The sequence below is a fragment of the Gymnoscopelus braueri genome (assembly GCF_963280865.1).
Source record: "Gymnoscopelus braueri genome assembly, chromosome: 5".
Lineage (NCBI taxonomy): Eukaryota > Metazoa > Chordata > Actinopteri > Myctophiformes > Myctophidae > Gymnoscopelus > Gymnoscopelus braueri.
In genome coordinates, this window is record NC_137606.1 from 42,225,841 (window position 1) to 42,297,929 (window position 72,089).

General features: G+C 40.4%; 1 protein-coding gene across 2 annotated transcripts; it reads right to left on the reverse strand.

Moving 5' to 3' along the window:
- Positions 1-9,509: 9,509 nt before the first annotated feature.
- clip3 (CAP-GLY domain containing linker protein 3) lies at positions 9,510-47,351 on the reverse strand. 2 transcript variants are annotated; one of them, XM_080429363.1, is made up of 15 exons: positions 47,242-47,351; positions 35,384-35,817; positions 32,883-33,022; positions 29,075-29,168; positions 28,718-28,879; positions 25,283-25,401; positions 23,907-24,143; positions 23,505-23,558; positions 20,620-20,755; positions 18,873-19,034; positions 17,821-17,952; positions 17,287-17,410; positions 16,595-16,665; positions 15,086-15,155; positions 9,510-14,029 (listed from the first exon to the last, which is right to left on the reverse strand). In XM_080429363.1, exons 2-15 carry the CDS (start codon positions 35,775-35,777, stop codon positions 13,975-13,977), a joined length of 1,950 nt encoding a protein of 649 aa, XP_080285489.1. In that variant the 5' UTR covers positions 35,778-35,817; positions 47,242-47,351; the 3' UTR covers positions 9,510-13,974. The 2 variants fall into 2 exon arrangements, with proteins under 2 accessions (XP_080285489.1, XP_080285490.1); XM_080429364.1 differs by lacking the exon at positions 47,242-47,351 and having other exon boundaries at positions 23,907-24,134; positions 35,384-35,524.
- Positions 47,352-72,089: the final 24,738 nt, after the last annotated feature.

A 72,089-nucleotide genomic window follows, 5' to 3' on the forward strand; every position in this document is an offset into this window, starting at 1 on the left:
AAACTGTTCGGGTAAGTACAAATAGGCTACAAATTGAGTGCGTAAAACCAATCCAAATTATTCCTTTTACGCATGGCGCACGTCGTCTGCCTTTGCACTTCACCATTCATTAATGCCGCCCCACAAGCATAAACTAATAACTGATCTCTTTTGCTTTTCTCTCCTTCCAGGTTTGGTTTAAGAACCGCAGGGCTCGCAGGAAGAAGAAGCACTGCAGCAGAGTGGACACATCTCCTTATTCTCGCCCCCCTGCTGCGTCCAAGACCACCGGCCTCCACTGAAATACATGGCTGATAAGCGCCTCCTGAGCCTAGCAGAACGTTATCAGACCCCTATGGGACCATAATGTATATGGGATATGTATGGTAGTATAACGCCTAGATTCAATCGGCTGATAACGTGGGGATCTGGTGTCTACCAGTGTGCAGCCTTCATCTGAACGGTAGACCGTCTACCGGTGGCTGTCTGTGTGGCCATCACGGTTCAAAATATCCCCAAATGGACTTACTGCACTGCTTTAATTACAACACAATGATGCTAACAGCAAGTGTTTGATTATAAAGTATGACAGTGCGGGTCAGGTGAGGACCCAGAAGCAGAACAAGGCAGGCAGGCAGATCAAGTTCAGTATTTACTATTTATTAACCTCAAACAGGCTTACAACAGGACAAACACAGGCAGGGACACTCAGTTACAATGATTATAAACTGTCAGGGAAGGAAACACTGAACACAGGGAGGTTTAAATAGACAGACTAACAAGACACAGGTGAAACATAACTACAATCTGTCTTATTTCATAAAGTGATAAATGTAACTGTTTTGAAGTATCCTCAATAAAAACAAAGTTATAAAAAAAAAAGAAACATATAACTACAATCAACAAACACACGATTGGCTGGAACTGAACAGGACGCAGGTGAACTACAATTGCAATTACAGACTGGTGAGACAAGACAGTTGGCAAAAACTAGAGCAGACAGGAAACACTAGGAACAATACTACACAATATCATATTATGTATTATAGTTCGGACATCGCTGCAATGACCTCGCCGCCGGGAAACAAAAAACTCCACGGATTGTAGTTTAATGCCTTGGCTTGTTTATGAATCCATGTCATTTGTTTGAGCTGAAATAAATGCACAATATGAACTGACTCGATTTGTTGTCTCTTTATAGGCTTATGTTTTAATTGGCAATCAACTGAACTGAGCAATATAACAATAAGCTTCATACATGAATATCAGGGGAATCATATTCATTCAATCCAACACTACAAAAGCTGATTTAATTATCTTGGACTAAAGATGTGCTGAGTAGTGCAATAATCATCAACTCTAACTCTACCATAAGGATTGGACAAAATTACATTTCAATCATGAAACAGCTTTAAGTACTTCTTTAAGTACAGTACTGGATCCATTTGTACCCTCTTTGTGTTAAATTAACACTCGGGTTGTGCAAAGCTCAACTTTATTAAAATGTAGCCATAGTGGAAAAGATCCATTCACATTAATGACAACAACACACACACACACACACACACACACACACACACACACACACACACGCACACGCACACACACTGAAATTCATTAGCCTTTAACTCCGATGTGAAGATTTAAGTTATCTGTCTAGACTAGAGGTCACAATTGAAGTGTTGAGTGCACTGTGGAGTAGCCTGGGCTATGGCGCCATCTGCTGGATGCACTATCCTTACTAGCTCTATATTTACAACACTATACAGCTTTTTTGATTAGCATGAAGTAGAAGCAGTGGTGTAAAGTAACAAAGAACATGTACTCAAGTACTGTACTTAGGTACAATTTTCAGTACTTTTACTTCTACTCCACTACATCTCAGAGGCAAATATTGTACTTATACTCCACTACTATTACCACTACTATTTGAAAATAGCTGATCTGCTATTTTCGAAGGATTTTTTTACACATCTGAAAACTTGTGAAACAGGACATTCTGCATAGTGAGTACTTTCCACTTTTGGAACTTTAAGTGCATTTTGATAAAAAAAAAAAAACTTTTACTCAAGTAAATTTTGAATTCCGGACTTTAGTATGTCAACATTGCAGTAGCCTATTGATACTTTTACTTAAGTAAAACATTTGAGTACTTTTTCCACCACTGCACAACACAAGTTACACAACACAACACAACACAACACAACACAACACAACACAACACAACACAACACAACACAACACAACACAACACAACACAACACGACTAAAGTATTCAAAAGAAGAAGAAACTTCAGAGGTTTGGTCCAACTTATTTTCGTACTAAGCAGTGTTGATTTTAATTTGGTCTCAGTCTTAGTCCAGTTTCAATCGCTTATTTAGTCAACCTCATCCTGTTTTTATTACAGTAGGCTTAGCCCTAGAATGTCTGTGATCTTACATACATTTCATGTATTCCAAATACACAGTCATAGATCACCCTCGTCGACGCACTGTGTAGTGACGATCTGCGCGGCCATAAAAGTGCTCTAAACTCCGTCTGTACTCACCCAATAATTAATTCCTAATACTTGGAGTCATATTTTGTCCTCTAGTTTCATATCCATTTGAAAGTTCTGCCAGAAAACGTGTGTTTTGTCAAATATCTCCACTTTTCCACGAGCTGCACACGGACGACTTTCTGTACGGGGCGAGGGGGGCTGGAATGAGTGCAGGACTGATATATGTAAACTTCCTTTAGGACGCACAAATGTTTGGGACACACAATTGGCAGATGGAGTGATTCATTACCCCGCACCAATCACAAGCACCTGTCAATTGTGTTCCCCATTCGTTTGTGCTTCCCTGTGTCAATTTGTTATGACGTTTGTGATGACAAGAGGATTTGGGTAAATTCGGTCCATCACTCAAGTCGCGCCCCCCCTAGCCCGTACAGAAAGTCGTCCGTGTGCAGCTCGTGAAAAAGTGGAGATATTTGACTAAACACACGTTTTCTGGCAGAACTTTCAAATGGATATGAAACTAGAGGACAAAATATGACTCCAACTCTTAGGAATTAATTATTGGGTGAGTAAAGACGGAGTTTAGAGCACTTTTATGGCCGTGCAGATCGTCACTACACAGTGCGTCGACGAGGGTGATCTATGACTGTGTATTTGAAATACATGAAATGTATGTAAGATCACAGACATTCTAGGGCTACAGTAGGCTATACTATAGTATTATAGTACAGCCTGACAACACAACACCACCTGGTAATAATATAGAACCAACCCACACTGATCCCAGTACACAGCCTAACAACACCTGGTTATAGAACATAGGTCTTCAACAGGGGGCCCGGGACCCCTAGGTGGTCCTTAGATTTACAATAGGAGGGCCACCAAATGTTTGTGTGATTTATTTTCTTTTACACTAACCACTTGAACTCTAGCATCCCTATTCTGAGGGGAACATTTGCCAAAAATAGCAGATCTACAAGCTCCCTATTTTCAGCAAAGAGATTTGGAGTACAGGGAAAAAAGAGTGAACGAAGTAAGTACAGAGCCAAAGGTCAAGTTTACTAAGTAATGAGGGTTTAAGTGGTACATTTCTGAAAATCAACAACAACAATATTAATGTTCTAACTTATTAATAGAACATATAATGTGTAAACAAACAAACAACATGAATTTACACATCACTCATGATAGAGCTGTCAAATAAGTCTATGAAGCTATCTATGAAATCTATGAAAAAGTTTAATCTGCAACACAATTTTATATATTATGTAGTGGGGGGTCCCTGCTACATCTCTCTCTCAGCTAAGGGGCCCCTATAAAACGAGCCCTGCCCCTGAACCAATACCACACTAATTCCAGAACAGCCTAACAAGACACCAACAAGACAACAACTTATAGAACCAATGTCCAGTTCAACCAACTGATCCCAGTACAGCCTAACATTACTACACACCTGGTTAGAACCGCCAGTCCAGTAGAAAGCACATGCACTACGTCAAAACACACGCACGCGCGTGTATGTGTGTTGCTACATGCTAGGCTAACGTAAGTTACTATTACAGCTACTGTTAATTGGTTCGGTTTTGGCTAACGCTAGAGTTACAGGTTAGGTTACACAGCTGACATTGCGAGATACATTGATTGACCAATAAATGACCATTGACGGTGTTGTTTCACCATTTCCACTCACATTCTCTCTCCACAGTCCACACAGCTCCTGGGGGGAATTATTTCCATCACATCAGCCAGTTCCGCCTGTTCTGTAGTCCAATAAGCCTTAGTATGATGATTTTGTCGCTTGTAGGACGTAAGCTTGATAACGTTGGATGTTGCAAAGTAAACACTTAAGCCCGTTTTATAACTTTTGTAGCTGCTGTGCTGTGAGTGAGCGCAGCATAACTGTCCACTCAACTCTGTGTGTGTGTGTGTGTGTGTGTGTGTGTGTGTGTGTGTGTGTGTGTGTGTGTGTGAGAGAGAGTCTGCCCGCAGCGCTGCACGTTAGAAATCAGCAGCTGTTTGTAAACAGAGCGTGCACATGCGCATCACAGGAAACGTGAGAAGAAAATAGTATAATAATAATATCAAATAACCCTAACCCTAACTAAAATGAAGACCGATTACAGCCCAGTCTTTATTCTGTTAATTACATTTTCGTTTCGTCTTTATTCATCAACAAAATTGCATAATGATTTAGTCCCAGTTATTGTTTATTCACGTGGGTTTTTGTCTCGTATCGTCCTTTGAAAAATGTTTAACGAAATCAACACGGTACTTAGTAGCCTACACCAAACATATCAGGATCTACAAGCTCACAGTCACAACACAATTATGCATCAATGGTGGATGAGACTTCAACATTCATTCTCCCATCCACCTTACATTGCAGGAAAGCACAGTAGGAGGAATGCATGGGTTCACTGTATAGGCTGGGATATCAATTCATCAACAATATGCAGGGAATCCATCCGACAGCATTCATTAGCCTAAACAGTCCACATATGATATAATATGATTTAATACAATACAATACAATACAATACAATACAATACAATACAATACAATACAATACAATACACAATACACAATACACAATACAATACAATACACAATACAATACGATACGATACGATACGATATGATATGATATGATATGATATGATATAATACAATATGATATAGCCTACTATCCAGTAGCCTTCCAAAACTATGATATCATCATTAAAAACAAGTCAGACTTAATTTGTCTTTGAGTCCTGTTGGTTGCACACTATAGAGTTCAGTGATCCAAAAATGATTCTCTGCATGGTAAATAATACCATGGGCTTTTTGTGTTATCCTTATCCTTTTAGCATTATTGTATAACTGTACCACTGCCAGTACCAGTGTACTTTTAATAAAGTATTCAATCAATACCATGTTGGTAAATGGTGTCTATGACTAAGTTGTTAAATGTAAATGTAGGCTAAAATAATAAACTGGTGACAATATTATTGCTTTATACTGAGCTTTGTCTCTTTCGTTGGCTATTTCAATCCCAAGGGGCCCGGCGATTATAGTCCAGATCGAGTTATTTTTGGTTCATCTTCATTAGTTTCTCCCTCTTGTCGTATTATCATCATTGGCCCATTGTTGCTTAAACCCAACAGGAGCCGCTCAGACTTGGAGAAGATCAATAGAAGATCAGTGGAAGATCAATTGCTTTGGTCGCCAATAAACTCTCTCTGATCTGGTTTCTAATCGATGGGTAATGGGTTATTAATGAAGCATAATGCATATTGGCTATCAAGGTTCTAGGAGAATACACATCATTAGTATAATAATAATAATAATAATAATAATAATAATAATAATAATAATAATAATAATGTGTGTGTGTTCATTTAAATGAACACTGAGAATGTAAGTATTTCACACTACAGCTATAAGCTTTTTTTTTGCTGCAGAACAACGATGAAAAATATTCGTCACTGAAGTCCACACCGGGGCGATTTCTTTCTTTTTTTGTTAAACCTTATAAAGTCAATGCAAGCTTCCACATCAGTTTCGCGGAGCGAAAAAAGCGTCTTTTAATTATTTGGAACGAGTCCGAATTTTGCGTATATTCGCATATTCGCCGGTGTGTAACCGCCTTTAAGGCATATTCGCCCCGGTGTGTAAGGACCTTTACACATCACATTCACATGAACATGTCACTATCTGAAAGTGGCATATTAACTTTAAATAACTTTAATTAACTTCAATTCACTCACAAACCATTTGAACAGGGAATGTAAGGACATTATGATAAGCTAATTGATTGAATACTTTATTAGTCAGAAATGTAAACAGCATGAGGAGGTATACAGAGTACAGACTTGACTTGTTTCTATTGTGGTCCAATGTATTCAATTCATCAACATAGCATAGAAAATGAACACAATAATACATGTCATCAACAAATACAAACACTAGAAAAGAGATGGGAAATGTAGATTTACCCAGACTCTGATTTAACCATTAAGCTTTAATTGAGAGTTAACTTAATTATTTGCATTTGGGACATTTATAGCACTTTATATAACAGTACAGTATAGACTCAACTTCCTTCCTCAGGCAAAGCAACTAGGGTCAGACCCATGCAGTCGGCCTACACACGTAGGCTTTTTTGATTGATTGATTAATTGATTGAATACTTTATTAACAGTTTGCAAATAGTGCAGTGTAACAGTGGTACGATTATACAATGGTGTTAAACGGATAATACAAAAAGACCTATGTGGGGTGGGCTTGTTTCCATTGTGGTCCTGTATAAGCTACATACATAAATGACATCAATTAAATTCGTTTCGGCTTAACTTGATCAGTGGACAAATTTCGACAGTCAGATCACTGGTTTCGTGTCTGATTCTGGATCAGATCAAAGTCACAGGTTCTTTGAACCAAAGGCTCAGGTCACCCTTCATGTCTGTCTGAAGTGGACAGGAGCAATTCACTGGACACAACAACAAAGTGGACTTCCATTGAACACAAAGGAGCGCTAACGATGTGATGATCACCTTGTTTGATGTGATGATGATGAGCTGATAATGTCTGAACTGGATCAGGGGTATAAGAACTGGACATGAACACGTCCAGAGGTCACTCTTCTCTGGACAGGTGAGGTGGTTGGTTATAGGAACACTTGTGCACGCTGAACTGAACTTTTCCCTGACAAGTTTGTTTTGGCACTTTTGAGAACTAATACAATGGAATCGACCAAGTTCTCTAACTTCAGCATTGATCACATTATGGGCTCTGGATTTGGACCGTCTGCTTCTCCTGAACCTATCCACACTGTTGGATATAATATACCTGGAGGATACTTCCATGGACTTCTTCCCAGAGGCCTGAACTATTTGGACTACAGTAATGTTGGACGGGTGTCGGTGCCGAGGCCTCCAGGCAGCTGGGCTTATCATGGGATGGACTTTGGGCTTGGCCACGACAGCTACTCAACCTACGGTCTGAGTCACACAGGATTCAGTCTTTATCCACATTCTGTGCACAGCACTGTGCACAGGCCTGCAGGCTTCCAGATGGACACAGGTAAGAAATTATAGGCCTTTTTACGCAATGTGTTTTTGTTCTGCTACTTGATTTTATGTATCTTTTCATGTAAGCATGTAAGCACTAACTTTTGTTTCGATAAGTTCTAAATAAAGTGTAGACTATAGCCTATTATGGGGTTTGTGCTGTTCAGACCCTGCACAGTGATAGCCTTTGCGCAGGTGAATTGACTTGTCATTAGGACTATAATGTTTTATTTAATCCTATATATTCTAATGATATTTATGAAGTAATTTATCATTTAATTTGAGTATCACTAATTTATATGCATGTTTTTATTGGCAGAGCGACAGCCGTTGGCTTACCTGGATAACTACCAGCTGCAGGCGTCAGAGAGGCCGCAGCCTTGTCCAACATCTGGCCGGATGAGGACAGTTTTCACAGACAGTCAGACCAAACATCTGGACAAACTGTTTGAGATCACCGACTACCCCGGAGTGGAGACCCGGGCTGAACTGGCACGGAACGCCGGGCTGACTGAAGAAACTGTTCGGGTATGTATAGGCTACACATTGAGTGCGTAAAACCTATCCAAAATCTTCCCTTTACGCATGCATGGCCGCACTTCACCATTCATTAATGTCTCTTTTCTCTCCTTCCAGGTTTGGTTTAAGAACCGCAGGGCTCGCAGGAAGAAGAAGCACTGCAGCAGAGTGGACACATCTCCTCATTCTTGCCCCCCTGCTGCGTCCAAGGCCACCGGCCTCCACTGAAATACATGGCTGATAAGCGCCTCCTGAGCCTAGCAGAACGTTATCAGACCCCTATGGGACCATAATGTATGGGATATAATATGTATGGTGGCAGTAGGCTATAACGCCCATTCAACCGGCTGATAACGTGGGGATACATCTGGTGTATAGTGTGCAGCCCTCATCTGAACCGTATACCGTCTACCGGTGTCCAGGATGGCTGCCTGGGGTCATCACGGTTCAAAATATCCCCAAATGGACTTACTGCACTGCTTTATTTACAACACCATGATGCTAACAGCAAGTGTTTGATTATAAAGTCTGTAATATATGTTTGAATTGTCTGTATGGCTATTTTATTTATTGACTTTTAGCACAACTAAAGCAACAATCCGGGACTTATTTGAATGATTATTATTATTTAATTATTTTACCACACTGTATGATATTGTATGATTACCACCTCTGCAGTGAGTGGAGGTGGTCGTTGATGCACCGCGGATTGGACACTATGCGCCGCCATGTAGGCTATAATTGAGTTCATATAGTATTAAAGTTCGGACATCGTTGCAATGACCTGGGAGACAAACAAACTCAACGGATTGTAGTTTAACACGTCTTGTTTATGCATCCATGTAATTTGTTTGAGCTAAAATAAATGCACATTATGAACTTACTCGATTTATCGTCTCTTTATAGGCTTATGTTTTAATTGGCAATCAACTGAACTGAGCAATATAAAAATAAGCTGCATACCCGAGTATCAGGGGAATCATTTTCATTCAATCCAACACTACAAAAGCCGATTTAATTATCTTGCCCTAAAGATGTGCTGCAACTAGTGCAATAATCTATTCTGGCTGTTTGCTCAGACTGTAAAACGCTACACTGCACTGAACCCCCCCCCCACACACACACACACACACACACACACACACACACACACACACACACACACACACACTGTGTAAAGGAGACAATGGGACAGTGCAAGTATAAAACAACATCAAATTCTTTATTATATTCATCATAGAGTGGTCATTGTTGTTATTGTTATAATCATTTTCATGCTGATGAGAAGATACACTGTTGTTGAAAAAAAGTAATGAAACAACCCCAAAATACTAAGAGACAAGAGAAAGACAGAATGAAAGAGAGAGCATGCAATGAATATTCACTTTGATGAGGACTGCAGCAGTAGTAAAGTCCAATACTTATTCTCACCCATCCCACCCCACCCCACCCCTAGCGTCCATCAGGGTTCACACACTTTAAAACAGGAGTGTATCACACACGTGGACTGCACAACCGAGCACAGAATAAGTTAATAATACATATAGGCTACAGGCTACAAAATAAAAACTGTAAAATAAAAAGTACACTTTGTGAAATTATCAAAATATAGGCTATATATATTTTAAAGACTCAAAAGAGTATGTTAAAAACAACTAGCGTGTGGATTAGTGTTGAGTTAGTTTGCATGAGAATGATTCCATGATCGTTGATGTTAAAGAGCGCATTTCTAGACTTAACGACATTATAAAGGCTGCACAGACGTGTAGCAATAAATGCTTTAAGGTGAACAAAGGCTGTGGAATGGAGTAAAAGCATACGTATCATTTTGCTCTAAGTAAGATGACAAAGTGTGACACAAGTAACACTTCACTGAGCATTCCAGAGATCCCGCCACGTTAGTAGTAAGACCACCTTTAAAAAAGTCAACAGATTCACTGAGACATTAATGTAACTGTACATTCACTGTACAAAAGACATACGTACACCAGAGAGAGTGTGTTGTTAAGAGACAACATACATACAGTGACACAGGCAACGTGTTGGTACTTTCATTAGCCTCTTTAGTATGGGAATGTGAGTCACACATGCATGGGAGGCTAATGAAGCTAGCTACCAACATGTGGACACACTGAATAACAAATCCTCCACCATTATGTGTATCTTAAGACTTGAAATCTGGTTGTTCAGGAAACCAATAAAAGATATGGGAAATGAACAGGGTCTAAAGAAGTATTCTTTCAGTACTGACAGTGGGGCTGGGGTTCAAACTAATCAGAGGCAGTTTTACGTGGCACACCAGGTAAATGCAATTCACTATAGCTAGCAGAAAAGAAAGTTAACATTTTCTCAAAACCAAAGTACCACTGCTCTATCTCACGAAAGCATTAGCAAAACCTGCTAACCACGATCTGACTGTCAGGCTGGCAATCTTTTCCTTTCACTTTCACTATCAGTCATGGACATGGTGAGATGCCAAGCATGTGAAGAGTAGACATGGGAGATCTCAGCCTAATGCCCAATTTATCTTCCAAATACAGGCGATCTACAAGCGTATAGATCGGCTATATTCAGCGAGCAACACTTTGAATCTTAAATCAGGCTTTAAGGATGCACAGGTGCCCAACAACTGGCCCTCCATGTGTAGTAATCGTATTCCACCATGAAACCGCTACAGCATTGTCAACAGGCTGTTAAAGACAGGGGGGCCACGAAGGCCTTCGTCAGTGCATTATCCTAATGATAGTTGTACCAAGCAACATTTCCTAAAGGTGGTTTTCTAAGCCCCTTACTGATTTTTAAATACCATTCAGATCACCTGTTGTTTCTGATCTTCACCTGTCTCATCACTTGTTTATGTGCAAATACACCAAACGTGAGGTGAAATTCTGAAGGTATACACAGTATGCCATGCAGCCGTAATGTGGCAGTAGAATTATGGGTGGAAGTGTGGACCTCGTCACAGGTATCGGGTTGAATTAGGCCTACGACACCTACAGAAAGCCCAGTGGCAAGTTCTGCCATTCCAGAGCCTCACAACTGTAGTATTGTGTTGCGTTCACCTTCACACACTACACTGTGGTGGTTGAGCTAAACTGCACGGCAACTACAGGCAGCTAGCTCAGATAAGTTTTAGGACAGTAATTTAACTTTATGATAATCTCAAAGCTGAATCCACGGTCCAGTAGCCCAATACACAAACATACAACAGTTGTCACAACAGTATTACGTTTTAAAGGAGAGAGTGCAGGAGCAACCACCAAGCATGTTGTTTTAGCCACAATTTGGACCTACAGGATGATTCATACATGCAAGTCTCTTTCCAATGGTTCTGAAACCACAGAAAAATGACTCGATAATTAAGAACTGCATGTTTTCCCTTCTATTCTGTAAGGTTCCAAAATTCAACAGCCATATTTACTACATCATCAGGCAATGTTTTTGAGTTTTTAGTATTCCCCCCTTTAAAAAAAACGTAATTACATCTTCCTCGGCGTGCCTGGTATTGTACTCAAAACGTACCAGCAAAACCAGTACAAGCATTTAGCCAGTAGATGGCGTCACTCTCGCACCCTGGTGCAGCAGATAGTACTGTATAGTTATAATGATGTATAAGATTTTGTCCTCTCTGTATTAGTGTGTTTACAGTGTGCGGTAGTAGGAACACATGACATGGACCACTGCCAAACACAGATACATACACTGCAGGTACACTGCTTACATATTGATGTTTTAAATTATGCACAGAATCAGAGAGATTTCAAGATTAAGCACACGTGACGTTAGGTTAAGTAGTCATTTCTTTTTTTTTGGGATGCTCACGTTCACAAAACATACCAAAGTCTTATTTGCGTAGAGAGGAGAGGAGGAGAGAAGAGACAAGACGAGGAGGGCAGGATAGAGGGAAGGTAAAGGAGAAGAAGAAGCATTTTAAATAGCAGGTCTAAATCTAGCCTGGAGATTTTATATTTTATAAAAAGTTGTTTTCTTACACAAATAAAGGAAAATAAAATATTTAGATGGAGAGGAGGGTACTGTTTGGTCTAGACACATAGAGCTGTATGACTTGATTATCATTCACATTATGTATTTTTTATAAAGTATTCAACTTCCATCTGATTGTGTGTATATATATATTGAGTGTACTTTTAAAGCTGAGAATGATGAAGATGTTTGTTTGTTTATGATATAAACACAATGGTAGGACTTTAAGTGATCATACTCAACTACAAAACAATATTTGCTAGGAACAGGACCGAAATTGACGCTGAGTGGAAACATTTCATTTCCGGGCTGTTTGCCAGTTTGATTAACATGATGTTAAATCTTCCAAGGGTACTTATGAAGATTTCATATATATTTGTAACCCTACACACTTGCACATCATATGGTCTGCATTGGGCATATACTGTTTAATAATGAGTTAATGACAGACATTGTTGAGTGTTTAGTCACAAATGTCATATTTTCTGCACTATTGTTTGGGGATATATGGGTGATGATTAGATCTGTGTATTTCCTATGCTTTCACTTCTGTTTTGCAACTGATGCTACATTTTCTATCTATCCACTGTCTTTAGATTCAAGCCACGTAGAGTGTATAAAATCAAATCAAAATGAGACTGAATCTAAGGTAAATAAGATCTATTAATTTGACACTTGTTTCCAAAACAAAGGAAACATATCACTGGAGACCAAAAACACAATGGCAAAATTAGCCTAATTTGAAGTTCAAAAAGGCTATACAAAATGGTGACAGAACCCTGAAAAATACGTATGTTTGACCCTGTTTTCTGTTTGACATCTGAGATTACAGACTTTATGCTCCAAACATCATGGTAGAAAGGAGGCCTGTTTACAAGAGACATGCTGCCATGTATCACGACAAAAGGGGTGTCATCCCCTTTTGATGTCTCATGTATTCAACGTATTGCATGAATTTAAAGCCTGTGCCATTCTTTCTTTGTCAGAGAACCAGATAACAAAACAATCAAATTTTGTTATCATTTTGTTGTCATTTTTCCAGATAGGCGGCATGTGATGCTTATTTGATGTCGTATGACGGTGTCACAAACCGAAAAGAGCAGATCTAAATCTGCTACGTTATTTTCAATATACTTGGCAAGATTCTTTCTCAAACCATAACTGGCAGAAAGCACTACAGAGAACCTTGCTCTCACATGCAGTAGCTTGTAGAAACCACACTCAAATAGTTGTTAATAGTCAAACAATTATTTGCGTTTTACCCTCCGATGGGAAGGGTTGATTTATTACATCAGGCCAATTCAAATCATGTCTTTAAATTGCCCATCACAGAGAATATTCTAAATAGATTATTTTTTAATTCTTAGCCGTCAACCTTAACACCAATCCCACCCATCTGGCACTTAAACAGAATGAAACAAACCATGAAGTATTTTCCCTATTTGGACTATTCAACCCAAGGCTGGTAGCAGCATAATAGAACTTTGTAGCAGTGTGAGCATTGGCCTTATTGTAGACAACATGACAGAACTAATCCAACAGAGATTTATAAGGGAACAAGCTACGACAGTTTGGCAAAAGTGAGCGGTTGAGAACTCCTTACAATAAAAGTGGGCCAAATTACAGTATAGGTTAAAATTGTAGGGACTCGGGGGGAGAACTGCTTTTGAAGGAGTACTGGATCTATCATTACAATTACACTGATCTGATTCTCTGTATGTTTTACAGAGAACGCAGGGCATTTGCTGTTGAGATACAAGGCACTAGATCTTGCTATAGAATGGAGCTATGAATGGACTGGGAGTGAAAGGGAGGAAGAGAAGGAGAGAAGGGAAGGAAAGATATGGTTTGACTTTGGACACCGGCGATAAGTCTGAGACGGTAAAACAAAGCAAAAGAATGGCCGATGAGCAGAGAGACGGGTCTGGCGGAGGAGTAGTTAGGACTGCATCTCAGCACGTAGCATCCATGGAAACCAACAGCAGAACAGCAACCTGGAGAAGAACCAGAAGGATTAGGCAGATCTTCATTTACCACTTAACCCATTAAAACCGGGAAAGCATCTGTGTCATTTTAGATTTAAGCTATACAGTATATATAGTAAAATACGTTTTTAAGAAAACAGTGCACTTCGTGCTGCGCTGCGAGCTTGTACATTTGCTATTTTGATTTTTTATAATTATTGTTATTGCTACTACTTGTATCTCCCTCTCTGTCTCTCCCTCTCTATCTCTCTCTCTCACTCTCTCTCTCTCTCTTCTTTCCCCCCCAACACGGTGGAGGCAGATGGCCGCCCACCCTAGAGCCTGGGTCTGCCTGACGTTTCTTCCAGTCAAGGGGGAGTTTTTCGTTGCCACTGTCGCAAAATTGCTTGCTCAGAGGGGGACAATGTCGGGTCTCTGCTCTACATATAAAGTGCCTTGAGACAACTTGTTGTGATTTGACACTTTAATACAATTTTATTGAATTGAAGATCTTGAAAGTATTGAAAAATGTTGAATTATTTTGGATATTTTTATAAATTATCCATCACAGAGAATATTCTAAATTAACACACATCTTCTCTTATGAGGGTCCCTGGACCCTGGCACAAAACCTTTTCAGATGGGGGGGTCCGCGGTGAAATATATATTAATTTGGGGGGTCCTTGCCACGAAAAAAAGTTTGAGAACTACTGATTTAGAAGGCATATGTAGAATCGGCCTCAGGTATTAATGGGTGAAGCCCTAAATACTTTGTCATATGACAAATAGCGGAAATAACAGATTTATCTATTTTTATTCCTATCCTATTTATGAAAAGTATTAAAAAGAGCTTGTGACTAAATAATAACATTATATTAATAATTACATTTGACACACAAGGTTTCTACCCAACAGCGATGATATGTGAGCACGTAAACAACTGTTTTATATCTAATCAACATGTTGTTGATTAGACACACAGAGCACATGTACATCATTGTGATTCACATGTACATGTTGTGTCAGTCCAATGACTACGCTGGATGTACATGTGATGTAATGTGTTGCTGATGTGATGTAGTGTACCTGGATATGGAGCTCTCAGATGTAAGGTCTTTAGGATGCATGGTATTGAAGTTACGCTTGGGCTGGGCCACTGCAGGAGGCGCGCGCACACACACGCACACACGCACACACACACACACACACACACACGCACAAGGTCAGGACGCAGAACATTTGTGAAGATTTCATTGTTTCAAGGGCTAATGGTGAAACATTGGGTGGCCCTTAAAAAAGCCTCTTTGTTCAATAAATAATTTTAATTGTGATTGACAGACAGTGTCTCAGTATCACCAGTATAGAGCTCTTCACGTGTAAAAAAAACTCGAACCGAAATGGTCCCGAGAAATTTGGGAATCGAACCGAGTGGACCCCTGACAATTTGGTCCGATTCCGAGCCGTTCCGACTTCTTCTGGTTCTTCCAGAACCGGACCCTAATTGGCCCCGTGAAATTTGTTACGAGATCCGATTAGTTACGAGATTCAGAGACAGAACCGACCCAGACACCCCTTCAAAAAAGCGCATATGAAATTACAAAAATAAATAGGTATCAATTTCATATGCGTGACAAAAGGTTTTCTTTGTAAATAAATGTGGAATTTATGAAATAATAGCAGACCTATTGACCAACGACCATTTTATGATCGAAGCTTTGCTTTCACCTCGTCAGAGGAATCCATGATTACATGCCGGTGTTTTCAAATCAGCCTGGCTTGCCTTTCAGTATGGTGCGCATGAATTGTGCAGCTCAACTTTCTTTTTTGCACTGCAGTAATCTGATTCTAAACCAGCATAATCATCACGCAAAATGCACAGCCATTCATGTCGCTGCTGCACTAACCTGATCCTAGGTCAGTCTAAAACATCACACACAAGTTAAACAGCAATTTTTGCGTTTCTCTCCTGATTAGTGCAGCCGCGCACACACACAGTAGGCATACTATGGGTCTTCTCGGATCCACTCGGGTATTACACATAATGATGGACAGATCCGAGTTCCGAGGTAATAGCGGCGATTCCGATGATAAAACACAGATCCGACCCGTACGGGTCTCGGGTCCTGTCTGGTATTTTCGGAATCGGGGGACCTGTGAAGAGCTCTACACCAGTATCTACAGATAACAGGATATTGTCCTTCTATATAGAGAGTGCACTAATGATCGGGCATGGATCATTAGGATCATTTCATACAAATCTTGCCAGGAATTTGATCAAAGTTCTTCAAAAGACTGTATGCTATTACTTTTTTCCCAGGCTTTTACATTTGACTGTTAATTATCAATAAAAATAATCAATGATTTTCAGCGCTAAGGAATTCAAATTCTGTCTTTCAAAAAGCACAATTCGTTGTTATAATAACGTTGTTATTAATTGTATACATTGAATTGTCTCTCTTGAACACACACACGCACGCACGCACGCACGCACGCACGCACGCACGCACGCACGCACGCACGCACGCACGCACGCACGCACGCACGCACGCACGCACGCACGCACGCACGCACGCACGCACAGTGGGTTGTACTTACTGGTGACCTGGTGCACTTTCTTCACCATGTTGTTGTCGTCGTTCTGTGAACCATCTATAGGACCTCCAATTCTGAGACAGCAACAAAACCATGTCACTTTACGATAGTAATACTGTACCAACACAACCATGTAACTTTACAATAGTAATACTAATACTAATACTATACCAACACAACCATGTAACTTTACAATAGTAATACTAATACTATAGCAACACAACCATGTAACTTTACAATAGTAATACTAATACTGTACCAACACAAGTCTCACTGGACACCAGACAGAGGAGCATGTCTGATGTCATGAATAGATGTAATTTTGGCTTTATTCACATTACAATCACATCTGAATCAAATCACATCTGATTATATCCTATAGACCATACATCCGCTGTGAGAACTGCCCGATCAGAATTCATGTGAATTGGCTGGTTTCATGACGGTATGGAGGTACGTCTCAGCCTGTAGGAGTCGCTAGCGCAGCAACAAAGACTGACCTTGCTGACCAATTTCCCTCCCCCGAACACGAGCTGGATACACTGCAGTGGAACTGAACCCCTAGACTCTGCTGTAGTGTCAAATAATTCTTTGAAAATGTTCACCTATGCCCACAATAGGGATGCCAGGTTGAATGTGGTGAAGGCCTGTAATGTGAACGTAGCCTTTGAGTTGTCTTGAAGGCACCTCCTTACCTTTGGACACGGGAGGGCGGTGCAAACACGCCATACTTTGGCAGACAGTTGAAGTAGCGAACGCCAAACACTGAGCCATCATGTTTCCCTGTCGGCTGGTCCAGTTCAACACCAAACCAGAAACCTGGACACACACACACACACACACACACACACACACACACACACACACACACACACACACACACACACACACACACACACACACACACACACACACACACACGTTTGTTTGTTTGTATTTATTTCATTAATTAAACATCAGCATTTTATGACAGTGATTTTATGAATGGTATGTTTTTAACATTTGCATTTTTTATTCTAAAATAGCAGATCTACAACCAAGGACCAGGAAAACTTTCCTCACAATGTCTATTTCTCACATTCTACTATACCACTACCTCACAAGTGAATACACACATACACACACACACACGCGCGCACACGCGCAATCAGCCGTCGTATACATAAAATCCAGTGTCTAAACAAATCTCTGTAGAAAAGCTGCTATAATCGTCCCACAGCACAACACACCTGGGGCAAAGTCTGTCTTGCCAAAGAAGCGTACGATGCCGTTCTTCTGTCCTGCCACCAGAACCTGGTCTCCCACCTCCACATTCACCCCATCTGGGTCCAGACTGGCCACCGATGTCTTCTTCTTCTGGGCTGAGGGGCAGGATCAGACAAACACACCGTCAACACGCAGACCTGAGTTTGGTAGTTGCTTTCAAATAAACCCCACAACGATATACTGTATATTTAGTGTATAATAAGACATATCACAGTCATTTCTATTTTATTGTATTTTTAAATGATCATTTTATGTTAATGATGGTCTTATAAAGTTGGATTCATACTTAGTTGTGCGTTGGTATTTGCACGCACCAAAAATAGTCAATCTACAAGATCATGATGCAGCAATCTTTTTAATGAGTAACAGAGTATCAGAAACTCTGACATTTATAGTTTTTTTAAGCTTCATGCACACTAATGACAATGTAGCCTAGTTTGTCTGCTGTACCATTTACTTAAGTTTGATTCCATTTGTCAAAATATTCAGCATGCTGCATAGACCTAGGGCGCTGCAGTTTCTGATATATATATATTCTTTTTTCATAACAACAAAATGTAGGCTACTAAAATAACATTTTGATTGATTTGTTGACATGAAATTGTACCTATCTGTCAAAAGGATAAAACACAATAAAGCTTGAGGGCTTATTTCCATTGGAGTACTTTGAGTGGAAGTGTATAAATTGAGCGCCATGTGTTTGCATACCAATAACAATAACTAATCTATACCATTTAGACTACCATCTTCCATTTAATATTATGGCTAATTCTTTTGAGCTTCATTTAAGGATGTTTCATAAAAGTAACGCAAAAGTAACATAACAATAATAATAATATAATATTAGTAATATTTTCACAATAAATAATATTGTGCCATATACTGCAAGTACAGTATTAATTGGAATTGAAAGTAATTACGTAAAGTATTACATTTTGATAGGAACTTCCACAACACCGCCAACATCTCTGTCTCCTGATCTGCCAAGCTGACGACCCACACATGAACTACCCACCTTTCTCTTTCTCCTTTTCTTTCTCCTTCTTCTCTTTCTTGGCCTTAGAGGAGATGCGTGATGCCAGGTCCATAGGCCTACGGGGGGTACGGGGGGTGGAGGTGACGGAGGAGGGGAGCAGGTCCATCACCTTGTTGATTTTAGAGACCGGGGCGAAGAGACCTGGGAGAGATACGCAAGACAGTATTTCCGAAATGAAACCTTTTGTTGTTAACCTTTACTGAGCCATAAACGAGTTCTGAGATGAAAAGTCTAGTTTTGCGGGGCAGACATTAGCATGGGAATGCTAGAACAAGTATTCGTACATAGAGCAGCAATGTCTAGTTTAGGAAGACAGGTGAACTATACAGTATGTTATCACACTTTCATTACTGTAATGGGAGCACTGTTTACCCAGTTCAGGAAGAAAGTATTAATTCTGCATTTCAGAGAGTTACACACAGTGACTAGACTATAATACAGTATGAGTTATTTCAGAACTAATGTAACCGCTTCAGTATTGAGCAATGCATTTAAACCTGTGGCTGATACTGTACTATCTAGGAGGCACTGTATGAGTGATGCACTATTGGAGTCGAGACTGGCTCAAACAACAGCTGGTTACTGTGAATTGCTGTGTGTATTATGTTCAATCAGTTGTATACAGTATGTTCTCAATCTCTAAATTGTGCTTGGGTGGGGTTACTCCCTGCACCACAATTGGGAAGACAACTGAGGATTTATAGCCACTCTCATGTCAATATTGCGTCTGTGTGTCCTCATTCTATCTGTCGACCAAACAACCAAACAGAGAGCTCTCCCTCACTAATGAGGTCCACTGCCGATTCAACGGGTGAGCGGAGACTGCTACTGGCCGAATAGGGGCCTTGCTGTGTCAGGGCCTTAACCCATTTAGACCTGAAGCCGATTCCAAAAACACCTTCTAAATCCTACCTAAGTTTTCTGGGAAAAATCAAAATGTTGCTATATATTGTCGGGTGGAAACTGTGTCCAAAACTGTGACTTTTCAGGATTAAAATAAAAAAATATCAAAAGTAGCAGATACTTTGGTGCATGATCATGGGCGTTTATTTACGAAAAAACACATAAAGTTAGAATATGGAGGTAAGAGGTTTCTGCCCGACAACAGCGATATACAGTATAGCAACAACTAAAATGGGTTAAAGCGATGGTTTTGTGAGATTGCAGTCGTGGGTAAGAATCTTTAGCTGTACCAACTATAATTCTGCATTTTCCAGCGTGTTATCAAAATAGCGATGCTGTCCCACAGTAATGTGACACTCTGTGTTCTAATTAGGCATGTGTCCTTGGAGACTGAAACTCCACTATAAAGATACACTTCTCTCTGGACACTAAACATAGACGGCCGAGACCTGACCATGTCTTTTATCTCTCATATCGCCGCTGTTAGGCAGAAACTTTTTTATCTTGTATCTCCTTTATACTTTTATACTTGCGCAAAACTAACTAAAATAGTTCATTTAAAAGCTCACAATGCATCACTATTTTTGAAAGATTTTGAAAATGTTCGCCAATAATGATATGCCCAAAACAGCAATGCCAATTTTAAAGTGGTTAAGTGTGTCTGTGGGTTTTATAAATATTTAACCAATGAAAATTATTAATAAATAAATACATCGGAACACAGGTTCTTTTTTTGCATTTCCAGAAAAGTAACGGTTTTGGACATACAAGGTTTCCGCCTGACTCCGATATGAAGCTAGACAGGCGTACGAGGTTGTGTTACCTAGTTTGGGAGGGCAGATGAAGTATCGGACCCCCCCAACACTGCCGTCATTCTTTCCTTCTGGTTCGTCAAGCTCCACTCCCACCCACTGACCACTGGCAAACTCTGTGGTACCACAGAACCTCAGAGTACCAGTCTGAGAGAGAGAGAGAGAGAGAGAGAGAGAGAGAGAGAGAGAGAGAGAGAGAGAGAGAGAGAGAGAGAGAGAAACAAACAAACAAACAGACAGACAGACAGAGAGACAGTGAGAGAAACAGAGGGGCAGAGAGGGGGATGAGGGATAGAGTGATGACAGTAAGGAGAGCGTGCCAAAAGTTGAGAGAAGGCAAAAGGGAGGAAGAGAGATAGTGAGGTGACATAGAGTGAGGGAGAGGGGGAGAAAGGAGAGAGAGAGAAAATGAAAATGAAAAAGAAACAATAAAGAAAGAGAAAGATGGAATAAAAGATAGATAAGAGAGAAAAATGTCAAAAGTTAGCAAACAGTAGCACAGTATACAGGGTCTTTTATTGTTTCTAAATGTTTTGCGGGAGAGCAAAAGAAAAACTAAAAACTAAACTATAAATGAGAAAGCTTTAGACACACAAAGCAGCTGAAGTTGATATTGATACTGCACATAGCTTAAGTTATGTATTGTACGGTGTCAGACAGTCATGAAGTTGGTATCATGCTACTGTAATTATGGTATGTTAGTACCATATGGGATATGGGGCAGAGAAGCACACAGTGGGCATGTAGTTGGTAAACCACAGTATGTGCATAATGTAAAGTATGTTAGGCTTTAAGCAAGTATGCATTAGGGACAAATAAGGTATACACACCAATACATACAGTATTACATATTACAGTACACACCACCACATATCATACGTTACCTGCTTTACCACATGGAAGAGGATGTTCTTAAGTTTCTAAATTATAATAACATGAGTTTTTCAGCTTCATATATTCAGGGAGATTTACACATCGACTGTCACCACATTCTGATTCTGAGAAGAAAAAAAGTGCCTCAAGAGTTTTGCATAGCTGTCAAATAAACAGTTGTATGATTTAGTCTGACAGTTGCCAGATAATTAGTTAGATATCTAATGTCTGGGACTGTCCCGTAAGACAAAGAAAAGTGTGACAGACACTTACAACCAGTGGTTTAAAGTAACTAAGTACATTTACTCAAGTACTGTACTTAAATGCAAATTTGAAGAATTTGTACTTCACTTGAGTATTTCCAAATTCCAAAACTTTTACTTCTACTCCACAACATCTCAGAGGCAAATATTGTACTTTTACTGTACTGTACTTTTTACTAATTATTTAAAAACTTTAGTTACTAGTTACTTTGTAGATTTTGATTATTATTACAAAACATGCATTAACCACTTCAGCCTTATATACATTTCGGCCATTTGAAAATAGCCGATCTACAAGCTCACAATGCGTCGCGATGTGGCACATTGTGAGCTTGTAGATCTGCTATTTTCAAAAGATGTTTATACACTTGAAAACTTGAAATGGGACATTCTGCACAATGAGTACTTTTACTTTTGGTACTTTAAGTACATTTTGATGCCAATACTTTTATACTTTTACTCAAGTACATTTTGAATTCCGGACTTTTACTTGTAACAGAGTATTTCTACACTGCAGTATTGATACTTTTACTTAAGTAAAAGATGTGAGTACTTTTTCCACCACTGCTTACCACGGCACGGACCAACCGCAGACTTCCGTTACAGCCCAGCCTATCAGAAGCGTACCTGAGATTTTCTCTGTAAAAACCTGGACACGCTACCCTGTAATTCAGACCCTCTGTCACTGATATTGATGATGGAAGACCACTGAGACTATGTATGATTTGGACTTGTTCCACTTCCAGTCCCTTCTCACAAGAACTGATTGTCTAAAATACTATCCTGTCAACACATCCTGCCCAACAGACGCAGAGTAAAGTAGAACACCCAAAGCAAGGTGCTTAGATGTCAGTGGTGTAAAGTAACTAAGTACATTTACTCAAGTACAGTACTTAAGTACAATTTTTAGGTATTTTTTACTTTACTGGAGTATTTCCAATTTTCAGTACTTTTTCTTCTACTCCACTACATCTCAGAGGTAAATATTGTACTTTTACTCCACTACAATTATTTGAAAACTTTAGTAACTTCATTTAGGCTACTAGTTACTTCATATATTTTCATTATCATTACAAAACATACATTAACCACTTCAGCCCTATATATATTACGGAAATTAGAAAATAGCCGATTTACAAGCTCACAATGCGTCGCGATGCAACGCATTGTGAGCTTAGCGTATTTCTAGATTTCAGAATTGATACTTTTACTTAAAGGAGTAGTTCACCCCAAAATTCTTATTTTCTATCAATTACACATGTGAGTACTTTTTCCACCACTGTGTGTTGCCTTTTTCTAAATCCTGAAGTGAAACAACCTGTGCCTACAGTATATACTGTAGAAAAAAGAAAAAAATCCTATGTGAAAAGATTTGACCTGATGAAGATTTAACAACACACAACACTCATGTCATGACACACACTGGTGAGGTGAGCATTTTAACACCACTATGCCATTAATTGGAATATTTGATTATTTAGCACTGGGGAACAAGTAATTAACGAATTAACAAGTAATCATCAATTCTACTAAATACTGTTGCATTTAAAATGTCAAAAACTAAATCCCCAATCCCAAATTGGGCAATGATATTTACAAATGATTAAAAAAAAAGATTTAACAAAAAACGTAAGAATTCAACACAAATCCCAGACAAAAACCTAGATTTTGATGTAAAAGGTCCTCCGAATGAGCTTCCACAAGGTGACTGTGGTAGAGCAGGTCCCACATGTGACCAGATGGGTATACAGGCCACCAACCTGTCCAGGGGGGGTAGGAGGGGAGCTGTCTTCACTGCTCTCGTCTTTATGGAGCTACACAGTGAGAACAGACCGTTCAGTCCACCCACAATGCCACACATGCTACCCACTAGAGCCCGACCGACAACGCCTTGTCAGCTTGTAGATCGTCTATTCTTCGTCGTTCAATGAGTGTAAATGAAGAATATGGGCCTATGCCATTCTTTTTGGAGAATTTTCACATTTAACAACATGCACAGAATAGGGACGTCAGAGTTAATTAAACACCGCTTATATGAAGGGCCTTTTATCAGCCATTACGTTATCGGCCACTCGATGTTTCGGTCGGGCTCTTCAACCAACAATCAAAACTTTGGGTCATACTGTATTTATGTAAAAAAAAAAACACTATGGTTTGGTTACCTTCATGTCGTCCAGCACCACGCGGTCCCCTAGCTTCAGTCCCAGCGAGCTCAGCATCAGGTTGCCAGGGATGTTGTCGTAGTTGGGCAAGGTGGCTCGGGGCAGGTTGCAGCTCAGTGGCACTGCGTCCAGCAGCACCTGTTTCAGTTCCTTGGCCACCATGGCCTCCTCCGCCTTGTCCAGAGTCATGTCCATGGGGTCGGGGACCACGTCGGCTGGCCCCTGGCCCTTTTCGTTCTGACGGAAAGAGGAGGAGGAGGAGGAGGAGGAGGAGGAAGAGAGAGGGAGCAGAAGAATGAAGGAAGAGAGATTGAGGATTAAATGCAGTAATAGATTAGATTGATAAGAGTTCTTATTGCTACTGTATATATTTCTATACAGAGGGATGGTACAGCAGAATGAATAATGATGATGGAATATGATTGGCTTATGTTCCAAATACAAAAACAGAAAGAAAGAAATACAGCCTTGGACAGATGAGAATACGACAGTAAATAAATAGGACAGTAAAGTACACAGTACCACAGAATAGAATAGCTGGAACACCACAGAGCAGAAACAGAGAGACGATTCCCATTGCCCACCTGTGTAACGGGGATGTGTCTACATGTGTAGCAGATCACTCATACAGTCATTCAAAATCCTTTTGATCGGTAAGGATATTAATATACCATCGTTCTTTTCCTGTTTCTTATGGTATGAATCAACCATTTCAACAAACGTGTGTGAAATAGCCCCTTTGACGCAGGAGATCAGGTCACAGAAAAGTGCCAGTTCAGGGCCACATTACACACACACAACCAGGATGGCAGCGCAAAAGAGAGCTCTATGAGCGGCACTGTCACACAAATCTGCATCGGAGGGCTCTCTCTGTTAATTTCTAGTCTGTGACCTAACAAAACGTGACATCAGCGTTTACAGTATTCGTTGCTGTCCGGCAGGAACCAGCTAACTACATTTTTCCGCTTTTGCATTTTCTTCCATAAATCAGGGCCATTGAACACCCTTTACGTCTGTGTGTTGATTAAAAAAATATTGAATCAATTAAAAGTATTAAAAGGCGCTTCTGACAAAACCATCTAACTCCATTGGATCCTCAAACTTTCTGCTAAACCAGCTAAGTTCACCAAAGGGGGGTGGAGTTAGCTGGTTTTGCTGACTCCAAGCTCCACCTCTTTTTGACCTCAAACCCTCCTTGTGAGCTTGGAGGTCCATTCAGCTGTTCTTATCAATGATGAACAAAACCTCATAACTCCACTTTTGTTTTGTTTTTGTCATTTCCTGAAAAATGAACATTCTGGAGTTAGCTGGTTGCTGCCGGACAGCAGAGATATATATATATATATATGCAGAGCAGAACAGCGTTGTATTCTCACTCTGACGGTGGGGTTGGCTCCATGCTCAAGGAGACATTTGACGGAGCCCAGGCAGAGGTTGGAGGCAGCGATATGCAGGGCCGTCCCGTGGTGGAAGTCACTGCATGTGGAGTTCAGCACTGAGGAGAGCACAGAGCACAGAGCACTTAGTCATTTAGTTACCAGACCAATGTTGAGATTAACCCATTAAGACCTTTTTTAACATTTCAATGATTATGTAAAAAGTTATTGTGATTATCTCAAATAATTGTGATTAGGCGATTATGTAATAATTGTGACAGGCCTAGACTAGCACCTACTGCTAGGATGGGTTAAATGCAGAGGACACATTTCACAGCGTATGCCAAATATACAGTAACAAATACCGCAAAGGAGTGGGGAACAAAATATGATTAATTATTACATGTTGAGAGACATACAGTAAGCTGAGAGGTAGACAGTGTAGGAGAGACAGACAGCAGAAAAGCTGAGAGGTAGTCAGTGTAGTAGGAGAGACAGACAGTATAAGGCTGAATGTGAACCATGTCCTGGAGGACTACTGCATGCCGGTGACAATGTGAATGTCCCGACCACAGCACCATTAACTCTCTCAGTGCCACGCCCTGAGATATCCCGAGTTTTTCCCGAGTACCCTCCCTGCCAGCACGAGAAATCCCGAGCTTTTACTTTTGACTGTGGTCGCGCTATTCTGTTTATTTTTCATGATCACTTTCGCTTCCTGACTCCTTCAGACTCATTGGGTTCCGGTTTCATGACGCAGATTCCGTTTCCGGTTCTCATTTTTTTCCCGCGGTCATTTTCGGCCAGAATAGGGAAAGTCACGTTTTTTCACACGGTATAAAAAACGAACGGAGAGGTCCACGTCTACTCTCTTTGGTCTGGGTGACGATCAGTCATCGTAGTCGTGTATCACATCGTAATTTAGCCCGATCAACGATTGTCAAAAATGTCAACATCCGGTTATGACCGGATGTGACGTGAGCCTGTTTGGGAGGGGGCGAGTGAGCCAGCGAGGTCATCAATGTGTCGATTTGTTGCTCTCTACTGGTAGAACTGTAATATGGGTTTAAAAACCCAATCAGATAATTTATTTGAATGAAAAATTACAAAAAAACGCAAATTGCTGGTACTGGGGGAGTACTTTATGAAAATACTCTTGGCAGTGAAAGAGTTAATGGGCATTGGGCACACACATCATTTTTTATGATGCCCCATTAAAGCTGCTCTACCACCACAACAACTACCATGGGACTGTGTTGGGATTTAAGTGGCTAAAGTCTCAGGGAGCCCGTAACTAGTCTAGCAGAATGCAGTGGTTCATGAACACTCTAAACACTTCGTCACATGACGGTGTCGCGCATGGAAAATAGTAGACCGACAAGCTGTTGTGAGCTTGTAGGTCGGCTATTTTCGACGCGTGGCACCGCCGTGCGACGGAGCATAAATTTGGCTTTATTCAGGACAACTGGCCCAAAACAGGCTGCATTTAGCTGTGTTCCCGTGCCCTGCAGAAAATACAATGATTAAAATGTACAGTACATCATTCAATTGTAAGTTTGTTATCTTTCTTTCTTTCTTTCTTTCTCTCTCTTTTCTTCTTCTACTGTGGAAATTAGAGTCTTCTGTCAGTGTGTTCTCAAGCATTAAATACGGATAAAACTCGTCCTTTGCTCAAGGACACTTCAACACGACACGGTGCTCTTGCAGGTATTTAACCAGTGACCTTGTGTTACGTACGTTTAGCATGAAAGGGATGCAAATAATGGTAGTGGTGTGTGGTGGTCTATTTCCTACAGATCATCAGTTTAATCCAATAGATACACAGGTGAGGAGAGATTTTCTGAAATATTCAAAACATTTCATAACAAATAGTTAAAGAAGCAGATTGGTTAGCATATCATAGATAGTAGGCTACCCCACTCTTTTGTGGGTATTTTTGTCACAGTACATATGCACATCCTTTATATCAAAATTGGCTTAAGGGAGGACCGGTCGGCGGGCGGACCTCTAATGTCACGCTCATGTCACCATGACTCAGCCATAACCATATAAGGAGTTCCCAATGCAGCCACACCCAAATATGGAGTGTGTTGCCTAACCTCAATGTGTCGTCATGGCATCAGGCGCAAACAAATTAGTCAGCTACATATATGGGCACAAAAGGGGGAATGCCCATATATGGGCATATACTGATGACATCAGCGATCTCCATATATGGGCACAAAAGGGACAAGGAGTGACAGATACAGAGATCCGGTCGTTCAGAGCGGACCATTGAAACTTGGTCAGCCACAGAACCGAACGCTATGCCCATATATGGTTATGTGCACAGAGCGACTTCAAACTCGGCGCTCGCAGCGAAAAGGAATGGAGGGAGTGCAGTGCCCGCCGTCGAGTATCTAGTTGTCCAGAACTGCCGATCCAACCAATATGCCCATGTATGGACATTCCAATAGATGGGGATCAGGGATCTCCATATGTGCATAAAAGAGACATGGACCGACAGATAAAGAGATCTCCATACATGGGCATATCTGCATGCCCATATACGGGCATATACTGATGACATCAGAGATCTCTGTATATGGGCATAAAGGGACACAGGTAGACAGACAGATACAGAGATCTCCATATATTATGGACATAAAAGGGACAGACAGACAGGTATAACGGGTCTGACAAAGCCCCCGACACTAGGACTCAAACATATTGGTTGAATCGGCGGAGTGACGTAGGTGTGAGGGGCCGCGTGGCGGCCCGAACCTCGTATATAAAATGTCTCCTCTGCATTCACCCATCTCTAACTATTAGAAGCAGTGGGCACTATTAATACAGCGCTCGGGGAGCAGTTAGGGTTTAAGTGTCTTGTTCAGGGACACTTTGACACACACACTGGGGCCAGGGGGAGACTTTCTGACACCCAGATGGCCTCTCTACCCATTCAGCTACAGTAAGGACACCCATGATACCATAGGCTGATTTTGTAGTTTTGTTTTCCAGTTCATGTTAAAGACATGCAGCAAGAAACGCAACTGAAGCAAATTTTTTTATAATGGGTGTGTTAGATTTAGGTGAGGCATGGGTGTACCAACGTGCAAGCAGACACCAAAATCTAACACAATTATAAATGTGATCACAGTGTACATGCAGTCTTATGCTGTTTTTATACACATCTTTTTTACCTAAACGAAAATAAACTACAAAATCAAGCTAGCTCCCTTGAAGTGGTTAAGGCCAAGGTAAGAGCTGCATATAGAAACGAGGGTTCTGTATCTGCATGCATGACTGCATGCATGACTGCACGTGTGTGTGTGTGTGTGTGTGTGTGTGTGTGTGTGTGTGTGTGTGTGTGTGTGTGTGTGTGTGTGTGTGTGTGTGTGTGTGTGTGTGTGTGTGTGTGTGCGTGTGTGTGTGCGTGTGTGTGTGTGTGTGTACCTCTAGGTTTGGCTGATTTGAGCAGAACTCTGATGAGCTCAGGGACGTCAAAGTAAGCGGCGTAGTGCAGAGCGTTCATGTTTGTCCAGCGACTCCTCAGACTGACGTCAGCTCCCAGAGAGATCAGCTGAGCGGACAGACGCAAAGCTGCTGCTGGATCACCTACGACACACACAGACATTTGAGGTTTAAATCTGACAGAAAGTGCAATCTTTGCTTTGGCTGTCAAGTGCAAACTCCAGCAGAGGCCTCGCCACAGGTTGCATTTATCGCAGCTGCTATGTAAAAGGTTACACGTTACTTTTTGGGGGTGGGGTGAAATCGGCTGTCCGTCTGTCTATATTTGATCTAACTCACCAACTCCATGAGCTCCAGCCTTACAAGCGTAGTGGAGCAGGGTCATGTCTGTCAATCCATCACGGTCGTTGACATGACAACCCCGCTTCAGGATCTGGGAGAGAGGGATGAGAGAACAGAGAGAATCTTTCACTTGGAGAGAAAGATGGATTGATGGAGAAACGGAGGGAAGAGAAGAGAAAGGAGAGAAGTACAGAAGGAAAGATGTATTTAAAGGATAACATACAGTGAGACAGTCATTACTGGTTATTGCGGTATTCTAGTGTATGTCATCCCGCTTCTTACACATGGACTACTGACAAACTAAGTCAATCACAGAAAATACTAATCAAACAATTATTTTATTAGCGTACAAGCTTCCATTTAATTATTTCATGTAAAGAGAGGTTATTGCCAACAGTCCTCTGCAAAGTCAGGCTGTGCCATAATGAGGTAGAAGTATTTATAATTATGCAGGTTATGGACTCCAGAGCCTATTACTCAGGAATCTTGCAGTTTGTGATCATTTTTGTCTGTATACTGAGGCTGGTCTCCTGCTGAGTCATACTACAGCACTAGCACTCATCCTCTGCGTCATTCTCTCCCTCTCTGTCTTTCTTTCTTTCTCTCCCTCTCTTTCTGTTCATATTTGTTTTCCTCATCCTTTCTGTCTGTCCCTCAATGACACGTTCTCTCTATCTCTTTCCGCTGCTGTCTCATAATTCCCCACTGACTGTCAGTGTCTTCACTTATCTCTCTCCCTTTCTGTGCCCTACTCTCTCTCTCTCTCTCTCTCTCTCTACTGGGTCTGACTTACCACAGTTCATCTATCTTTCCTCTCTCAAGGATCTTCATGCCTCTCTTCCTGTCTGCTTCGTGGTGTCCTATCACTAGACGGTCTCCCTGCCTGCCTGTCTCTCTGTTTTCCCCGCTGCTATACTCATGTACATGAGATATAGATTCGTAATGGTTATATTTAAACATAGTGTCAGAATAGTCGCTCACACATATTTTTCAAGGTCATTGAATCATTCCACATCATATCATTGACCTTTACCGTGAGGTAATGAACAGTTTCTGTTTTTTTTTGCCAAGGCCCTGAAATATCACATCTCTGTATGTCTATGAAGGCCACTGGAAAATGAAGAAAAAGGAAAATACTGATTAGCAAACTAGTGAAAATGTGACAATAGTAGTTGTGGGAATTATATGTGGATATGTTTTATTGTCCCCTCTTGTGTTTCTTGCTGCTCAGTAGAGGAGCTACTAAGTTCGCCTGCTGGCCGTCTGCACAATAAATATGGCACTGATCGGTTCAGCAGTTTGTGAGATTAGGTCTGGACAAACACCCGCGTGCACGCACGCGCGCACACACACACACACACACTCTCAAAGATGGCTAGCGTCTTTAAATTCCACAGATGCATAATGCTCATTGACTGGATGCAGTGTAGGTGTCTAAAGAGAACGAATGGTACACTGAAAAATGCAGAGTGTTTATGGATTTACAGTACGGGTCCATTTTGTCAACTGTCACGTTTAATTAACACTCAGGAACTGGCAGTGTAGTAAGGGGACAGGACGCTTTACTGACACTTCCTGTCCATCACTGGAGATGAGCTCTACAGCAATCTCTCTCTCTTTATCTCTCTTTCTTTCTCTCTCTCCCTCTCTTTTTTCTCCTTGATAACACAGTAAAATCCTCAGTGTTAATATATACATTTGTAACTCTGATAGCGTGCAAATTTACCCAATCAACAGAACCATTTGGTTGCATTTGTAGTAAGTGATGTTTTGGTTAAAATAAGTACAATATCACAATCATTGCTGTAGAGCTGTAGTAGCGGTATCACTCTCTAGTAGTAGTCTCTCTGGCTCTCTATTAAATAGAACATTGTTATAGGCCAGGATACAATATTATCCAATCAAGAGAGATAAATCATACAGGAAGGATACAGGACAAAATAAAAAAAAATAAAAAAATGGAACTGGAAAGTGAAGCAGATAAATGATCTCTGGGTGGTTCCCTCTCCTGATTGGATAGAATTGGTATCCCAATTTTCACCCTCAAATATCTTTCAAAAATATATATATAATCATTATTCGATTAGAGTTAGAATATTGAACAATGACAGCCGTACCTCAAAGTAGTGAGTCAAGTCATCCATAGTACATGCTGAGGTGCTTAATGAACCCATTAAAACCGGGAAAGCATCTGTGTCATTTTGGATTTTACCGTTGGCTATTCAGAAATAGCAGATATACAAGCTTGTACATCTGCTATTTTTGAAAACATTTTAGAAAAATCTTGAACATTTTTGATTAATATTGAATTACTAAAAGGTTTGAGAACTACTGATTTAGAAGGCATTTGTAGAATCGGCCTCAGGTCTTAATGGGTTAAGTAAAGGAGATGAAAGTGGCAGATCTCACAGAGGCTTTTCATACACGTTGCATACAGTTAACTGGCTTTTCTTTGTTGCGAATCTGGGTCACAGTGAGCTGCAGACTCCTCAGTGTCACTGCAACTCTGAGAGTGTAATAGTGGACCCTTAGGGGTCTGGTTTTTCTCCCTCAGAGTTAAACAAGCACTGAGGGTTTTTCCTGTGTGACAGTGACAGTCGATGCTGAATCCCGCGCGCGCGCCCCACACACACACACACACACACACACACACACACACACACACACACACACACACACACACACACACACACACACACACACACACACACACACACACACAGAAATAGGATAAATAGAGCATAACTAGAGAGCCACCGTAAACCTCTTTTTAAAAGAATACAGGCTTCAGTACATCTTACATGTTCACACATAGCCCCACATACGCACGCACTCGCACACACACACACACACACACACACACACACACACACACACACACACACACACACACACACACACACACACACACACACACACACACACACACACACACACACACACACACACACACTCCATCTATGCTGTTGAGCAGTAACTCTATCCATCTGTCCTATAGTAGCATTAAGGAGAGGAGAGGTGAGGAGAGATGGAATCAATATCTATCTATCTTTCTGTCTGTGTTGAGTTTCCTCAGCACTGGTGTCATGCAGTGGTGGAAAGTAACTAAGTACATGTACTAAGTACTGTACTTAAGAACAGAATTGAGGAATTTTTACTTTACTGGAGTATTATCAATTTTCGATACTTTTACTTCTAGTCTACTACATGTCAGAGGCAAATATTGTACTTTTACTCCACTACAATTATTTGAAAACTATAGTTACTAGTTACTTTGTAGATTTTGATAATTATTACAAAACATACATTTACCTTTAAACTTTGGCTATTTTCAAAATATTTTTAATACATTTTAGACATGATAACTTGTGAAACGGGACATTCTGCATAACTGCATTACTTTTGGTACTTTAAGTATATTTTGATGGCTTACTTTATATATACTTTTTTACAAGTACAAGTACATTTTGATTACCGGACTTTTACTTGTAACAGAGTTACAAGTCTACATTGCAGTATATTGATGCTTATACTTAAGTAAAACATTTGAGTCCTTTTTTCCACCACTGGTGTCATGTTTCAGGCCTTCCCTTTGTTTCTTACAATATGAGACAAATACCACAGGTATCCCACTTTGGTTCATAAATAAACTGACAGGACTGAGCCTCAAGACTGATTTTTACTCGTACGAACGTGTCCCGTCCCAAAAGAAGTATTTTTGGCAGCCCCTATGATTTCTTTTAAGGCACTTCTGCTTTATTGGACAGTGTACGTGTGCACGTTTGTGTGTGTGCACGTGTCTAACCTCGTTGCCGATGATGTCTATCTTGTGCTGGACTTGAGGAACCCACTGTCTGACGATGGCAAACAGCTCTGGGATGGTGGTCTTTGGATCCATCAGGATCTCCAAGCAGGCCGGGTCATTGGGGTCAAAGAACGTAAAGCCTGGAGGGAAGGGAGGGAGAGGAGGAGAGAGAGAGAGAGAGAGAGAGAGAGAGAGAGAGAGAGAGAGAGAGAGAGAGAGAGAGAGAGAGAGAGAGAGAGAGAGAGAGAGAGAGAGAGAGAGAGAGAGAGAGAGAGCTCATTTACATTATAGATTTTATTATCATCTCAAACTGCCGACTGATTGGTAGTAATCTGAGTGCATCAGCGTAACGGAACACAGAAGGACAGACAAGAACATCCACACAACACAAGAACACTATGAAGGTTTGGGTGTCTGTGGACTTTCTATTTATGGTCTGTCTGGTAAGAAATAAAGCCACAATCCTTTGGCAGTCTGAAGAACAAAATGGAAAATGGAGAAGAGAGGAAGGCATTAGTGAGCATAGCACATAAGATGAGAGAAGACAGGAAAGAAGACGGATGAGCAAAGGATGGGAGAAATATAAGAGAGTACAGGGAAGGACAGGAAGGAAGGAGATGGAGAAGGGAATTAGAATGAAAGCAAGGGGAGGTGACAAAAAGGGAGAGGAGAGGAGAGGAGAGGAGAGGAGAGGAGAGGAGAGGAGAGGAGAGGAGAGGAGAGGAGAGGAGAGGAGAGGAGAGGAGAGGAGAGGAGGATGACAGCAGAGAAGAGGAGGCAAACATTAACTACAGATGGGAACTCCTCTCATCTTAGCGGAAATCTACTCTGCATGGCTTGCAGTTTCTCGTACAGCAAATCCAGCAGTAGGTACTGACTCATATGGATATTTCATTTCACTAAGTAACAGTAATCATTTCTGTTGTAATGTCTTGGGTGTCAAGTTGGTGTTTCACTTGACTGTGGATGTAGGCAGGATCTTACTGGAAATGCACAGCGAAGACTTTGGTTGTGCCGGACCAACCTGATCTGACCCATGTCTGGCTTTCCTACTGCCTGTCTCTCCTACACTATCTCCCTCTCAGCTTCCCTACTGTCTGTCTCTCCTACACTGTCTCCCTCTCAGCTTCCCTACTGTCTGTCTCTCCTACACTGTCTGTCTCTCAGCTTCCCTACTGTCTGTCTCTCCTACACTGTCTCCCTCTCAGCTTCCCTACTGTCTGTCTCTCCTACATTGTCTGTCTCTCAGCACACACACACACACACACACACACACACACACACACACACACACACACACACACACACACACACACACACACACACACACACACACACACACACACACACACACACACACACACACACACACACACACACAGCGTATAAAGGAACTGGCCAACTCTGCTGTTTGTCCACTGAATACCAATGAGCCCTGTCTGAATAGCAGCAACCCTGCCTGTAACACAATCAATATCCAGCTATGAAATGTTGTATATCGACCCCACCTCATACTGACTGTCATATGGAATCAAAAGCCCATCACAACAGAGGAGAATGTATTGACATCACATTGAGTTAAGTGATCTGTAGGCATGTGTGGTTGTGTATGTGTCTTTAAATGAGTTTTTCATCTTGTCTGGACCTGACCCCAGACCTCAGTGGTACTGTACATCAGTGTCTCCCAAACAGAAGGTCGGGACTCATGTTTGGGTTGCGGATACATTTTGATGGGTCTCAAGTAAATATCCCCTATTTTTTTAAACAATTTCTAAAAGTTTAAAAACAATTCCAACATTTTGGAATGTTGGAATTCCAACCATGAAATAAATACAATAAAAAACATCTAATAATTTCCATAAATAAATGAAATAAAAACATTTAAGAAGTAGTGAAAATAGCAGATCTACAAGCTTGTGAGCTTTAGATCGGCTATTTTCACTAGTTTGGGTCTCTCTTTTGGGTCTTGAGCTAAAAGGTTTGGGAACCACTGCTGTACATCAAGGCTACTTAGAAGCTATGGCAATCTACACAGTGTGTGTGTGTGTGTGTGTGTGTGTGTGTGTGTGTGTGTGTGTGTGTGTGTGTGTGTGTGTGTGTGTGTGTGTGTGTGCGTGCGTGCGTGCGTGCGTGCGTGCGTGCGTGCGTGCGTGCGTGCGTGCGTGCGTGCGTGCGTGCGTGCGTGCGTGCGTGCGTGCGTGCGTGTGTGTGCGCGCGTGTGCACGTGTTTGTACATGTTTGTGTATTGAGGCAGCAACATAATGTTATGATACTGAAGGTCAGTGGTTTTCAACCAGTGGTCCGGGGACCACCAGTGGTCCTTCAGGGGGTTCCAGGTGGTCCCCAGCTAAATGATGGAGAGTTATTGATGGAGAGTTGGTAACCAAATGGACCCTTATACAGTAGATCTTTAACTCTTGAGAGAGTAAAATGGAACCAAATGGACTTACGGGTCCATTTGGTTTCGTGGCATAGCATGTATTTAAGGAGGCAGCCCCTACCGTAGTCTTTGGGCAGAGGGGCCTGTGCGGACAGGTGCACCATGGGTCTGCGGCGTGGCTCGTGGACGGGGCTCTGGTACTCTGACACCGACAGCGGCTCCGGATCCACCTCGCCCTCCTGGTCCGGCTCCGGTAGTCCAGGCGCGGCCTCCTCCACGGCCTCCTCCCCCTCCTCTCTCTCCTCCTGCTCCCCTCCTCCTTCCTCGGCTCTCCCCTCCCCCTCCCTCTCGTTCTCGAGCTCGTATTCCCCCTCGTCTTCCTCCTCCTCCTCTTCCTCCTCCTCCGTCAGCACCTCTTCCTCCTCCTTCTCTACCCTGCCCTCCTCCTGCTCCTCCCTGTCGTGCCTCTCCTTCTCCTGGGCCTCCGTCTCCTCCAGCTTCTCCCCTTTAGTCATGATGATGTTGTTGTTGTTGTTGTTGTTGCTGTTGCTGGGCCTGAGAAGGAGAGAGGGACAAAAATACAACATTCAGCCTGTTTTCCGCCATTTTGTTTGTTTGTTTCTGTAAACACACACACACACACACACACACACATCAAATTCACCCTGGCGGACCGATGTAATCTTTATTATTTAACCAAAAAGACGTGTTGAGATTCGACATTATATTTTCCAAGTGAGATACCATAACCAACACTTTAAGCCAACACCTCGGCTAAGCAAACCATAAACAACTATCGTCTGCCACGGGACCCTCAAAAGCAACATTAGTGTTATAATATAACATTAATAAAAGTTGAATGCATTCTATTCATCTCAAAAAGGAAAGCTGAAGCTGCTAGAAGCTGTGTAGTTGCAAACAGTAATGGGATAAGCAACAACACATTCAAAATAGAATAAGAGGCAATAAAGGTCTGACAAATTCATATTATGTGACTGACTGTATAATTTTCACATAGCAGCAGAACCAGCAAGGCTATTGTTGTTCATAATCATGTACGTGCGTGTATTCAATACAGCATAGACGTTCTAATTACAAAACAATCTCATCTCATGTGCTGCCGTTGTCATGCATTTGTCATGGGATCTGTAGTAGATAGTAGTTCATATGTCCTCTAAACTCTAAGAAGTCTAATACTTGATATTTGCTTAGTTTGAAATAAAATCAACGATTTCCTCTGATATTCTGCTTGATTTGGAGGCACGACCTTCTGCCTACCACGGCAGAAATTATGTTTTTAAGGAGCTGTCTGCAGCATTTTTCGCATCCATGCAATTTGGAACTGACATTTGTCAGTATTGCAATAGAGACACACGGCCACTTTTGACACAGCGCCGCTACTCGAGGTCCGTTAGAACGATGAACTGCAGCTCTCAATGCAATCTCTATGAGAGGCATCGTAAAATACTGTAATTTCACTGGTTAACTACTGAGGCTGTAGCGATTTTGTGTTCTAATAAACTGTCCCATTGTCTCGATATACTACCCACAATATACTATAATATACTCCATCAGTGTGTCAAAAGTTCTAGCTTCTAAAATCTTACGTTTAAGTGGTCGCATGGTATATACGTCACAGACGCATCCCTTGAGGTTTTCAATACCCAGAAAAAACATTTTCGGGTTGTTTGGGGTTTCTAAGGGAGACGAGATCTTAGGTGCTGTTTAAACGAGGACCGTCTCTACAGAAAACGCCAAAATAAAGTATCAGATGTGCCGTCCGTTTACACGGGAACGGTGTTTGCCGGGCTTGAATCCGCAACAAAGTGAAACCACCACCTTCCAGGGTGGAAATCTTTGAAAGCTCTCAACCTCGCGTCTCCATCTAAACGTGCAATACAGGGGAATCCGCAGAAGTGTCTCACGTAGGCTCTCGTCCAGAGCCGTAGAACCACTATTGCCAGACCCTGTGAGAAAAATAAGCAGCCAGTTTTATGAAAACAAGCCCAAAAGAAGCGACTAGGCTACATGAGCACTATACAGTAGATTGGCTATTTGAAAATAGCAGATCTACAAGCTCACAAAGCGTTGCATTTGCGACACGTTGTGAGCTTGTAGATCGTCTATTTTCAAAAAGATCTTGAAAATAAAAAGTTAAATAATATTTGGAATATATATATATATATATATATATATATATATATATATATATATATATATATATGTATATGTATATGTTTGTTATTCAGAAGGGGGCTCTGACGATAAATACAATAATTTGACATGCACATGTTTGAGGACTGTTTAAACAATAATACAAAACAAAATAAACCTAGCCTTTAAAAACAAGCCCAAAAAAACGCAACGCGCAACTATTTTCACAAGCAACTTTACAGGAAAAACAAGCCCAAAGTCGCTTATAATAAGCGGACATGGCAACCCTAAGTTGAACCACGCTGTTCTGCGTGTATGTAAATAAAGGAAGTAGAACGGAAGTGGTTCTACGCATGCGTGACTGGTCTATATGGCAGCGAGTCACACCGACACGCGCCACCTAGCCACCTGGCATGCAAACTACAGCGTTAGAACTCACTGGAGCGTCTGTAGGTGCGAAATAAAAAGTGACGACGGTACGGCACTTTGTCGTTTTCTGTTCTGATCGTCCTCGTCTAAACGTAGCCTTAGTTGGGCAGGCGACCGCCTGTCCTGCTCTACAGTGGGTACACCACTGGTCGGCGCTCGGCGCTCGTGAAGACAGCGATGTCACTGAAATGCGACAACTTGTCTGTCTGCTGTCTGCCCTCTGCTGTGTTAACATTATGGGTAACTCGTTAAAGTGGAAAATTAAATGTGAAACACATCAACTATTAAGAAAACAAGAAGATGTGTTGACAAAGACACTCATTTGGAAACATATTTTCATTTAAATCAATATCGTCTCCAGTTAATGTAGGAATATTTTAAAAGTAGGCTAATTCTCATATCCTCTCATAGGGAATGCATTGGCAGCTGCAGTTCATCGTTCTAACGGACCTCGAGTAGCGGCGCTGTGTCAAAAGTGGGCGTGAATTTGTAGGCCTTCCGCTTCCGGCCGTGTGTCTCTATTATGTGATGTGATTGCGGTCCTAACTGCCAGCCAATCACGGAAGCCGTGGGGAGGAAGTACGTAGATCCCTGGCAGGGCCTCTAATGTGTGCTGATCTGACCTCCTGCCTGGTCAGGGTGCAACAGTTAACCAAACTACTCCATTTAATCTATTTTAAGAAATAATCGCTAATTTAATAAAGTCATCAATTTATAATCAAAAGGATAAACAAAACAAGACCAGGGGACCTGGTTCTGCCAGACCCAGAATAAGTACTTTATAAGATCAGAGCTCTACACGTCACCGGACTTCACATGACGTGTCAGCCTGTGTATGCCCATGTATGGACGAAAGGGGGACAGACTTTTTTGGCTGGGGCCGGAGGACAAATGGCCCCTGCCCATGTATGGACGAAACAGGTACAAAGCCTCATGTAAGCCCGACCCCTTGGGTCTGGCAAATATTAAAATACGGTAGTGAAAATAGCTGATCTACAAGCTCACAACACATCGTGTCGCATCGGCCTCAGGTCTAAAAGGGTTCATTCTCCTCCTCCCTCTCTTCCCTTTATTCCTCCCCAGAGCTATCTTTGACTCATACGCCTGTGTGTGGCTGTGTCTATCTGCATGAAAGAGTGAGGAATAGAGAGAGACAAATATAGAGACGTACTGGAGAAACAGTGAAAGTCATAAAGGTACACAAGGTAGCAGTGTTGATTTTGTCGACTAAAACTATGACAAAAAATGACAAACTACCTTTTTTCACTGACGAAAACTAGATAAAAACAAAATAAAAACTAAGCTACGATGACTAAAACTTAGACTAAATGTATTGTCAATTTCGTCAACAAATAAAAACTAGACTAAAATGTTAGTGAGGGACGAGTGGAGAAGATATTCCAGTAGAACTAAAAGGAAATGTTATGTTTGGTTGCGCTGTATATTTAGTCGACTAAAATCTTATGATATTTAGTCGACTAAAACTAGACAAAAACTAAAACATTTCAGATGACTAAAATATGACTAAAACTAATTCAAAAGACTATGACTAAAACTAAATCAAAATTTGCTGTCAAAATCAACAGAGCAAAGTAGAGAGTGAGACAGAAACATCGACAAAGAAATCACTGAGGAGAGAAAGACAGATAAATAGTCAGGAAGAAATCGAGACAGCCAGACGATACAGAGGCTGAGGCAGCAGCAGGCTAACTGAGTGAGTGCTAGTCTGTACTCATAATGACAAGGCTAAAAATGCTAACGCTAACTCAGCCTGTCCATCAGGAGCTGTTGACACCTCTAATTGGATTGAATCTATATTCCACATTAGCAAAGTGGACAAGAGGCCGAGACCCATCCATCTGGCCTCTCTAGTATCCATCCCTTATCCCTTGCTCCATCCTCTATCCACCTATCCCTTAGTGGTTCTCAAACCTTTTCATGTCAAGGACCCCCAAATTGAGACTTATTAGCCTGCGGACCCCCTATTTGAAAAGATATGCCAGGGACCCCCATAAGAGAAGATTTTTTACGGCTCTAGCAGTGATTCTCAACCATTTTAATTTCAAGGACCCCCAGTTTGACATGCATTAGGGCTACGGACCCCCATTTAATGGCATTTCTATCTGTTGGACCCCAATTTATATAGTAAAATCTATGTTAATTTAACTCTGAGAGTGTAAAAATGGAACCAAATGGACCCGTTAGGGTCCATTTGGTTCCATTTGTACACTCTGAGTTACAGACCCATAAGGGTCAATTTGGTTCCTAATCTATCATTTAGCTGGGGACCCCCTGGAACTCCCTCAAGGACCCCTAGGGGTCCCCGGACCCCACTTTGAGAACCAATGCCTTATACCCTTCACCATACCCTCCTCCATCTCTCCCTCCATCCATCAACCAACCATCTCACCACCCTTCACTTAGCCTGCACGGCATGGCCAGACTATATCACTGTGTGATATAGTCTGGCCAAAGTGGCCATGCACCTGATTGGTGCCCCACAACTTTGGGGGCAGCGAAATCCAATCACAACCGAGCGGGGCCAGACTTTTTTGCACTGGCAGATTTGTCTGGTTTCCAGGCTATACCCCTACAAGGTTCCTTCAATAATCTATTCTGTAAACTAGACTAGAGAGAAATGTTGAATTTATCTCTAGTCTTACCCATCCTTTCATACATCAATCTCTCTATCTCTCTCTCTCTCTCTCTCTCTCTCTCTCTTTCTGTCATATTGTCCTTGATATGATTTATGTAACAAAGGCCGGTGTCATTTGGCTGCTTTCAGGGCAGACAGTAATAGTAATGATAATAATAAACTCAGGAACAGGACGTTTAGTACTTCATTGATGTGTAGATAAAGGTTACGCAGTCCAGCCATATGAGTCGACACAGAGCACAGATGCCCCGGGCAAGGAACCACACTTGACCACAAAATGCACAACAAGCATACTGTATGCATAATATATACATGCACACACGCACATACAGGACACACAGCCACAAACAAGTGTGACAATACAGTGAATACACACAGGTCCACATGGCCGTTAATGTGTCATTATATGACAACATAAAGATGAGACCTGGGGAAAAAAATATGTTTTCCATATGGCGTATATTTAATCTTTAATCTTGAATCTTGCTTTTGACTGAAATTGCTAAATGCTAGGTAAATATTCTCTGCATCATGCATTATTTTTCAATAACCACAATGGCTCATCACTGATTATCCCTTATCAAAAAATTGCAAAATTAATGTATGAAAAAATGTATTAACAACTACAACAACCACATTAAGAAGCGATGGCGAGAGCTTTCAGAACGTAAACACGACAATGTGCATGAGCAGGGGACGGAGGTCAAAAAAACATTCACTTGGCTTCAGAAATTATGGGAAAATACAAGCTCACGATGCATTGCAATGCGATGTGTTGTGAGCTTGTAGATCTACTATTTTCGCTATTTTTTTTACTTAAAAAATGTAATGTTTGCCTATGACATGCCCAAAATAAGGATGCCATGTTGAAAGTGCACATGGACAAAATACACTGCGCTGATTAAATGATGAATTATGTTGACCAAAGCATCAGCACGGCTCTGGGACTTGTTTCAAGTGGTTTATGACTCCATGGATATGAGTTATATTTGTTTTGGCAACACTGATTGTACTTGTGAGTAGGAGAAATACATTTTTGCAATCGTGGAATTCTCATAACCTATGTTACTGTATGCCTTATGCTGACAACAAATACTTTAAATTATGCCTGCCTTTTATCCCTTAAAATCACACCTATTTGACAATAGCCCAGTGTTTTTTTTTATTTTTTATTACGCCATTTTTTATTACGCCATCATAATTAAATTAAAGGATTGTAACATCCACTTGATCAAGTGTTTCCCAAACAAACAATCTAGGAAGATTTCAGGGAGATTTTCCCATTAAAACCGGGAAAGCATCTGTGACATTTTAGATTTTAATGACTTTAACCAATATTTAATACTTTGGCTATTCAAAAATAGCAGATACTGTATACAAGCTTGTAGATCTTCTATTTTTGAAAAATCTAGAAAATGAATAAAATGAAAATGAAAATGAATTAAAAAAAACCCTAACCCTTTGAATATATTTTTTAAAGCAGACATTTTTAACTAAAATCTTTGATTCTGGGGGTCCCTGGAACAACATATCATTTTGGGGTCCTTGACATGAAAAAGTTTGAGAACCACTGATATAGCAACATTCGTTTTTCATGATTTTGGGGATTGACATGAAAAGGTTTGGGAACCACTGGTTTTTCATAAGACTGTAAGGATTTAGAAGACAAAATAGTTAATTTAGAAAATAAAATACTCCATTCTTGGCTCTAAATATGACTATTGTTATCTGGTCTTTATTTCCTGCCAGAAACAGAATACCTTTTAATTCTGATAAGTAATATTTCCATGCAGGTAGCTCATCTCTGAAATCAGAGATGAGTAGCCATAAATTTGACTTAACAATCAGAATGATCGATGAGTCAACCTCTTACTCTAAAATATTCTTTGCATTTCTGCTCCCTCATCACTCTTCTTCACTTAGCCAACACTATCATTCATTGTTCCATCCTGTCCTTACACCTTTAGTCTTCTTAAAGGAGAATTTTGGACTAAAGTTTTCTTACCTTTTCTATGACGTTATGATATCTTAGGATGAATGGTACATGGTTTTTTTTGTGATATCTGACGTTCATAGTGACAGAACACTATGCAACCAAAAAAAAAAAAAAAAAAAAAAAAAGAAGTCTCGCTAGACGAGATTGAAATCTCGAGACAAACTGACGTCTCTCTATGGACAAAGAGGCTAGGAGGCGAGCAGCATTCAAATAAGATTATATAGTCACCTCTCTTTGTGCCTTGTAGTTTGCTAGTTATTTATTATACCCTACGGCAGTGGTTCTCAAACCTTTTCATATTAAGGACCCCAAATCGATATGTTGTAGGTCAAGAACCCCCATCTGAAAGGATTTTGTGGCAGGTACCCCCATAAGAGAAGATTATGTTAGATTTAGTGTAGAATTCTAGAACAGTATATCTGTAGGTGAAGACAGTAAAACATATGATCTGAATAGCCTTTCTTATTCTCGCATTGGTCTAACCTCTAGCCATAATTGTGAAATTAACCACAATCTAGCATCCCTATTTTGGGCACGTCATTATGGACAACATCTTACAATAAATCTCTGTACGTACACCTGTAATTCAAGTATCTCGAGAACCAATCGACTCAATCAAATTCGGCACACGCGGCACACACGCCAACGTCTGGAGGGAGTGCCGCGCTTGGCGTCGTGTCGGTCGAATAGGCGGTTGTCCAGAACCGAATGGCTCAAGAGTGCATGGCCCAAATGAGCCGCCCTGTTATGCCATACCCATTATACCCGTTGTTAGAGGTTCTCTCTCCGTCTGTCTGTCCGTGTCCCTTTTGTGCCCATATATGGAGATCTCTATATCCGTGTGTCCTCATCCCTTTTATGCCCATATGTGGAGATCCCTCATGTTATCAATCCTAGAACAGTGACCGTTGGGCACCGGCCTTCTCGGGAACAATACAAGTTGGAAACGATACAAAAAGGGAATGCATGCCCCACCTTGTTATGCAATATCAGCAAGACAGATCCCTGATGTTATCAGTATATGGTCATGTATGGGCATGGTCATATATGGGCATATCGGGGGGGATCGGCGGTTCTGGAAAGTCTTTGTGCAGTGATAAACGTCTGTGGAGAATGTGTGGAGAATGTCTCAAGAATGCAAACTGCCTGTGGAAAGTGGACTGACTAAGTAATGAAATGGCAGGTGTGGGGAATTCGACAGGTGTGTGGAATTTGCCAAATCAAACTTATAGGCTGGGGTTGCCATGGAAATCAATAGGCTCATTTGGGCCAGAGCCTTTTATGGTGGTTCTGTACAACCGCCTATCCAACCGACTCGACGCCAGGCACGGCACTCCCTCGGGTCATCCGCGACGTGTGTGCAGAATTTGAAATCTGTCGGTCCAACGGTTCTTGAGATATGTGTATTGCGTACGTACAGAGATTCCTTGCATTTATTGCAAGATGACAACCCCAGCCCACCCCATTTGGATTCCCAACGATTCCCAACACCTGTCGAATTCCCCACACCTGCCATTGATTACTTAGTCAGTCCACTTTTCAGACATTCTCCAAATATTCTGCAGACATTTAAGGACTTTCCAGAACGACTGATCCCCCGATATGCCCATGTATGGGCATGCCCATATTATGGCCATATACTGATAACATCAGTCATCTCCATATATGGGCATAAAGGGGAGACAGGCAGACAGACAGATAGAGATATCTCCATATATGGGCACAAAAGGGACACGAACAGACAGACGGTTACAACGGGTATAACGAGTATCGCATCACAGGGTGGGGCATGCATTCCCTATTTGCATTCCGAGTAGGCGGTACCCAACAGGCACCGGTCTAGTCTATCAAAACATTGTGAAAATAGCAGATCTAACAGCAACGTGTTGTGAGCTTGTAGATTTTGTCCCCTCAAGGACTCCTGGGGTGTCCCTGGACCCACATTGAGAACCACTGCCCTACGGTTTCAGGGCAAAGCCTTATTAGTTTAAGTTCATGTAGGGTTCTGGGAAAGTCTCCCCGCTGTAGAAACATGGGACGTCTTTAAACACTCCATACTTAGCAAAACGGACCTGAGTTACAACTGTAAGTCTTTGTTCCCTCTACATCAAACCTCTTCCAAAAATAGCAGACCTACAGCTAGCTTGTAGATCTACTATTTTTTAGAAAGAAATGAAAAAGAAATAGACCATTACTGCATCAAAAGTAATCAACAAACTATACAATAAAAACTGGTCAAACTAACATTGGCCAAATTGTCAAATAATATAAGAAAGAGGCTATGGAACCTAGACAAACAAAATGTAATGCCTCAACTCCTACATTCCATTGATTCCAAGTGCTTGTAGTTGTCAGGGTGGGGGGTCCCCAGTTCAAATATAATTTGGGGGGTTGTGGCCTGAAAATGTTGAGAACCACTGCCATAAGGGACCACTGATGATATGATGGTGCACTGAGAAGATCTCTATCAGCTCACAACAACGCGCGTCCTGTATCCTTCCAGGGGATCTCTGGCTAACCGATTGATAGTTAGGAACCATTATGGACCTTTACAGGTCTGAAACTCGAGTACTTTAGTGTACGAATGTAACCAATCTCAGGATTAAATTAACTGTGACAATTTTACTGTATAGATTGCGGTCGCAGAGATGGGGGTCCGCATACTAATGCAGTGGTTCTCAAACCTTTTCATGTCAAGGACACCCACATTAATACTAAGGATTTGGCCGCGGACCGCCATCTGACACGATTTTGGGCCATGGACCCTCATGCAAGATTTGTGTTCTTAAAATGTTTCTTTAGGATTTTTGACAATAGCAGCTCTACCAAGCTCACAATGTGTCACATCGCCAGGCGTTGTGAGCTTGTAGATCTGCTATTTGCCAATGTATGCAGGTTAAAGTGGTTCAACTGATTTTGATGTTATATTAATTAACTAATTTTGCTGGGGACCCCATCGAACCCCCTCAAAGACCCCTGGGGGTCCCCAGACCCCACTTTGTAGTAGCTGAATCCACCACTCCGGGCTAATAAAACAGTGCACAGTTGCCTATACTGTTAAATTAACACTGGGTGTTCATTTCTTTTTTTTGGTACACCCCCAGACTTCATTTGTAGGCTAATAGGTCTACACTGAAGAATGTACCAGTGGTATAAGGTAACTAAGAACATTTACTCAAGTACTGTACTTAAGTACAATTTTGAGGTATTTTTTACTTTAATGTGTATTTCCAATTTTCAGTACTTTTACTTCTACTCCACTACATCTCAGAGGCAAATATTATACTTTAGTTACTAATTACTAAACTTTGTAGATTTTGATCATTATTACAAAACATACATTAACCACATTCAGCCCTATATTTCAACCATTTGAAAATAGCAGATCTACAAGCTCACAATGTGTCGGGATGCGACGCATTGTGAGCTTGTAGATCTGCTATTTTCAAAAAACATTTTACACATTTTATACATTTGAAAACTTGTGAAATGGGACATTCTGCATAATGAGTACTTTCCACTTTTGGTACTTTAAGTAAATTTTGATACCAATACGTTTGTAATTTTACTCAAGTAAAGTTGAAGTCCGGACTTTATAACAGAATAGGCTATTTCTGCATTGCAGTATTGATACTTTTACTTAAGTGAAAACATGTGAGTACTTTTTCCACCACTAGATAATAGGTCTACTCTACACTCTAGTCTAGAATGTACAGTATGCAGGTGGGAGGCCTGCCTCAGCTGAGCCATGACTGGGGCAGCAGCAGCAGGCATGATCCTCCATCTTACAAAAAAACAATAACAGTCCAAATGCAAAGAAATGCCAAATCGATAGCGCGTCATCATGTCATCACGTTTATTTTAAATCCACGTTGTTCATTATTTGATGTTTTTGTGTGACGTGCGTATCTCAAACTGTGATCCGTTCGTGACTTAATTGTGCCAATGTGCGTAGTTAAACAGAAGGTAACCGGAAGACTCGCCCCAAAACACGCTCACCCCCATTTTTTTCGCGGACCGCTCGCTCCCAGCGGGCAGCGGTTCTTGTATTCTTGTATTTGTTTTACTGAGGATAAGGTTAGAAATAAGTTTAGGTTTAGCCATAGTTTTACTGGGGTTATGTTTAGGAATAAGGTTAGGTTTTAGGCATAGTTTACTGAGGTTACGTTTAGGAATACTAGCTGTGGCGACCGTTTCGAGATCGCCGGATTTGCCCCGGGGCGACTGTGTTTTTGGGGCGAGCGTTTTGGCATTCAAACAGAAAGAAGAAAAAAAACGCCCCGTTGACAAACAATGAAGAAAAGACGCTCTTTGGTAGAAATAACAATTAACGCCGTTGAATTATCACAGCAGCCAACGATGATTGTCTGCATTCATTCACACGTGATTATCATATTATATTCATGTTGTAATCCAGGGGAATAAAACACCATACGATGTGATTATATCTCCTTAAATTATATTACATTATATATAGGCCTATATATATTATATCTCCTTAAATGATCGTAGCCAACGATGACTGCATTCATACACGTTATTATTATACTATAATCATGTAATCCAGGGGGGGAAACACCGTGATTATATCTCCTTTTCTCTCAATCTCAGCATCATCTCCATCTTAACGAGACATTTAATGCAGCCTGCAGCGAAACAACAACACGAAAAGCCAAATAACATGCATTATAGAGCAATAAATACTGTCATGATGGTATTTAGGAAAAGGATGCGTTTTATTTACCTGAAAACAAGCCTCTGGTTGGTTGTTGTTAACGACTCTCCTCTTTGTAAATATAGTGGTCCAGATAGGAGAGAATAACGACGGCGGATGATGATGCTACTGCTGCTTGAGAATGGATGCTGCTCTCTCTCTCTCTCCCTCTTTCTCTCTGTATATCTCTATGTCTCTCTGCCCCCTCCCTCTTCTCTGTCACGTCTTTCTGCCTAAGCTTGAGAATGGATGCTGCTCTCTGTCTCTCTCCGTGTTGCCAAATCCTGTGAGAGAAATAGGCAACCAGGTCTATAAAAACAAGGCCAAAAGAAGCAATTGACACATGAGCACTTTAACCCTCATTGGCTATTTGATAATGGCCGATCTACAAGCTCACGACGCGTTGTGAGCTTGTAGATCCGCTATTTTCAAACAAATCTTGAAAGAAAAGCAAAACATTTTGAATATTTTTTGAAACATTTTAACAACATAAATCTTGTATGGGGTCCCTATCAGTCCCTGGCACAAAAACAAAAACAAGTCGCTTATACTAAGCGGACATGGCAACAATGTGTCTCTCTCTCTCTCTCTCTCTCTCTCTCTCTCTCTCTCTCTCTCTCTCTCTCTCTCTCTCTCTCTCTCTCTCTCTCTCTCTCTCTCTCTCTCTCTCTCTCTCTCTCTCTCTCTCTCTCTCTCTCTCTCTCTCTCTCTCTCTCTGTCTCTCCCTCCATCTCTCTCCCTCTCTCTCCCCCCCCTCTTCTCCTTCACGTCTTTCTGCCCAAGCTCCGGTGAAGCAGAGGTAGTAGTAGGGGAGTTTCGAGGCTCCGTGAGCACCCCAAAAACACATCTCTTAAACCTGTTTTTTTAGGACCCTAAAGGTGTCTAGTTATGATTTCTGCTTGTTGCCGTTGTCAACTAATGTCCCATGGGGTTTATTTTTAACCCTTTCTGACACCTACCCCCAACCCAAACCATAACATGGAGATAACAGAGAATACCATAACTCTTGAAGTAAACAACATACAGCAACAAATGAACACATTTTTCTATATCATTTTGACCTAAGGAATTCATTAAAGTGGTTTTTATTAAGATTCAAACACATATTGACTCTATTTCAGGGCAGAAACAGCCAAAAACTAGCAGAAAATGTTGAAATCATAATGATCACGTCTATATTTCTCTTTGTATTAAACGTTTACCGTGTATTCTTTTTTACCATATGTTTTTTAGGACCTTTATGGTGTCTAGTTAAGATTCATTCTTGTTGCCCAGGTCAAATAATGTCCCATGGGGTTTATTTTAACCCTTTCTGACACCTATTCCCAATCAAACCATAAAATGGAGATAACAGAAAATACCATAACTCTTGAAGTAAACAACCTACAGAGACAAATTAATACATTTTTCTATATCATTTGGACCCAAGGAATTCATTGAAGTGGTTAATATTAAGATTCAAGCACATTTGACTTTATTTCAGGACAGAAACAGCAAAGAAATAGCAGATTTTTTTAAAATCACATTTATATTTCTCTTTGTACTACATTTTTAAGGTGTATTCTTTTCTACCATATGTCTTTTAGGACCCTAAAGGTGTCTTGTTAAGTTTTAATCTGGTTGCCCTGGTCAAATAAGGTCCCATGGGGTTTATTTTAACCCTTTGTTGCACCTATTCCCAACCCGAACCATACAATGGAGACAATAGAAAATACCCTAACTCTTGAAGTAAACATACAGAGACAAATTAACACATTTCTATATATAATTTTGACCCAAGGAATTCATTAAAGTGGTTATTATTAAGATTCAAGCAGGTCTTGACTCTATTTCAGGACAGAAACTGCAAAAAAATAACAGAAAATGTTCAAATCACATCTATATTAATCCTTGTATTAAATACTTAAGGCGTATTCTACTTTACCCCATGTTTTTAGGACCCTTATGGTGTCTAGTTAAGATTTCTTCTTGTTGCCCAGGTCAACTAATGTCCCATGGGGTTCATTTGGTGACCATGAACCCCATGGCCACAGGAGTGGCGTTTTCATATCTGAACCAGACAACGTACAAAGACAAATAAACCCACTTTTTCATAGAATGTTTACACCAGGAATCTAATGGAAAGGTCACTGACATGGTACAACCATTCTTTATTGGTGAAAAACACACAAATATCAAATTCTGGCTTATATTAAAACACAATTTCACTCATCAGCATCATCCATCTCATCATCAAACTCCAACTCATCCTCTTCCCTCTTATCATCATCATCACTGATGACACCAGCAGTCAACAGGTCAATGAGAGATAGGGGCAGAATTGGCCCACAAGGAGGGATTTTGGAGCCTGTCTGGTCTTGTGGGCCAATTCTGCCCCTATCTCTCATTGACCTGTTGACTGCTGGTGTCATCAGTGATGATGATGATAAGAGGGAAGAGGATGAGTTGGAGTTTGATGATGAGATGGATGATGCTGATGAGTGAAATTGTGTTTTAATATAAGCCAGAATTTGATATTTGTGTGTTTTTCACCAATAAAGAATGGTTGTACCATGTCAGTGACCTTTCCATTAGATTCCTGGTGTAAACATTCTATGAAAAAGTGGGTTTATTTGTCTTTGTACGTTGTCTGGTTCAGATATGAAAACGCCACTCCTGTGGACATCGATTTAAAATGGTCACCAAATGAACCCCATGGGACATTAGTTGACCTGGGCAACAAGATGAAATCTTAACTAGACACCATAAGGGTCCTAAAAACATGGGGTAAAGTAGAATACACCTTAAGTATTTAATACAAGGATTAATATAGATGTGATTTGAACATTTTCTGTTAGTTTTTTACAGTTTCTGTCCTGAAATAGAGTCAAGACCTGCTTGAATCTTAATAATAACCACTTTAATGCATTCCTTGGGTCAAAATTATATATAGAAATGTGTTAATTTGTCTCTGCATGTTTACTTCAAGAGTTAGGGTATTTTCTATTGTCTCCGTTGTATGGTTCGGGTTGGGAATAGGTGTCGGAAAGGGTTAAAATAAACCCCATGGGACCTTATTTGACCAGGGCAACAAGATTAAAACTTAACTAGACACCTTTAGGGTCCTAAAATATATATGGTAGAAAAGAATACACCTTAAAAATGTAGTACAAACAGAAATATAAATGTGATTTAAAAAAATTCTGCTATTTTTTTGCTGTTTCTGTCCTGAAATAGAGTCAAAATGTGCTTGAATCTTAATATTAACGACTTCAATGAATTCCTTGGGTCCAAATGATATAGAAAAATGTATTAATTTGTCTCTGTAGGTTGTTTACTTCAAGAGTTATGGTATTTTCTGTTATCTCCATTTTATGGTTTGATTGGGAATAGGTGTCAGAAAGGGTTAAAATAAACCCCATGGGACATTATTTGACCTGGGCAACAAGAATGAATCTTAACTAGACACCATAAAGGTCCTAAAAAACATATGGTAAAAAAGAATACACGTTTAATACAAAGAGAAATATAGACGTGATCATTATGATTTCAACATTTTCTGCTAGTTTTTGGCTGTTTCTGCCCTGAAATAGAGTCAATATGTGTTTGAATCTTAATAAAAAACACTTTAATTAATTCCTTGGGTCAAAATGATATAGAAAAATGTGTTCATTTGTTGCTGTATGTTGTTTACTTCAAATGTTATGGTATTCTCTTTTATCTCCATGTTATGGTTTCGGTTGGGGGTAGGTGTCAGAAAGGGTTAAAAATAAACCCCATGGGACATTAGTTGACAACGGCAACAAGCAGAAATCATAACTAGACACCTTTAGGGTCCTAAAAACAGGTTTAAGAGATGTGTTTTTGGGGTGCTCATGGAGCCTCGAAACTCCCCTACTATAGATGTAACATCTAGTTGGGTGGAAGAAGTACATGTTTTACTTTAAGTAAAAGTATCAATACTGCAATGTAGAAATACTCTATTACAAGTGAAAGTCCGGAATGCAAAACTTACTTGAGTAAAAGTACAATCAAAATGTACTTAAAGTACCAAAAGTTGAAAATAGCTATACTCATTTTGCAGAATGTCCCATTTCAAAAGTCCTCAGAGCTGAAGTAGGGGGCGTGGCCAGGAATAGCGTGTATACAAATCATTTGAAAATAGCAGATCTATAAGCTCACAGCTCAAATGGCCAAAATGAAGTGGTTAATGTATGTTTTGTAATGATAATCAGAATTTACAAAGTAGGCTAACTAATAGCCTAAATAAAGTTTTCAAATAATTGTAGTGGAGCAAAAGTATAATATTTGTCTCTGAGATGTGGAGTAGATTAAAAGTAGGCTACTAAAATTGGAAATACTCCAGTAAGGTAAAAATAAATAAAAAACCTCAAAATTGTACTTTAGTACAGTAGCCTACTTGAGTAAATGTACTTAGTTACTTTACACCACTGGTAACAACAAGTGCTGTTAAGAAGAAATATAAATAGAGTAGCAGCAGCATGACGGTGTCGCTCACCAAATTGGCCGATACAGGATCACAGCGCGTTGCGGTGGAGTGAGTTTGTAGATCGGCTAATAATTTCCAAGACGTTTGTATCTCGAAACCACATCCTCCTGGCCCTCGTTTCAATTCAATACAAATTCGAATACATTTAAATGAGCTTTATTATTGGCATGCAAAACATACTTTGCTAAAGCATAAGTCGAACAACAATCAAAACAAAACAATGTGTGTACAAATACATATTGAATATAAATGGGAATAAAATAAAAGTGTAAACAGCTGTGTTACATTGCAACTTTGAGGGAAGACTACAAAAACATTGCATTTATCAGAAATAGTACGATTCTCTCGGTTGGATTCGAACAAAATGTAAACCCATTTTCTATAGGCTGCCTACGCCGCAATTGGTTTGTTCAGTGGTGTAAAGTAGGCTAACTAAGTACATTTACTCAAATTCTGCTCAAATACTGTATTTAAGTACAACATCATGCGATGCAATGCGACACATTGTGGGCTTGTAGATCAGCTATTTTCAAAAGATTTGTACACACATTGAACTAATTGTGAAATGGGACATTCTGCATAATGAGTACTTTTACTTTAGGTAGGCTACTTAGCCTACTCAAGTTAATTTTAAATACCAGACTTTAAATTGAGTATTTCTGGATTGTGGTATTGATACTTTTACAGAGTAAAACATTTCAGTACTTTTTCCACCAATGGGTTAGTTTGTTTGTTTATGTATGTTTACATTGACACAGAAACAGCTGTCGCGTCGCGCAGTTTGTCAGTTTGTCACTAGGTGGCGACGCGTCACGGCCATGTTCAGATGTACACGTACGTCGTGATGTAGAGGTGACGTCGCAGAGTTTATCTCTTTAAAAGGAAACTTCATAGCCACACTTATGACAAGGTGTCAGACGTGCAAGTCCCAGAGAAAGAACCACCAGAGAAGATAAGATAACTACTTCGCCTGGTCTTGATACCCAGTTTCCATAAAAGGATAATGGGTCAGTCTGTGTTGTTGCAACAATCAGCAGTAAACGGGCCAGTTTTAGACAGTAGGCCTACAGGTCACATTCCTGGAGTCGTTGGGAGCGAGCCTCGTCCCAATTTGGTCGACTTAAACCGGACGGCAGTCGTTAAGCAGGGAGTCATGTGCAGAGATAGTCTGGATAGCTCAGAAAACGTATCGAAGTCAACGGCAGAGAATGCAGACCCCATAGGTTCAACTAAGAAAGGCAGTAAGAGGAGGGGGGTGATGAAGCGTGAGAGAGGACAAAGGGAGGAGGTAGCGGTCCAACGGGCTAAAAAGCCCAGGAAGATGGGTGGAAGAGGGGAGGAGACTGCAGCCCCAAAGGCAAGAAAGCCCAAGACGTCACGGGGGCGTGTAAAGTTAGAAAATGAATATGTTAACAACGCCCTCAGGCGGCGTACAATCTTCAGCAAGCGGAAAAATGGTTTGATAAAGAAAGCCCAACAGCTCGCCACGCTGACAGGAACCCAGGTTGTAGTGCTACTGGTCAGTGAAACGGGACGCATCTATGCATGGGCCACTCCCAAGCTCCAGCCCGTGGTGGAGGAGGCCAAAGCCCTCATCAAAACGTGTCTCCACTCCAAGGACCTGTCACCGCAGCATGATCCATCCACTGAGGAGTGCAGGAGCACCACAGTCTTTAAGAAGGAGGAGATGTCTGAGTCTGTGAGCTTCCTGGGGCAGCACACTAACGATGGTTTCAACCTGGTATTTAACAACAGGGCCAGTCTACCGGCCACAGCCAACGGCAGCAGTGTCAAGTCCACGGTGCCCACAGCCGCCACCACCATGCAAGGGAGGCCTGTGTCAGCCCAGCAGCAGATCACTGTATTGCCACCAGAAACCCTTTGCCCGCCTGACACCCCCATCATTAACCTTAGCCCAGCCCAGCTAACCCAGCTGCTGCAGCAGCAGCAGCAGTACCAGTATGTCCCGACCCAGTTTCAGCCTAACCACCACACCCTGACCCAGACACAGGAGCAGCCCACCCAACAGCACATCCGGATGCTGCAGGTGCCGACCATCTACACCCAGCAGCGAGGGCAGCAGCCAATTTACCTGTACCCGCAGCCTCCGCCTTACCCCCAGCAAGGCAACTACATCCAGGCCCCACAGGATCAGTACGTCCAGCAGATCAACGCTTTGTCCCACGGTCCCTCTACCATGCAGGTGTACAATGCACCGGCCCAGGACATGGGTGCAGCAGTTTATCAGGGCAACATGCCAGATATACCGTTCAGTGATGATGAGTATAGGAAATTGTCAGAAATTGTCGACAATGGCGGTGCAATTTAAGCCTTTATTTATTTATACTCTTATTTGGACGGGACAGCGCATGCTGACACCACACGTAAAATGCTGTGTAAATACACAGGATTTAGGGAGAATGCTCATTCCCCTTTAAAAGACCAAATAAAGAGAAGGCTGTGTCAGTTGTGCAAAGCAAGCACCCAAGCAAAAAAGAAAAGAAAGATAATACAAAAAATAAAGAGAAAGAAGAAAGGAAGAATAGAGAAGAGAAGAGAAAATAACTTTTTGGGGGTGATTCAAATAATATTTTTTTTTTTACTGATGAGATCCTCCAGCAGCAGCAGGGAGAAAAACAGGCCAGTGTCATGTGAGATGTGGGACAAAATTAAGACATACAAAGGGCAGCCTTAAAGCAATGTTAGTGGACCCTGCTCCCATCATCTAAAAAAATAAGAAAAGAAAAGAAAAGAGAATCACATGAATCACGTTCGGATAGGTGATTGTCCAACCGATATGCATATATGGCCATATACTGATGACATCAGGGATCTCCATATATGGGCACAAAAGGGACACGGACATACAGATATAGAGATATCCATGTATGGTAATAATAGGGACACAGGCAGACCGACAGATACAGAGATCTTCATATATGAGCACAAAAGGGACGCAGACAGACAGGCGGGTACAACGGGTATTTGGATCGATCCATCCTGACTAAGTATAGTCATTTAAAGCAAAAATAAAACATAAAAATCACAAAAAAAAAGACCACCGGGTCTGATAACAATGTGTCTCTAATGTGGATCATGTCAGATTTCATGCATTCGACCGATATGCCCATATATAGGCATAGAGATCCAGTTGTCCAGAACCGCCGATCCAACCGATATGCCCATATGGCCATACTGATGACATCAGGGATCTCCATATATGGGCATAAAAGAGACGGACAGATAGAGGTCTCTATATATGGGCATAAAATGGACGGGTACAACAGGCATGTTGACAGCGGGTATAATGTGTATTGCAGAAACGGGTGGGGCATGCGTTCCCTATTTGCATTGTTCCTGACTTGCATTGTTCCCGAGTAAGCCGGTGACCGGTCTAGTACATACAATAATGTAAGAAGATCCAACCCCCATTGAGTTCTATTAGAATTTTATTTCAATATCATATAGATGGGTTTCCGCGCGACGTCATCACAGAGCAGAGTGCGCAATCTGCGCATGCGGGAGGTAGAACGAACCGGAAGCGCCTTCACTCTGTTGTTATTTTCGGGATTTAAATAGGCATAATGCTGCTATTATAGGCATAATAGGCATAATGCTGCTATTATATACAAACAGATCCAACTTCTGACAAATCATTTTTATTGAGTAAAGAAGATATTACAAACTGCATCATTTAATCTACTTTCATTAAACCCGGTGAAGACCATTTATTTTATAAATGTACATTTGACTAGAGCTGCTGTGGGTAATAGCGCCCTCTACTGCTCAACCCTCCACTGCGCGCGCATCATCCTCTCATGTTTACAAACAGGAAACCCATCTATTGGTGATGAAAAGACATGTGGAGGTACTTCCTCTGCCTTACTGGCAGCATGAGCAAGAGATTTGGCACTGATTAGTCCATCAGTTTGTGAAATTAACCTCGCGTTACCTTGCCACGGTGGAGAGACATGAGTGATTCAGCAATCTGGGAACCCAGAGCCAATTGAGAAGGAGAAACAGCGCCCTCTGCTGTTTGTACTATCCAACGCAGAGCAGAATCTGTTCTTGAGAGATTAGTGATTCAGTGACCCTGGTGCTGGGTCCTATGCCGGTGTGGGGTTGAGAACTCCTGAGAGAGGTTCACCGGACTGGATACAGGTGAGAGTCCAGACAAAGAACAGCAAAGGAATATTCTCTCTTTCTATAATTAGTGAGGGGTCTCACTAAGGATATTTGTCTCATTATCATGAGAGTTGCAGCAGTATACATTGCTTGAAGCTGTCCTTTTAGTGAGTAAAAGAAAGAAAGTAAGAACACAGATGTGTGCTGAATTAGACCTCTACTTCCATCTGCTGGAAGTAGAGACACAATAAATAGAACAAAGCATATACATGAACATAATATTTATACATGTCAGTCAAAAGGATGAAATGCAAAAAAAGCATGTGTGTGTAAGCTGAGAGTCATGTGTTTGGGGAAACCAAACACATGTTTTGGGGAAACCAAACGCATGTTTTGGGGAAACCAAACACATGTTTTGGGGAAACCAAACACATGCTGCTTATAGCCTACTACAGTCTGTATGCATATGCACATTGTAAAATCCTTGAGGTATATATATACAATTTTGAGGTATATTTTACTTTACTGAAGTATTTCCAAATTTCAATAATTTTACATCTACTCCACTACATCTCAAAGGCATAATATTGTATATCTGCTATTTAAGGATTTGTATACATTTTATACATTTGAAAACTTGTGAAATGGGTACCTTCTGCATAACGAGTACTATTACTTTTGGTACTTTAAGTATATTTTGATGCCATTACTTTTGTACTTTTACTCAAGTACATTTTTAATGCCGGACTTGTACTTGTAACAGAGTATTTCTACAACATGTGAGTACTTCTTCCATCACTGTGCAAATGTAACCAAAAGGAAAGACGATAAAATAACACTAAGGATTAATGTCTTTTAATGCCCCTTTGAAATAAAAGTATCTGTGCTAGGGCTCTTTTCTCATTAGGAAATTGTCACACAAAGAAAATGTGTCCTTTTTTATATACACCTGGATTTAAGCACTGTCTGTAAGACCTTTCAAGTTTAACATAGACTTTTAAGGCATTTTTTAAAAGGTATTTTAAGATTTAAAGATTTAAGCACTTTCTTTAACTGTATTTAAGACTTTCCAAGAAGAGGTTAATGATGCTTTTAAGGCCTTGAAAAAAAGAAAAAAGTAACACCCAATTAGGCCTGTCACAATTACTATCGCCTAATCGCAATTATTTGAGATAATTGCAATTATTTGAGATAATTGCAATTATTTTTGTATAATCGTCATAATTGTTTCCATGTTGAGAAAAGGGTCACAGATTAGTACTTGGTTAAATGAGCCTGCAGGGTCTATGGTCTGGAGCCAGGCTATAGGGTTATATAAGCATACCTATATATTTAAACAATCCATGCAGGGAAATCAGAATTATTCAATACTGAACATTGCCCTTTTTTAAAAAATCTTGAAATAATTATTGAATTGAACTTAGTTATACCGTATAAGGCACTACATTATTTGACTTATTGGCCATGTGTTTCAATTCATTCCTCTTATAAAGTTGATTGAATGGACCCAGGTTACCCAGAGATACTTTATGGGTGATAAGGGTATCATGGTGGACTTTGTAAAAGCTGTCAGTGTCACTTGTACTATGTAGGCATAGGCCCAACAAAGAAATGAAATTACAGTTTGTAATAAGTGGTAAAACGGTGCCCCCTTGTGTTTGAAATTGTTGTCACGTCCAGTGTTTATACAGTCAGTGTTACACCACCCCATGAGATTGTATTTAAAATGAAAAAGAACACAAACAAATCCCACAAAAATAATTGAATCGTGTATATCTGTCTAGGACTTAGTTAAATTCAATAACTAAGCTCAGTTAGTGATACATTTATACAATACATTAATGAGGGCTGCAAAATATTGATTATTTTCTTAGAGATTATTCTATTTTCTTTTTACAATGAATCGAATAATAATAAAGTGTGTTTTTTATGCATTTTATTTATTGTTATATCAAGGCATCGATTAACACACTGAACAATTAAAAACTTTGTCTACAGCTGTGAGTTTGTAGATCTGCTATTTTCATTATTTTTGAATGATTTGGGATCCATACACCGCCTGCAGTTGGTACAGAATGCCGCCGCCAGACTCATTGCTTGGACTAGGAGATCAGAGCACATAACCCCAGCACTGGCTGCCAGTAACTTTTAGAATAGATTGTGGAGCTGTAAGCTTTTTTTGCGTCATCCTTTTGATTATGGTGTGTCAGATTTGATTTATTGATTTTTTTATTTTTTTATTCGCACAATAAAAACAGAACAAAGGTAACATCATTAAAACAACACAGAAATAAGTGCAGGTGAGAAAAGGAAACCCATAAAGGGCTTATAAAGGTTCTCACCTAAAAATAATAAACAAGTAGTTAAACAAAAATAATCAAGTTAAACATAATAATCAAACATAAGACATGACAAACACAAATACCTTGAGTGCAGTTCAATGTGTGGGTGCGAGTGTCTGTGTATTGTCAGGGGCGGATATTTGCACTAGGGGGGGGGCCCCCAAAACAAAAAAAATGTTGCGCGCGCGCAACGCATACGAGGAGGCCCCGAACCAGAGCTTTGCTTGGAGCCCTAACTTCTTAAATCCGCCCCTGCATATTGTGTGTGTCTGTGGTGTGTGTGTGTGTGTGTGTGTGTGTGTGTGTGTGTGTGTGTGTGTGTGTGTGTGTGTGTGTGTGTGTGTGTGTGTGTGTGTGTGTGTGTGTGTGTGTGTGTGTGTGTGTGTGTGTGTGCAGAAAGCTATGTTAAATGGTAGATGGAGAGGCTTGATTCATCAGGCCGGCCCTCAGTCTATGTTTAAAGTTACTGAGTGAAGATGAGGAGTTGGCAATAAGTATGTGTGTATTCCAGAGTAAAGAACCTCTGACTTTAATGGAGAACTGGCTATGTGTGGTACGGCTGAAGGGAGGATGGAGATTATCGGATTGTCTAGTATTATGATTATGAACTTGTGAGTTGGTCTTAAAATATTCTTTAAAAGGTGTAGGAAGCATATTTGAAAGGTAAGTGCATTTATGTTACATGTGACATATGTTTTATTTCATGATCAATAAAGATATCAATCAATCAATCAATCAATCAAAGAAAGGGCTATATGTGATCCTGAAGGAACAGGGCTGAGGGAACATAAAGCTGAGGGAACATAGGGTCTAATTTGGGATTGGGGAGGGCTGAGGGAACATAGGGTCTAATTTGGGATTGGGGAACATAGGGCTGAGGGAACATAGGACCTAATTTGGATGAAAAACAATTTGTTAGGTATTGAGGGAACATAGCCTAGGGCTGAGGCAACATAAGCATGACCCCGTTTATACGGTACCGGATGCTGCAGTTTCATTAAGTTCTGCAAATGCAGTCCTAGAACCACTTTTGACGGAAATCAAAAACAAACAGAGTTGGACGGAATAGGTTATCATCGGGTTCAAACCTGCACATTTTGAGCGTTGAGTGGAAAGACAATTGCACCCCCTGTCCCGACACAACCGTAAATGACTAGGGTCCTAGAAACTGTAATGAATCAGCGTTCGATATTTCAGGAACGCTAAACTCCTTTGGTGTGAAGCGTTCACACCAAAGGACGCCTTTGTGAAAAAAACGCAGAAATCCATTTGAATTGGCGTTTTTTGGATCAAACTGGGCGTGTCCAAGGAGCTGTCACTCAAGTCTCCTCAAGTGTGCTTTTTCGAGGCGAGACAAAAACAGGCTGTTTGAGCAGATGCGCATTATGAAGTCAAAAATGAAATATAGCAGCTGTAGATGAGAAATAAGTCTATATTTAGGTTTTACATAACCTATTTATGGATAAAAAATCTACAGAATGTTTATAAACAAGCTGCTAAATTACTCAACGAGCCGTCTGGTCGCTACCCCCCCATGCTGCTCTCCGTGGAGGCCGTCATATAGGAGCCCGATCACGGCGAGCACATCTCGGTGGTTACCTGTGCTAGAAATGACCAAATCTCAATAAAAAAGCACAAACTAACTACTTCACAAGAACAATGTTGGTGTAATTATGAGATTCGACAGGGAATCTATATTTTATATACACAAATTAACAAGTTAAAAGAAAAAATCATGTTGCAGTATATCCTGTTTTTTTGCGGACGTTCGCCTCTCGTCTCGCCGCTCAGCTGCTGCTGTCTCGGGGCAGAGGTGATGCGGGAGTACCGCTCCCTCCAAGGCCGGAGCCCGTAGACAGACATAGTTTGATGCTTCGCTATTAGTGGAGCGACATCATTATATATACACTGATTATTTAGGAAAAAAGAAAGACACACACACAGTGTGTGTGTGTGTGTGTGTGTGTGTGCGTGTGTGTGCGTGTGTGTGTGTGTGTGTACACACACACACACAGGCCCGCAGCACCGTCCGAAGACCCGTCCGGTGCCGTGCTCCTCTCGAGAGGGGTGGAAGGACGGCATCAACATGCCGATTCAGAGCTCCTAGACCTAGAGTGATCATCACACACACTCGGTGTGTGATAAAGGTTATTAATTAATTAATGAAAGTATATAATTGCCCAAGTTTAACAAACTTCAATACTTTAACATGCACAGCTGCTAATTAAAAACATTCATATAAATTCTTCTTCTTTTTTTTTTTTTTTTTCAATTATGTTTTACATGATCACATACATTTATTTTTATTTTTTAACTTTTTGTACATATTCCATAATTGAAAAGGAACAGGAAGAAGATAAATCTTATTTATACTTGCCCCTTTGCACCATTAAAATCATCAAATAATATCCTACCAACCAATACATCACCATGATTCATCAGAAAATAAGGAGTAAACTAAACAGAAAAAACTAAAATGAGAGAACAAATAACGAAAGTACTAGAAAATTAAACAGAAATAAGCAAAAGATTAATGTAAATGAAAATGTACCTTCCAATTCATACTTTATCATTTTCCCCCTTTTGAACCATTTCTTAAACTGAAACATTGTTGTACAACTCTTCAAGTCCTTGCTTTGCGCATTCCATAACTTTATACCTGTAACAGAGATACACATTTGTTTTAATGTCGTCCGAGCAAACAGATGTTTAAAATCATATCTTCTTCTGTGATCCTCCTCCTCTGAGCTCAACACAAATAACTTCTGTAACTGTTTTGACAACCCTCTATTTTTCGCTCTGTACACAACTAATAATGTTCGTAGGTCAATTAAATCCATTATTTTCAACAAACCTGATAAAATAAAAAGTCTGTTAGTATGTGCTCTGAAATCCTCTTTGTACATAATTCTTAAAGCTCTTTTTTGTAACATAACCAAAGGAATGATGTTACTCTCATATGTGTTGCCCCACACTTCCAAGCAATAAATAAAATATGGTAAAACCAGTGTACAATACAACATCCTTAGTATACTCGTATCTAAATCATATTTGACCTTAAAATAAAAATACTTTTAGCCACTTTGGCTTTTACATGTGCTATATGATTTTTCCATGATAATTTGTCATCTAATATAACACCCAAAAACCTAAATTCATACACTCTTTCAATATTCACGCCATCTATAGAGAGCAATATTTCATAAAATCATAAACTTAGTTTTTTTCAAATTTAAAGATAACTTATTTTTATTAAACCACCTTTTAAGTTTCTCCATTTCATTTGTAATGCTTTCTGCTACCTTTCTTAAATTATCCCCTGAACCAAAAAAAATAGTGTCGTCTGCAAACAAAACAAACTGCATTATCTTAGATACTTCACAAATGTCATTAATATATAAATTAAAGAGTTTCGGACCCAAAACCGATTCTTGTGGGACCCCGCATTCAATATAGGCGGGTGCAGATATGGTTTGACCCCAAAAAAATTGGAACAAAAGGTTTCTCAATGGTTTATTGTAGTATCAGGTATACTTAATAACATATCAAAAGTCTACCAAAATCGGACCACTAGAAATGTAAAATTTTCAAGATGGCCGCCGCCAGTTCCTTAAAAGACCATTACTCCTCCATTATTCATCCTAGACAATTAATTTTGGTGTCTAACCCTATGTTTTGGTGATCTAGGAATCCAATTAGCTTATATAAATTGTATAAGTGATTATAAGTACAATTATGTATTGATAAGTACAATTATGTATTACAAAATTGGTTATAAGGGTATTTATGTAAAGAATTAAGAAACTTGTCCAATATAAATGGACATTTCTCCTTTTCCACGTGACATAATGCCCAGCATTGGTGATTTTACTTATAATTCAAATTCTGTTGAAGCTTTCAACAATTTATTTTGGGAATAAATGCATTATTACTGCGTGGTACTGTGAAATTAGTCAAAACAGGGCCGCCGTGTGAAGGCTCAGTACCGCTAACCCCTATTTTTTTAAAACTTTTTTCTTTCATGCTTTTGTATTTTATATTGTTTTTGTATTTTTTGTATTTATTTTTTATATTTGTTTGTATTTTTCTTTTCTTTTCTCTTTTTCTTGGATCCACACCAGATTTACAATGAGTTATCACACTCTTCCTCCCATAAAGGTTGATTATGCGGATTCTCACAATTCTCGACTTGACATGGTCCACAAGCAGGCATACATGGCAGTCCGTATTGTCTGCTACTACACCGTTATGTTTGGCAGGCAGTTTTGCAATTACAGTGGACCATATGCAGGAGGCTTTCTGGGGCAGCAGTTTTATTGGTCATAACTGGCACAAAGTGATTGTCCTCCAATCTCCATCCCCAATCCACCGGATTCATGTCACTCTCCATTTCAGTCCACACCATGATCTGGTAATAAACTCTTTGGCAGTGATATTTAGTCGAGGACTCTGTTGGAGGGAGATGTTCTGGGTTGACAAATGATTTGGCAGACACAATTTTCTTGCTAAGAAGTTTGTAGCGCAAAGATGAAAGTGAATCTGTATTCTTGCCACCAAACATAACTGCCATTGCCTTGCTCCCAAGGTCCTCTACCACATTTTTTGCTTGATTTGGGAGCAGAAACCCATTCGCACAGGTCTGGATGGTTGATTGACCCTTCACAAGTTTCTGGAACGCTGACATTTTGCCAACACCAAAGATGCGTGACGTTGTATCACATCCCGTGAAAGCATGAATAAACAGCAACTGAGAACACAAGTCTCTACCCAGGACTTGTTTCATCTCGCTGATGTCATACACTTTAGGAACTTTGGATTTGTCCGAACGAAAATAGAGGCCTCTATTGTTCTTCTCAGCATAGTAGAGAAGAAGAACGAGCAAGTCTGTATCTTCCCCTATCAAGGTTGTGGGCTGATGTTGTGACGCCTTGATTGCAACCTTGACAATGTCCACGTCTGTATCCCCTGGTGCATTGATAACAGTGCAGCCCTTCTGCAGTTCCTCAGTCACAAGCTTAATAAGTCCTTGTTTGTTACAAGATCTGGATAGGAAGTCATCCTTTCTTCCCACAAACTCAGTTTGTGCAGTGAAGCTAACGATTGGGTGGGTGTTTTGCCCACGTCGCTGATGCGTATTGTCTTTGATGGAAGGACTGTCACTATAACCATCAAAAATTACAGCTGCTTTACCATATTGGTGTATGGTAAAGTCAGCATAGGACTGTGCAATGACACCATAACTGTCACCCATTTTCCATGGCAAGCGATGAATCAGGGAGCCACCATCAAGGACATACTGTTCAGTTGGTGGGATAGAATCCAGTATAGTTTTCTTTGATTCCTCGCTTGACAGTTCAGTCACTGCCTGAGCTAGTTGGGGTTTGTCAGCCTTACGTAATATTTATTTGGCTTCAAACAGGGCTGCAGGGAATGGGCTGAGCTCATAGGTCATTACATCTTCCAGTGAAAGGTCTCCGGTTTTTGACATAATCAGAAATCGTTGGAACAACAGAGCAGGATCAAGGGTTCGGTCTTTGGTAACTTTGATGCTAGACTCATCTGCAAGGGTTTTTGCCCGGTCTTTGCGTTTGAATGAGATCCCAAAAATGGTCTTTCCAACATTTTTTTCAATGAACTCATTCCCAACAGTCTCAAACTCATGAACATTCACGTCTTCTTTGGCGACTACACCAGTCACAATGTTTCTCAGAGATGGGTCTAGAGAGAATGGTTTAAAAGTGCCACGTTTTTCTTTGATCTTTTCCTGGTCAGCGTGATCTCGTTTCATCCTGGAATCTGTGGATTCTCTGTGTTGCTCACTGGTCGTGTAGATGAGATCATTGAATTCCTGCATGCAGGGACGTGCTGGCCACTGGGAAATTTGGGACAATTCCAGAAAGGCCTCTCCATTCCAGGCCGACCAGGCCGGCCGTTAAAAAAAAAACGGCCAAAATGAAGAACCGGCCGGCCGGCCGTTTAAAAAAGAATCCGGGCCTCTCTATCTGAGATTCCCAGGCTGAATTAGGGGCCCAGCACGTCCCTGGTGAGAGTCAGTATGGTTTTAGAACCAATCGGTCCACAGCTTTGGCACTTATGAAAATAACGGATGAAAAAAAAGCACCTTACCCCCAAAAAATTGGAACAAAAGGTTTCTCAACTGTTTTCTATAGTATGTGGTGTCCTGAATAACATACCAAAGTCTACCAAAGTTTGATCACTGGAAAGGTGTTATTTTCAAGATGGCGTCCACGATGCCCAAAAAATCATTAAAACAGCCTAACTCCTTCATTATTTATCCTAGACAAGTACTTTTTGTGTCTAACCGTATGTTTTTGGGGCCTAGGAATCCATTGGTCCAAATTGCAGAGATACAATTAGATAATTGTGAATTCCAATATTTAGTTTGTGACTCTATTAAAACCCTTTGAAATGGTCTCCCATTTCAAGTTAACTAGTACAACAATGCCATGCAGGCAGGAACGTGCTGGGCCCCTAATTCAGCCTGGGAATCTCAGATAGAGAGGCCCGGATTTTTTGCAGTATAACATGTAACCTGTGTAGCATGCAGTTTAACCTGTAACCTGTGTAGCATACAGTTTAACCTGTAACCTGTTGTTTAATGTGACCTGTGTAGCATGCAGTTTAACATGTAACCTGTGTAGCATACAGTTTAACCTGGCCATCTATTTGACAGGCAGTCTGTCAGTCAAGCGCCATCAGATCAGGAGGGGGATTCAGTCACTGACAACTTACTCAACTTGTCCTCGCCATGCTTTTCATTTAGACCAGTAACACACTCAGAGGTTTTAACCGCACTTTCACAAATATGCACTAAGAAGTCTAAGGGTGCAGATGACCTTAAAGGGATACTTCACTCTCGGGCCGGGGACACATTTAAAAAAAATATTAAAAATAAATGAAAAAAGTTATGGAAAATTCATGGCCCCCTCACGCATTAGAGTGTCCTACTAATGCGTGAGGGGGCCATGAATTTTCCATAACTTTTTTCATTTATTTTTAATAATTTTTTTAAATGTGTCCCCGTCGGGAGAGTGAAGTATCCCTTTAACCCGTATCTACTGCATCTTAGTGCATATATAATTGCTGCACCACTTGTCCATAATTTTAATTCATCACTTACCTCAGGCTCACTTCCTGCAGTATGGAAAGATGCACAAGTTATTCCACTTCATAAAGGTGGTGATCAGTCGGATTTAAATAATTATAGGCCAATATCAAAATTGTGCTGTTTAGCCAAGATCCTTGAATCCCTAGTCAGTTCACAGTTACGTACATTCCTGAGCATGCACAACATACTCCAACCTCAACAGTCAGGGTTCAGACCAGGACATAGTACGGTGACAGCTACAACGCTTGTCACAAATAACATGCTAACTGGTCTAGATAATCACCATCACTGTGCTGCTATTTTTATTGATCTTTCTAAAGCGTTTGATACTGTGGACCATTATATTTTATTACAAAAGCTAGCTTCCATTGGCTTGGATGATCTCTCGGTCAGATGGTTTTCCAACTATCTAACGGGTAGAACTCAAGCTGTTGTTGCTGATGGTTTTAAATCCAGTTCTTTGTCAATTGGTAAAGGTGTCCCTCAGGGTTCAATTTTGGGCCCCCTTTTATTCACTCTTTATGTTAATAATATTGCACTCCCCTCTCCGCACTGGGATGTCCATTATTATGCAGACGACACCATTTTATACAGTATTGCCCCAACGCTAATATCCTACCAACCAATACATCACCATGATTCATCAGAAAATAAGGAGTAAACTAAACAGAAAAAACTAAAATGAGAGAACAAATAACGAAAGTACTAGAAAATTAAACAGAAATAAGCAAAAGATTAATGTAAATGAAAATGTACCTTCCAATTCATACTTTATCATTTTCCCCCTTTTGAACCATTTCTTAAACTGAAACATTGTTGTACAACTCTTCAAGTCCTTGCTTTGCGCATTCCATAACTTTATACCTGTAACAGAGATACACATTTGTTTTAATGTCGTCCGAGCAAACAGATGTTTAAAATCATATCTTCTTCTGTGATCCTCCTCCTCTGAGCTCAACACAAATAACTTCTGTAACTGTTTTGACAACCCTCTATTTTTCGCTCTGTACACAACTAATAATGTTCGTAGGTCAATTAAATCCATTATTTTCAACAAACCTGATAAAATAAAAAGTCTGTTAGTATGTGCTCTGAAATCCTCTTTGTACATAATTCTTAAAGCTCTTTTTTGTAACATAACCAAAGGAATGATGTTACTCTCATATGTGTTGCCCCACACTTCCAAGCAATAAATAAAATATGGTAAAACCAGTGTACAATACAACATCCTTAGTATACTCGTATCTAAATCATATTTGACCTTAAAATAAAAATACTTTTAGCCACTTTGGCTTTTACATGTGCTATATGATTTTTCCATGATAATTTGTCATCTAATATAACACCCAAAAACCTAAATTCATACACTCTTTCAATATTCACGCCATCTATAGAGAGCAATATTTCATAAAATCATAAACTTAGTTTTTTTCAAATTTAAAGATAACTTATTTTTATTAAACCACCTTTTAAGTTTCTCCATTTCATTTGTAATGCTTTCTGCTACCTTTCTTAAATTATCCCCTGAACCAAAAAAAATAGTGTCGTCTGCAAACAAAACAAACTGCATTATCTTAGATACTTCACAAATGTCATTAATATATAAATTAAAGAGTTTCGGACCCAAAACCGATTCTTGTGGGACCCCGCATTCAATATAGGCGGGTGCAGATATGGTTTGACCCCAAAAAAATTGGAACAAAAGGTTTCTCAATGGTTTATTGTAGTATCAGGTATACTTAATAACATATCAAAAGTCTACCAAAATCGGACCACTAGAAATGTAAAATTTTCAAGATGGCCGCCGCCAGTTCCTTAAAAGACCATTACTCCTCCATTATTCATCCTAGACAATTAATTTTGGTGTCTAACCCTATGTTTTGGTGATCTAGGAATCCAATTAGCTTATATAAATTGTATAAGTGATTATAAGTACAATTATGTATTGATAAGTACAATTATGTATTAAAAAATTGGTTATAAGGGTATTTATGTAAAGAATTAAGAAACTTGTCCAATATAAATGGACATTTCTCCTTTTCCACGTGACATAATGCCCAGCATTGGTGATTTTACTTATAATTCAAATTCTGTTGAAGCTTTCAACAATTTATTTTGGGAATAAATGCATTATTACTGCGTGGTACTGTGAAATTAGTCAAAACAGGGCCGCCGTGTGAAGGCTCAGTACCGCTAACCCCTATTTTTTTAAAACTTTTTTCTTTCATGCTTTTGTATTTTATATTGTTTTTGTATTTTTTGTATTTATTTTTTATATTTGTTTGTATTTTTCTTTTCTTTTCTCTTTTTCTTGGATCCACACCAGATTTACAATGAGTTATCACACTCTTCCTCCCATAAAGGTTGATTATGCGGATTCTCACAATTCTCGACTTGACATGGTCCACAAGCAGGCATACATGGCAGTCCGTATTGTCTGCTACTACACCGTTATGTTTGGCAGGCAGTTTTGCAATTACAGTGGACCATATGCAGGAGGCTTTCTGGGGCAGCAGTTTTATTGGTCATAACTGGCACAAAGTGATTGTCCTCCAATCTCCATCCCCAATCCACCGGATTCATGTCACTCTCCATTTCAGTCCACACCATGATCTGGTAATAAACTCTTTGGCAGTGATATTTAGATTTAGATGAGATCATTGAATTCCTGCATGCAGGGACGTGCTGGCCACTGGGAAATTTGGGACAATTCCAGAAAGGCCTCTCCATTCCAGGCCGACCAGGCCGGCCGTTAAAAAAAAAACGGCCAAAATGAAGAACCGGCCGGCCGGCCGTTTAAAAAAGAATCCGGGCCTCTCTATCTGAGATTCCCAGGCTGAATTAGGGGCCCAGCACGTCCCTGGTGAGAGTCAGTATGGTTTTAGAACCAATCGGTCCACAGCTTTGGCACTTATGAAAATAACGGATGAAATAACAACAGCAGACGAATATAAACATACTATCTATAGGGGTATTTATTGACTTAAAAAAGGCCTTTGACACAATTAATCACACAATATTGATTTCGAAATTGAATAAATATGGTGTGAGAGGTGTAGTATTAGACTGGTTAATCAGTTATCTTGATAACAGGCAACAATATGTACAGTTGGAGGGCTATACATCTGATTGTATGAGTATTAGGCGGGTGCATGTATGAAAAAAAAGCACCTTACCCCCAAAAAATTGGAACAAAAGGTTTCTCAACTGTTTTCTATAGTATGTGGTGTCCTGAATAACATACCAAAGTCTACCAAAGTTTGATCACTGGAAAGGTGTTATTTTCAAGATGGCGTCCACGATGCCCAAAAAATCATTAAAACAGCCTAACTCCTTCATTATTTATCCTAGACAAGTACTTTTTGTGTCTAACCGTATGTTTTTGGGGCCTAGGAATCCATTGGTCCAAATTGCAGAGATACAATTAGATAATTGTGAATTCCAATATTTAGTTTGTGACTCTATTAAAACCCTTTGAAATGGTCTCCCATTTCAAGTTAACTAGTACAACAATGCCATGCAGGCAGGAACGTGCTGGGCCCCTAATTCAGCCTGGGAATCTCAGATAGAGAGGCCCGGATTTTTTGCAGTATAACATGTAACCTGTGTAGCATGCAGTTTAACCTGTAACCTGTGTAGCATACAGTTTAACCTGTAACCTGTTGTTTAATGTGACCTGTGTAGCATGCAGTTTAACATGTAACCTGTGTAGCATACAGTTTAACCTGGCCATCTATTTGACAGGCAGTCTGTCAGTCAAGCGCCATCAGATCAGGAGGGGGATTCAGTCACTGACAACTTACTCAACTTGTCCTCGCCATGCTTTTCATTTAGACCAGTAACACACTCAGAGGTTTTAACCGCACTTTCACAAATATGCACTAAGAAGTCTAAGGGTGCAGATGACCTTAAAGGGATACTTCACTCTCGGGCCGGGGACACATTTAAAAAAAATATTAAAAATAAATGAAAAAAGTTATGGAAAATTCATGGCCCCCTCACGCATTAGAGTGTCCTACTAATGCGTGAGGGGGCCATGAATTTTCCATAACTTTTTTCATTTATTTTTAATAATTTTTTTAAATGTGTCCCCGTCGGGAGAGTGAAGTATCCCTTTAACCCGTATCTACTGCATCTTAGTGCATATATAATTGCTGCACCACTTGTCCATAATTTTAATTCATCACTTACCTCAGGCTCACTTCCTGCAGTATGGAAAGATGCACAAGTTATTCCACTTCATAAAGGTGGTGATCAGTCGGATTTAAATAATTATAGGCCAATATCAAAATTGTGCTGTTTAGCCAAGATCCTTGAATCCCTAGTCAGTTCACAGTTACGTACATTCCTGAGCATGCACAACATACTCCAACCTCAACAGTCAGGGTTCAGACCAGGACATAGTACGGTGACAGCTACAACGCTTGTCACAAATAACATGCTAACTGGTCTAGATAATCACCATCACTGTGCTGCTATTTTTATTGATCTTTCTAAAGCGTTTGATACTGTGGACCATTATATTTTATTACAAAAGCTAGCTTCCATTGGCTTGGATGATCTCTCGGTCAGATGGTTTTCCAACTATCTAACGGGTAGAACTCAAGCTGTTGTTGCTGATGGTTTTAAATCCAGTTCTTTGTCAATTGGTAAAGGTGTCCCTCAGGGTTCAATTTTGGGCCCCCTTTTATTCACTCTTTATGTTAATAATATTGCACTCCCCTCTCCGCACTGGGATGTCCATTATTATGCAGACGACACCATTTTATACAGTATTGCCCCAACGCTGGAAGTGGCCACTGCAAATTTGCAGACTGCCTTCAATAGGTTTCAATGGGCTCTAATTAACCTTAAGCTTGTTTTAAACTCCAACATAACAAAATGCATGGTATTTACTAGGTCTCCAAATATAAATCCCTTTACTGGTATTTACACTCTTAAAGGCGAACAAATTGAGCTGGTCACATCTTATAAATACCTTGGCATTTGGCTAGATGCCAAACTCTCATTTAAGGTTCATGTGGAGAACCTAATCAAAAAATTAAGAGGTCAAATTGGCTTCCTTTACAGAAACAGGTCCTGTTTTTCTTTTACCAGCAGAAAGACTATTGTTCAATCTGTAATAATGTCTGTATTTGATTATGGGGATACACTGTATATGCATGCGTCACTCTCCACACTGAAGCCTCTGGATGCAGTCTACCACAGTGCTTTGCATTTTATTACTGGTGATGATTATCTCACCCATCACTGTATTTTATATGATAAAGTGGGTTGGCCATCTCTCGCAGTTCGTAGAGAGCAACATTGTATGTTATTTATTTATAAGGCCTTGTGTGGTAAACTTCCTTTATACCTAACCTCGCTTTTGGAACCAAAGGTTACTGGTCACTCAACACGTTCACAAACACACATTAGATATACCAGTCCAGGTAAGAGCAGTGAACAAGGAAAAACTGCATTCATGTATTATGCTCCACACAAATGGAACAAACTTCAGGACTCTCTGAAACTGGTGCGATTGGTCTCAATAGAGACATTCAGGGTGCTTCTTGAGGACACACTACATAGTGACTGTACCTGTTTCATGTAACCCTGTTTATTTGCATCTGATTTTTAAATCTCTGTGTTGTTATCCATGTCCTCACTGTATTGTCTGATTCACCGCCTTTTGCGATTATTTTAATGTTGTTTTATGCTTCTGCTTTTCTTTTTTGCTTTATTGTCAAAGTTGTGACATTGTAATGTGATTCAAATGTTTGTTATCAGGGCGTCATTGAAAAAGAGAGCTTTCTCTCAATGGGTTTCCCTGAATAAATAAAGGTAAAAGAAAGAAAAGAAAGAACCTGTAACCTGTGTAACATACAGTTTAACGTGACCTGTGTAGCATGCAGTTTAACATGTAACCTGTGTAGCATGCAGTTTAACCTGTAACCTGTTGTTTAACGTGACCTTTGTAGCATGCAGTTTAACATGTAACCTGTGTAGCATGCAGTTTAACATGTAACCTGTGTAGCATACAGTTTAACCTGTAACCTGTGTTGCATACAGTTTAACCTGTAACCTGTGTAGATGCAGTTTAACATGTAACCTGTGTAGCATACAGTTTAACATGTAACCTGTGTAGCATACAGTTTAACATGTAACCTGTGTAGCATGCAGTTTAACATGTAACCTGTAGCATGCAGTTTAACCTGTAACTTGTGTAGCATACAGTTTAACATGTAACCTGTGTAGCATACAGTTTAACATGTAACCTGTGTAGCATACAGTTTAACATGTAACCTGTGTAGCATACAGTTTAACATGTAACCTGTGTGTGTAGCATGCAGTTTAACATGTAACCTGTGTAGCATGCAGTTTAACATGTAACCTGTGTAGCATACAGTTTAACATGTAACCTGTGTAGCAGGCAGTTTAACCTGTAACCTGTGCACACATAGGATCCAACCAGTGCGTGAGCACCTGCCTGTTTGCTTTCACAGGGGCAATTGCCCTTCTCTTATTTAAATATCGGTCTTGCTGAACCACAGTTGCTCTCCACCCTGCTCTCATTCAATACAATGTAGTATCGCTATGCAATGTAGGTCGCTTTGTTTGAAAACGCTGAAAACATTTTAGTTGAGCATGGCAGTCTCCAAGTATAAAAGGCACGAAAATAGCAAATTAAGTTGTCAGCACTCGCTATGCAACACTTTTAAAAACACACAGCAGAAGAAGGAAATGTAAACGTTTCTCAGACATATGTGGGTGTTAAGTGTGGTTTACATTTAGACTATGCAAGTAACACTCA

Coding starts and splice junctions, on each gene's coding strand:
- clip3 (XM_080429363.1), bottom strand. CDS start 35,777: ATGACTAAAGGGGAGAAGCTGGAGGAGACGGAGGCCCAGGAGAAGGAG. Junction 15,156..16,594: donor GAAAGTGCACCAGGTCACCA/GTAAGTACAACC, acceptor CGCCTCCTGCAG/TGGCCCAGCCCAAGCGTAAC. Junction 14,030..15,085: donor TCTGAGAGCTCCATATCCAG/GTACACTACATC, acceptor GTTCTTCTCCAG/GTTGCTGTTCTGCTGTTGGT.